The sequence below is a fragment of the Manacus candei genome, unplaced genomic scaffold (genome assembly GCF_025592945.1).
Source record: "Manacus candei isolate 608988 ecotype Guabito, Panama unplaced genomic scaffold, ASM2559294v1 h1tg000017l, whole genome shotgun sequence".
Lineage (NCBI taxonomy): Eukaryota > Metazoa > Chordata > Aves > Passeriformes > Pipridae > Manacus > Manacus candei.
Window position 1 is genome coordinate 24,277,032 of NW_026138065.1, and position 72,089 is coordinate 24,349,120.

At 44.9% G+C, this 72,089-nt stretch overlaps 1 protein-coding gene across 1 annotated transcript; it reads right to left on the bottom strand.

Annotated features, from left to right (window-relative positions):
• Window positions 1–3,782: 3,782 nt before the first annotated feature.
• DUSP10 (dual specificity phosphatase 10) lies at window positions 3,783–29,954 on the bottom strand. Its single transcript, XM_051783559.1, has 4 exons — window positions 29,786–29,954; window positions 27,361–28,206; window positions 9,169–9,546; window positions 3,783–6,017 (listed from the first exon to the last, which is right to left on the bottom strand). The coding sequence occupies exons 2-4, from the start codon at window positions 28,160–28,162 to the stop codon at window positions 5,752–5,754; spliced, it is 1,446 nt and encodes a 481-aa protein (XP_051639519.1). The 5' UTR covers window positions 28,163–28,206; window positions 29,786–29,954; the 3' UTR covers window positions 3,783–5,751.
• Between the last annotated feature and the right edge of the window lie 42,135 nt (window positions 29,955–72,089).

Here is a 72,089-nt window from a genome sequence, read left to right on the forward strand (position 1 = left end):
CCAGCATCCCCTTCCATCACCCCAATGGATTTTAACAAATGACCTGAACATGCTCTCGGGGAAGCCGCTGTCTATGCCTCTGACTGGACATTTTGTACCTGCATGTGTCCTGGACCAGAGAGAGATCCTACAATCCAGTAGCTCTTTATTCAGAGCCCCTGCATCACAGATAAACCTCTGCCCATCCTTATAGCAACTTACTACTCTGCTCTACAATGTGATCTTCTTTAAATGCTCCACTGGTGTCTGCCAGAAGTGCAACTTGATATGAAACCCACAAGTGCCAGACAGCTCCTTCATCTCTCCATGACAAATAAATCTTCATGATAAATCCATGCTCTCCAATGTCACCTCTTATATATAGACAATCAAAAAAGCTAAGGTACAGAAGTGTGAAGACAAGGCATATGAGTCAAATTATATTTAACCTCTGGTTTAGTGATTCTATCCATCAGAAATAGTTTGTTACATTTTTAACTTTACTCCCTGATTCACGTTAAGAATTTTTTTTTAAGTATTTCTGGACTGCACTGAACTCTTCCCCTCCAAGATGCAGCCATTCTTATCCTCAGGAATAAACCTTTAGGTTATTTTTCCTCATCACTAAAATGAACTTAGCCCTGAGGCAGGAGCTCAGAGGCTCTCTGCTCAATCTGACAAACTCATATCTCAGCCTGGGAAGATACTGAACAGATGGGCATCTCATGGTGGAGGATTTAAGCCAGACTGGATCCAGCCAAATTCAACAGGACCTCAGACAGTTTCCAAAGCCAGGAACTGCATCTCTACATACTCCAGGATACATAAAGATGCAAAAAGGACATCGGTCACTGAGTTAATAGCAGGATTTCTGGCTGCACACTCAGTAAGTTCTGCTATGGCTCACAGCACACCTGGGCAGCACCAACTGGAGACTGACGTGGTGCTCAGCAAGGGATTGCAATATGCAATTTTGCCATCTCAACAGTGTCTCTTGTTCCTAGTAATGAGGCAGTTGCAAGATGGAATTTTTGCAGGAGGTCTTGGGCTCTGGACTCCCTAGGAAAGATGCTGCCCAGATAATAACCAAATCAAACCATGAGCCCAGAGTCACTGGAAATATTCATCCTGCTGCAATATGCCTTAAAAATGACTGACTTTAAGTTGCTTTCCTCCAGTCTGAGGAATGACTGGAAAAAGTGCAGAAGACAGCTAAAGCAAGACAAGAACCTGCTCCTCCGGCTCATGCTCCACTGGGACAAGGACCCAACAGAAGGAGTGAAGATAGCAGAGGAAAGTAACCCCTCAGCAAAAGGAGCACTGGACTGAGCAGAGGCATTAATACTGCATCCAGCAGTGAGAGGATGACAGGGGCTGGCAGCACCCAGGACCACTCCTGGGAACATGGCAGGGCTTGAACTTTGTTGCCAACGGCTGCACTCTTGTGGAGAAAGAAAATGGCACCAATTATCAGTTACTGATCTCAGGCTGCACTCAAACCATTCGAAACTGGCTCATCAGTAACCTCCTCTGTGATACCTACAGGAACAGCAAGCAAACAGGCCACAGGAAAGCAGATACCTGCTAACGAGACAGCCATCTCTTTCCCTCTCTTTGATTACCTCCTAAACTCAGTCAAGCGATAGTATGCTTTATTTTTGTCTCCCCTACCGAATCAGCATCTCCAATTCCCAGAGGCTTTCCTGCTGCTGGTAGTACACACACCAAGAGCCAGCTTCACCATGGCTAAGCAGGACTGGAGGCCAAAACACTCCCCCATTTGCTTGGCCCTTTCCCACAGCCCTTGCGGCTCCCAACTCACTCTCTTCAGCTGCTGCCTGTGCTTTTGAACACATCTCCCTACAGCGAGTCCTTGGCAGATCTTGTGACCATAAGGTACCAATGCGCTTCCCACAGGATTGTTTCAGCTCAGAACAATCCTGGCCTGTATCTGTCAAGTGTGTAGGGGAGGGACCTTTCATGCATCTTTCCCCAAAAGATGTTGACACATTTGTGAAACGTAAAGCCATGAAAGCCCCAGAAAAAAAAGGGGGATTCAGTTAGCCCTGGTGTGACCAAGAAGAAAAAAGCACATGAGCTGCTTAGCACAGAAAGTTAATCTCCTGACTTTGAAAGCCAAACCCTTAAAATCAGAATAGTTTTCAAGCTGGTTAAATTGAACATGTTTTGCCTTAATAGAGCTTCACAACAGGTCTTAACAGTCTCACACACTGATAGGTCACCATTCGTAAAGAGAAAGTAAATTCACAACCAGAAGCAGCACTTGCTCCCAGCACATTGCCTTGCTTTGCAAGTTGGATCTCAGGGACCCACTCACAGGAACTGGATCTCGAGAGCAATATTCCCAGAAACAAGCACTCAGGAGAGAAATGGAAAATAAGTTATGAAGGAACCAATTTTCCAGGACCGTGCCTATTTTAGTGCGCTTCGCACACAAGCACACAATGCTGACGCTAAGCAGGGAAAAGCAGGTCCTGTCCTCACCAACGCCCACGTGCACAACAAAGGCTACTCAATGATTTTCCCATTTCTTTTTAGCCGTGCCTTATCTTGGAGCAGCTGAGGGGGGCGTTGCAGGAAGCAGGGAGAGCAGGGGATGGGTGATCAAGCTTCAATTCTGATCTCAAAGTCAGAAATAACCTTTCTGGATGTTCCTGTGCCAAAGTAACACCAGTGTCTGCTTAAACCCCCTCACAACTTTGGCCCCCACACCTTCAGCCTTGCTCCCTGACAGAAATGAGAGAGCTCCAGCCCCTGACAAAGGAATGGGTCTGCACAAAGGAGGGTTTTGATCAGCCTGTCTCCACTATCAACAGACCCACAGCAAACTCCGGCTCACTCACAGCCTTGCATTGCCCTGCCCCATCATTTCCAAGATCATCACACTGGAGAACAAAATCAGGCACTGCTTCTCACCAAGACAAGCATACAGGCTGACAGGATTCCTGCAGCACAAACTCCAACTCCACATCCATGCATACAGCAGCAGCTGCACTGCTCAGACTTACTGAGGCAAACACTTTGGATCCCCTGCTGCCAGGAGTTTACTCAAGGCTGTGAGGGCTGCTCACTGGCTTAAGTAAAAACTAAACACAAGTACTTACATGGCTGCAAACTTCATCCTAAACCATGGGAGCATGTTGCGGGCGAGGCTGAACCAGAGAGGATGCTATGAGTCATGTTGGTGCAGCATACCCTTCCTCCCTCTCGAGGTGTTCAGAACAGGCCATTTAGAACAGGAACAAGGAAAGCAGTAACATGGAAGATCGATTTTAAACCAAGTCCTCCTTCCCTTCATGCTGAGTCCCAGGCAGGCAGCTTGCATGCTCCCCTTGCTGAATAACCTGTTTCCCCAGCAGAGAATTGGCACTATTACACAGCATTTATGGCCACAAACACAAGCTGCAAGGGCCAACTTTTGAGCCAGCCCTCGGCCCTACTGCAGCTGCTTTTGCTTCTCTGACAAGAGACAAAGAGGTTTACTAACCTCCTCCCTCCTATCAAACAAGTGGCACCTGCAGTTCATGGAGAACAGCTGGAAGAGGTTGGGCCCAAACACAAGGAAAGGGGGGAAGGAAGGGAGCAGAGCATCTTTGCTAAGGAACCTCCTTCCTTCCCAAAGCACAAGGCTCCCAAACAGCAAACGGTACCTTCTCTGTCCAGCCACTCTCTCCTTAGCCCCAGGAGTGGTCACAGTCCATGAGGTTTTGCTCCTGAGGGTGTTTTTAGCCAAAAGACCAATAATAATCATATAAAAGAAAAAATTTTTTAAAAAAATCAACTCCAGTAGAAAAATAATTTAATAAAGGGATAAGTTTCAAGAAAATATCTGTATAGTAACAACATTTTAAGTAAAATGTCCACAAAAATATACATGTCTACTGTGATTATACATTAAGTTTTCCGACAGGTCCTGTTTCACACTTGGTTCAGTCCATCTAGGAAAAGCCTTACTGCTAGCAGACTTACTGGGATAGATCAGTTTGCACAACAGAATCATGATAAATGTTTTCTAACTCATTTTAGGCTCATACAAATAAACTTTGGAGTTCGTAACAGTCCAGAAGAGATCAGGTTATACTGTATCATTAAAAATTTTTAAAAAAAGTAAATACAAACAAGGAAAGCAAAAGTCAGCCACCCAAGGGACACTGTCAGGCAAAAACAGCAGCCTACAATACACACCACACAACACTGACACAGCTGGAAAAGGAGGGGGATGAAGGGAGGATGGGCAAAAAGGAGGGGAAAATTCCAGGAAGAGGATTCCCAGGAATTGTGGAACTGCTAAACGAGGGGGCTATAGAGAGGCAGGGGAAAAGCACACACGTGACCAACATTTCTAGAAACCAGACAACTTTTTAACATAGAAGATAAGCTAATTACAGGAATATGGAAAGGAATCAGTGGAGAATGTTTATTTCTTATTTTTCCAAATGGCTACTGAGCTGTAGAAATAACAGGTCTGTCCCAAAGAGCCCTCACCAATAGTGCCAATTCAGCCAAACAGAAGAGAAAAATCCGGTTACAGAAATCGAAGATGCAAGAGTACAGTAAAAAAGTAAAGAAAACATGTTCCACCACCAGAGGACAGGGACGAAACACTAAAGAGGAGATGCCAAACAAGAGATACCAATTTTGTCAAAGGAGATGTACAATGCCACAAAAAATAAACCAAAAGGAACAAAACAAAAACCCCACCCCATAGAAAATGGAAAATTGCTAAAGAAATAAAAGGACACACATTTTCCAAAAGATTTTTTCTTTTATAATCAAATTTTTTTACATAGACAACTGAACACACCAATATTTTGTGCGAAAAATATTTTTAAATAAACTTCTCAATTTTTGTACATTCTGATATACATATGTAACAAGGTTTATGGCACTGTAACCAGGATCAAAATCATATAAAGGAACAAAATAATTGCTCTCATTTATCCTTTCTGAACCAAGCTGGCTGCTGTTGCACTATTAGACTAAAAATTATTATTAGTGGGCAGCCAACTCTAATTGGTTTGAACACTCAAATCAAAGCCCAAATTATTATTGCACAAGAAGCCAGTGAAGGCATATGGCATAGAATGATCGAAGTCCCTTACTGTTAAAACCTTACACCCCAAAATAGAAAAATAGAACTGGAACATGAAACACACCAAATAAACTTTTTTTTTCTTCTTTAGTTTGAGTCAGGAGTGTGAAAAGTGCCTTGCAGACTTTTTAAGCTGCTCTGATTTCCTTTGCATTGGTGAGCATTTTGCTAGGTTATCTTTAGCAAAGCCTTTGCAGAATGAAGGCCCTTATGTTTCAGGGAGGGTTTTTTCTGCTTTGTTTTGGCTGTTTGTGTTTCGTCTTCAACTTAGGTTTCTTCAGTCTATGAACCTGCACAGACTACTTAGCCATAAACTCTACAAGTAGCTGGAGAGGTGGGAAAAATAAAAATTAAAAGAAAAAAAGCTCAATATTTCTTCTTCTTCTTGTTTTGATTTTAAAAAGTACTCCTTTTGCTCTGAAGCCTCCCTGCTCTGCCGGTGTCTGAGAAGGAAATCACAACAGCATCCCAAACCCGGCAAAGTTCTTGGATCTTTTAAAAACCTTTCCTTACAAAAAAGGTTTTTATTCACAAAAAGTTTGCCACAAAACTCCCCTTGAAAGCTAAAAAGAAAAACCCACAAGCCACCCATCATTGCCCCAAATCAGGTGAAGAATAGGTTAACCCCTTCATTGACCGCCACCTCACAGCTTCGCCCGTCACACGACAGTCTCTACGCCGATCAACTTTGGTGTGAGGATTCGTGGTGTGACACCGTTGTTTAGATCTTCTTCGAACTCCAGTAACTGCCCCATAAAGTTAAGGTTAGGGGAAATGATTGGTCGTTTGCCTTTTACAAATTTATAGGCATCCGTCATGGTCATGCGTGTGTGCTTCATTAAGTAAGCGATAACTATGGTGGCAGATCGGGAGACACCGGCCTGGCAATGGATGAGGAGACCTTTCCCACACTGATGAGCTTCCTCTAGAAACAAGAAAGACAGAAGAAAGTAAGTTTTTTGCCAGTTCATAAATTAGAACAAGCTCAGTGCAATTAAGAGTAACTTAATGTGAAAAGTCCCTTGATTTGATTACAAGCACAGCAGCATCTCCTCCCCCCTCCCTCCAGCCCATCTTCCTCCAACATTTTAGAGTTACTGCACGTGAAACACCCAGTCCAGTCTGACACTGAAAATCCTCATGTCCAAATCCTTATCTCTTTATTAGATGAACCACACAGTGAGAGATGCTGCTGCACTGCTCACACCGGTGCCAGGGAGCATTTATTTGGGAGGTCGAGGTCCATGATGAAGCATCAGGCTCCATTTCCACCTCTGCTGCTGCACTACATTGGCATCTCAACCTCCCTGTCTTTCAAAGCAGGGCACCACCTGTTTAACAAACAGGTATTTTCAGATTCAGTTCATAACAATATATCTGTTTCAAAGCCCTGTTCTTGGAAGCTTTTACAAAGCTGCTCTTGAAATGAGCTTCAATGGGGCACTCTGCTGTGGTGCCTCCACAAAAGCAGGAGCTGGATAACACACACAGGACACACGCTCTCCACCAAGATACATCACTTAAACGGAGGCAACCCGGGCAGGATTTAGGAAGGACAAAGTCCTTGTAACCACCTCTTAACAGGACATGAGAAAGAGGAGAGTCAATACCATACCACCCTCATCTCCCACAGCTTGCTTTTAAAACAGGAGATAAAACTTTCAAGATGTGACCCTTCAATCTACTTCTTTTGTTTTAATCCACAGGACAAACGTGAATTTGGTTTGCAAGTTTTGGCATCAATCCAACCCCACCAAAAGTACAGTTCATCCCACCCCACATGTTCAACCTGTACTGTGAAAGCATAAATGAAGCCAACTTCCCTCTAGACATTTTTGGCAGTTAGTATTTCAGAAAGCTGAAACTCTCTAATGTATTTTGACACACTTTCACAGAGAGTTTCTGATGATTTCACTTCCTATGGCTTTAGTCTTAGCTAAACCTGGGGTCGGTTGTGGTTTTTTCAAGACATATTTAAAGAAACATAGGCCAACAATCTGCTGTTTAAACATTTCCAAATCTTCTCAAATGCAATTTAAAGTTTACCCAGAGGAAGGGAAAGCTTTGACAAGTTATTTCCCCAGCTGGCTAAATTTGCTATGGAGAAAAACTCTCAGTGGAGAAATATTTGTTTATTAAAAACAAAGACAGACCCCCAAGCTGTAATTATTAAAAAGGAGAGTAAAATGGGTTTTGAAACACTTTCTAAACCTTTTCAGAGCAAAGCTGCTTTCTCTGCCCTTGGTAAGGTCACAAGCCAAACACTCTCTTTCAGGGGCTTTGAGAGCTCTAATCCTTCAGCTCATAGGAATGCTGGGTGCAGAAATCTCCATCCTACTCCCAGAGGACCTCAGTAGAGCTTTGCAGTCTCTTTACGTAAGCTTAGCCTACTGCATCTCCCCATCTTGTTGAACTCAAAATTTAAGGTTTTATGGGATTTCTTGGCACAGCTTTTTTCCCAGAGGATCAAAGCTAGGTTCCCTCTCCCCTACCCCTCACCCAAAACGAGGTGTTCACCTTCCCATGCACATTGTAATCAGCAGCTTGGGGAGCTGACAGCACTACTGATAGAGCTGGGGTTGGGTTAGGAACACTGGGGAAAATTTGGTTTTAAAGAGAGATTCTTTGGTCCTTCACATTGTAGACGATAAGGGCTCCCAGTAGAAGCTCCCAATGGTAAGACTCAGGCTTTAATGCTGCTCTCCATCTGAACTGCAGCACAATCAGTGATTTCTCTGTTCACCTTCACTAAAGTAGCACAACTACAGGTCGTACACGTCAGCACACCACGGTCCCCTGCCAACCCAAACACGGCCAGGGAGGCTCACAAGCCATCTGCCCTGCCCAGGCACACAGCAGGGGCAGAAGGGCTCAGGAAAACATGCTGAGTTTGGACCTCCAGTCCTGGGACCCAGTCCCACAATTGAGCCCCAATCCTTGATGAGCCTAGGAGCACCTCCACGGAGCCAGCACAAACAGGTTTGAGTTTCAGGAGCCATGAACCCACCCCCTGACTCAAAGGCCATAAACACTGATGGTCTGAGGGCAGGGAGGAACACAGCTCTGCATCCACTTCCGTATGGGGTCAGTCAGGGATCTAAGCTGCGATGCAGCACAGAAACACACTTCCCTTGTCTAGTCCTCCACTATCAAGCCTGAAGTACTGACAAAGAGATTAGCCCAGCCTCAGCACAAGAAAGTAAAATTATATATCAGTGGTCCCCCCCAGCATATTTCAGAAAACCTCTCAGGGCACATAATTCTGCTGGAGCAGCACAGCTGGACATTCACTATGCCACAAAAGCAGTGCCCACAAAGATGGGCAAGATGTGGTCCTCAAAAGCTTTTGTATGACATGCTGAAGCCCTCGCTTAAAGTGGCCATCTGGCTTTAGCCTAGCTGACCAACCAGAGCTGAGTGTGGCCCTAAACTTGGCTGAGGGTTGTCCTGGGTTGATCTAGCGAGGTTCAGAATAACGTGGGCAACGTTGCTGGGTCATTTCCTCAGCAACCTCTGCAACAAGCTGCATGTCTCTGGTAAACTCTCTCACACAGCCTACAGGATTTAGAAACTTATTAATGCAAGTTTCCATCACTATCCACTCAACCACACACACACTTGGAAGCTATAAATCTAACTGTGGAACAAGCAAAGTGTGAAAGTTTGTCAGTTTTCTCATTAAGTTAGGAAAGACTGAGCCATCATTGAGAATAGTTACTATGAAAAATTGGCTGTAAGCCACTGTGGAAACTGGGAATGCAAAGGAATCAAGAAGAGGGGATGACGAAAGTCTCAATTTTCTTGGGTTTCCTGATTTTAAAGCCTGGAGGTAGGAGTCAGTATAATGGATAAAAATTGTAACCCCAGGCTACTTAACTGGATACATCAGAGATGAGAAAGAAAAGACATATGAGTTGCTCAGCATTTCTGACAACCTAAACAAAAGTAAATATGGCCTTATTCAGCCTTCAGAGTAGTTGGAGAAGCATAAAATTCACTCTAAATTCTTACAACAGGTAAAAATAAAAAAAAAACCAACAAAACAAACAGGAGTATTTCCAGTCAAGGGTAATTACCAATGAACTCAAAAGCCTCTTCAAAATACTGCCTGAGATTCTGCTTGTTGCTGTCAGTGGCCGGGAGCCGCTTGTAGTTGAACATGCCTTTCTCATAATGGTACAGGGGCAGGTGGGTGGTCACATTAATTACGTAGCCTATGTTCATCCTCTGCATTTTCTCCAAGTCCTGAGCATCATGCTCATTTCCAAGGAAGAGGAAGGGCAGGATGGGGGTGAGCTCAGCGTTCTCGATGTCTGGCGTGGTGGGGATGGACTGAGGTAGCATGGGGGGCACAGCGGAGGCACCGCCCCCTCCTCCCCCCTCCGGGCACTCTTGCAGCTGGAGGGAGTTATCGCAGAGGTTTTCGTGGTTCTGCTTGAAACCGCTGAGTCCTCCTGGGAAGAGAGACCAAGCAGATATTTAGGTTAGATACCCCAAGGTGGCAACGCTTTGGATCCACCTTTTTTCAGAGCACGTGCTGGGACCACCAGGACTGGAGCTGGCTCTACTGTCCCCTCTACCACTGTCACAGTGACCAATGCTGTGCATTGGTAGCAAGGGTAGCACGAATCAGCAGCAGGCATTGTCCTCCCCTCTGCGAGGCACACGGTGCCAAGGAACAGGCTCACAGACAAACACGCCTCTGTGCAACATCAGTGTGCTGGGGCTGCCTCACCTACCAGCCTGTGAGAGAAGGAAGGTATTTTTTCAAGAAGGAGAACATCATCAAAACTAGGGGCAAATGGCCTATTAGCACACTAAAGTGAGCAGCAAGCCAGCTGGGACAGTCTTAGCTTTACCAGTCCACAGTAGATTTGCCTGTAGGAGCAAGCCCTGCAGGGCATCCCCCCATCCAACACCTCTGAGGATGGTGCAGCTCACCCCGGCATCGCTCCAGGGAACAGTACGTACACATTTGTGCACCCGAACAAAAGAAAACCACTCCTTGTAACCCAACAGAGACTGAGGTGCTTGCTTAACATGTGGCAAACAGCTCTCCTTTTGCTGCCCCGGTTGCATGAAAATATCTAGCAAGAGCTATTTTTAGGACATTAATATGGATTGGAAAATGAAACTGAGGGGGGAGGGAGAAGTCACTTTTTCAACTCATGCCTCCCCTGACTCTATTGCATGCCTTGCTGGTTTTTTCAAGCACCATCTCCCTCCCCCTCCAGTTTTTTGGTTTTTTGGGGTTTTTTTGAGGAGGGCAGCTTTGCAGAGCTGGAGCAAGCAAAGGGAACCTTCTTTCTACACCTCATTCGGGAATGACATCAGCCCCAGGCTCCCCACCTGCCTGGTTTCCATAGCGATTACACAAAGCACACAATGACATCAGCTGGCATGACATCAGCTCTTTGAGTGCAAACAATACAAGAACTACTACTTTGTGCGAGGCCTTTGGTAGGAGGCAGTGGCGTTCCTGGGAGCCGCTGATGTAATGCTAACAGGTGGCTCCTCCGAAAGAAAAAGGCGGAAAGAGGAGGAATGCAGTGATACATCCCCCCCCCACCTCGCCCGCAAAAGTACACGTTGCTGTTGTACCAGGACACTTGAAGTCATGCTCCGCACTGAGAGGAGCCAAGTGTTCAGACTCAATTGCACTTTGTTAACTGCAAGCCAAAAAAAACCCCGGAGGGGGGAGAGTTACCCTGAAGTTACTAGAAAGAGCTACACTAGCCAAAATAAATGCTGAATGTCACCATCCCAATAATGTTATTTAAACAGAAAAATAAAATAAAATAAAAAAATAAAAGACAGGCTATTTGTCTTTTCCGTGCTCTTTCACAGTGATCTAGTGAAGGTTTAAAACAAAGAAAAACATGCTGTCACTCAGGCTCTGGATCAGACACAGCAAAGGGCTCCAATGCCTACACTTTGAGTGCTGGAATTCAAATGTCTGTGACATACCTGCCCATAGGGTAGTACCCAGCCAGGGCCATTTCAGCACCCTATACTGTACTCCATGGGCACAAGGCACCCAGACTACGCTACAACCATCTGAGCCCCTCTAATACATCCAGACTCCTATCCTTCACACTCCGCTAGTAACTCATTTTCCCAGAAATCTTTGAAATGTCTACAAAATGTAGAGTATTTCCTCTTCCCTTGAAAGTGTGCTTGTCTTCAGCTGTTTCTGCTGTTTACAGGACACAGAGCAAACAGTTTTGCCTTAAGGATCTGTACTCTAAAAGTTGTTACAACGAGGGAACAGGGGAGAAAGAAGAAGCAAGGACAAAAATCTGAGCTCAACTGCCAACTGCACCACATGGCCTCAACGGGATCTGAAAAGTCTTCTCAATCCACTCAAGAAAACAAACAAGACAATGGTCTCCAAGTTGAAGATGTTTGAAGTCTCATCCAAACCAACAGCCCCAGCCTAGAGTCTGGGCTAAAGGCTAAGCCCTAACCCACATTCCCATCCTTCTACGTAGGCAACCAGTCCATTCAGCTTCAATACTGCCGTTTGAACAATAACTGGAGCATGCTGGGATTCTCAGGAAAACCCCTGAAAAAGTTGCTTTAGTGGCCCAGAGCTAATGCTCATTTTCCACCTCTCCTGCAGGTTTTAGGGAATAGGCAGCTGGAGGTAGGATCCTATTGTTTCATCACTAAGGTGGACACACTGATGGTGTGGCAGACACCATCCTGTTTCACCAGCTGCCTTGTAAGATACAGCACAGCTGGAGAGTCTAGAGCAAGTTCTTTCCTCACCACCCATGTCCTACTCTCAGGTCCTCTGCTTGCCCCACTGGCCAGAAGACACTATTACTCCTGCTACCAACTCTTCCTCACTGTGAGCTTTGGTCCAGCAAATGACATGGAGGAGAGGATAAGAGACCATTACATTGGGCAGGGCTCCTCTGTTATCACTGCACTCGGAAGAAATCAAGAGGTGTAGGGCAATCCCCACCACTCCAGCAACAACATCATGACAAAGGATGGGAAGGAGACCCCAAATACAGCATGTGGAAGATGCACAAACAAGTGGAGTAGCTAAATATATAATAGCTTCACCCACAATTTCTTTCCAGACATTTGCCAGTGGTCACTATTCCTAAAGTCAGGCCACATCCTCCATTCTCCTTGTTAACCTCCTCATGTGGGTGGGAAGTTAAAAAGTTAGTTCAAGGAATATTTAAAGTACCATATCCAAGCAACTCTCAGAGCAAATGTCCCCGAAAGAACACATTACTGTGGAGAGGATTACTAACCTGAACTGGCTCAGACACGTGAACAAGAGAAGACTGCACAAGAACACTGGTATTCAGAAAGAAGGCAGCAAGATGCAGTCACGAAGAGAAACTGAACCCTAGGCCAACAGCAGGAGCTGAGCTTGGATCTGCACTGCCATAACACTTAGTTTTTCTAAAGTTTACAAGATTACTTCCTGAAGCAGGTCCAAGTAAAGTTAATTACAACCAGTTAGAAAGAGTAAAAGAGGGATAGACTTTACACATGAAGGTAAATACAATGCACAGGCTATTCAAATGCATCTGTATTCCTTTGTCAAGAAGCTGCTATTTCAGCACTTAAAGTCTTCATGTAAAAGGGGTAGAGGAAGTGGGAGAGGAGGCCAACACATAGTTCCTGCAAGCCTGGTCTAAGCATTGATTAATTCAACTCAGTAAAGCCTAAGACATATCACTGCTGCTGACCACAACAACAGATAACAAGGAAGCTCAAGGCATGGATGCAGAGACTCCACTCCTGGTTGTAACAAAAGCCGTTTTGTGGCTGACACTGCCCAAGCCTTCCCTACCCTGGGGCATGAAGGAAGCATTATACAGGGCAGTAACAGTGCCTGTGGCCAAGAGGCACAGCCTAGCAGAAGCTTCTCACTAGCACAGAGATAAGCTATATTTTAAAAGCAGCTTTTCAGATGGTGCAAAAAGCCTTCATCATATAGGGGAAGCCTAAGTAAAGAAGCAATATAATATATATCCACCATGAAAGCCCATCAGCATGCAAGGCAGGGCTGTTTGAACCACAGCCACAGAGCCTAGACTCAGATGTGCAGCCACCCTCAGTGACAAACCAAAATGCCAGCAGTCAGATAAGCCACCAACGTTCATTTCAACACAATGTCACGCTCACAGCCTGTCTCTTCTGCCTTTAAACACGCCACACAGCTGTAATAACCAAAGCACAGCAAAAAGCCTGAACTGTTCAGCCAGTCTGATGCAGCCCACATGCGGGTGCAGAGAACATCCCAAGTGCTTCTGTGCACTCTCTGCGCCAAAATGGCAGCTGGGCAGGCGTTTAGAGGGGCTGAACCTACCAATATCCAAACAAAGATGGACATACAAGGATGCTTGGCACTCTGGGGAACCCAAGGTATTTCTTGCATAAGGAAATGAATCAGTGAAGCAGGACCCTTCCTGGCAGATGGCCTTGCCTGGTATCTAGCAGGACACAACATAGGACTGAGAGCTCTTGCTCGCCGCTGATACTAAAACCAGGTATTTTTGCAGTTATAACTGCATGTCACCTTCGAGCATCCTACCCTGCCAGAACAGTTGGTGAGTGACAACAGACTTCTGATTGTCTGAGACTTCAAAACTTTTAGGAAGTTCCAAGTCAGCACCGGACGTGCTCCAGCTACTCACACTTGCTTGTTCAAGTTCTTCGCAGCCATCGGCCCATAAACATCTTGCTTAATGCTCCTCAAACTCCCCCGCTGAGCAGCGCCCGGGCAGCAGCTGCACACAGATTTCCCAGCCTCAAAGCCATCCAGGAGCCCAAGGCTTGCACCAGCACTATGAGACCAGGTGAGTGGCTGGACAGGAGCCAAAACAGCTCTGAACAAATGAAAAAAGACAAGCAGCATGGTGCTTGCACAAAAATCATGCTAAACACAGTGTCTGTCATTTGCCATCAGAAGAGGGCAAATACAATGCAGAGGAGGCACAAAAGGTAGAGTAGGAACTAGGCAATCAGCTTTTGTGAGGGACTGTAACCCTGCAATAGAACCATCTTCAAAGAAAGTAAGAAAAACAAACCTTACCTGTATACATTTATAAAAAGGATTGGTTGGTTGGGAGTTTGTTTATTTGGAGGTTTTTTTGTTGTAGTTGTTTTGTTGTAGGTTTTTAGTTTGGGGGTTTGTTGTTTGCTTTTTGAGAAGATTGAGAATTAAGTACAAGGAGTACAGTAACACCTGCCCTCCCCCTCTGTCTCTCCTTTGGCACCTCCTTCAGCCACCACTGCTGCTCTATAGCTGTGTGACTATATGCAAACTAGGATGTGGGCTTACAATATGCTTTGGGAGATCTGCAATATGTTTCCTATCTGGAAATGGGCTCTTACCCCACAGTCAAGGGAGTAAACGACCTTGTTCCCTCTGCAGTGACAGAGCTTAGAGGGAGGTAGCTACAATGAAATGCCCTCACAATAAAGCAACACCTTTGCATTACCTCATCGCTGTGGACATACTTTGTTCTGAGCGTGGCAGGTACTGGGTGTTCCTGCTACAACTGCAAACAGGAACATACTTTTATACATGACAGACTGCAGATGTGGGAGCCACATTTAGACAGAACACGTGGTCTCGAGAGACAACCAGACCTTTTATACAGCTTTCAAAGCTGTCCAGGCGGATTTCTGGATCCGCTCATCCTCGTTTACAATACCACAAAGCCCTCTCAAAAAAAAAAATAAATAAAAGCAATACACACAGAGGCAACAAGAGCAGAAATCCCAGGACACTGGGAAGTGTCAGCAGAAAAGATGTTCGATCTGTAACTTCCCCTCCTCTTGTGTTGCTGGGCTCTTGCAGGGTGCACAGCAGAGAATTCGGCAATACCACAGTTCTGGCCACCCCAGGCATTACTCGCTCAGGAATGAAGCCAAGTTTTAAAACATCCACTCAGCATGTGCCCTGTCAGTACCACCATAGCATACCAAGCCCCTGCGGCTGCGTTTGAGTGTGTTTGAGGTTGAAGTGTTACAGTGAGCATTTGGGGAGCAGGACAGAGACACTCACACAATTGGTGCATATCTGTTTAAGACGACGCTTTCAATTTGTGCAAGTACAGCCTGTTCCTTTAAACCTGTGACCTCATTTATTTACATTACTGCAGAAAAGCACTGCCAGAAGCAACAGCTGATGACAGTCTCATGTATTTTTCCACTAAGACAACAATTAAACTGCTCCTGTGTTATTAATGAACAGATGACTTTGTGTCAAGTTGATTCAAAGCACAGGATGCCTCAAGGTTAAGCAACTCCAGCATGTAAAAACAGAGGTTAGGTATTGTCCAGATGCTTCACCCACCTGGCACTTGCCCCCTTCCTCAGCCTGCCAGGAGGGTTCAGGTCCCTCAGCCACCCCCTGCCATGCTGCCACCAGTGTCTGGAGGTCCTGCTGCAGGGTAACACACTGGTGCTGAGCCACCACCATGATAATGCCAGAATTTGCTCCTGTACCACGGGCCTTCCACCAAGGAAAAATGCTGCTGTATAGATTAAAGCAGAATTCTGCCATTATAGGTCAAATCCACTCCCAGGATATGGACAACCACCTAGACCAACTCTTCATACCACCCCACCTACACAGTTATGCATGCAGGTGTAGGTCTACTGACTAGCAAAGGCACTAGCAGAGAGGGCACAGAGGCACTGGGGTTGCACCCATAGGGCAAAGGAGCTACTACCACCTTGCAGTAGAAGATCCAGCCATGACACTTGCTCACAGCTCTTGCTGTCATGATTTTAGCCAGAGCAAAGATGGTTCATGGTGCATACTGAGGATTATGCTCTGTTCATCCTGAGGTACTTAAAGAAGAGATGCTCAGATTTCGTGAACAACACAAGACAGACTTTCCTTATCCAACCAGGGCTCTCCTTGCTGTCATGAAGCACTAGAAGTGTGGGAAGGACAGTTCAGCAGGGCCAATCCAAGCAGGTCAGAGTCTACTCTCCATGCAGATGTCCTTCTCCTCACCACGCTACTGGTGAGCAGTGCTCAAAGCTTGCCCTCACTGCTGTAGAGCTCACTCTACATGAAAGCTTGACATGATTGAAAATATTGTATTTGGCCCACAGAGTGGGAAAGGCAACCCCCCTCTGTCCAAAAGGGTGGGGACTTATCGGACCACAGTCACCAGGCGACACTAGGAGATGTTCCTTTGATTTCAAGGATATTGTGGTGAGGTTTGTTTGTTTTTAAACACTGGAGGGAGCTTTACACGAGATAAAGCTGACAACAGAGGGCAGCCCATCCTTCTACACTACAGGGAGGCCACAGTGACACCAGGACTGCTTTACACCTTACCATTCCTGCTGTTAAAGAAAGGGGGAGAAAAAAAACAAACAAACAAACAAAAAAATCTATCCTTTTACAATATAAGTATCCACATTTACCTCAACAACCCACATTGCCCCCCTGTTTCCAAAATCAAAGGCACAACTGAAAGTTTTTTTTATTTCTGTTGCTGATAGCAAGTACAATAGGTCTGACTTCCTGGTCCTGTGAGTTTACTTCTCACCTGTCTGCAGGACATTCAAAAGACCCATGGCAGGGTTTCTCTCCCTGCCGCCCGCACAGCATTCAGCATCAGCCTTGCCGCGAAAGATTAAGCTTTAAACAAACATAAAAAAGTAAAAGTAAACAGTTCACAAAGAACAGCTTCCACCTCGATACACTCAATCTAATCTAGTCTCTCCCTCTAATCGAGCTGCCAACAGCACTTCAAAAAAAGGCAAAACTCTGCATTCCAAAGAACTTGCAAGGTCAATTTTTTTCCGTGTGGGAACTATCCTGAGAGGTCAGTTTGTACACAAATTCTGGCCTAGAGAATTTACAAGCACATCCTTGACACAATGGCTTTGAGGTTCCTTTAGAAGTCAAGAGTGTGACACCAGATAAAGAGGAAAGGTTTCCCCTCAGCATTGAGGGACACGCGCACACGTTGTGTGTTATTTCTAATTTTATCTCACTACAGCTCACACCCCTTGCCACAGCACATCCTCTCCTGCTGGTCTTTGAGGTCCCTGGTCCCATCTACTTTTATTTTTTATTTTGACACCAGGCACAGCACAGCCAGCTGTCCTAGAGACACGTCCCAGAGAGGAAGGAAAGAGGTCACCAAAAGCTCCTTCCCCTGCCAGGCTGAACCAGAGATGCTGGCTCTGTGCTATTTCAGTTTGATTCTTTTTTCTTAAATACAGTTTTTTTCTCTTTTTTTCTTTCTTTATGCCTTTTTTTTTTTTTGTCTTTAATTTAGGTTTTTTCCTCAGACCCTGGACACCCAGGAAAATCCCATACATCCCTTACCTACCTTACCTTTACTTGTCAGTTTTTTCAAGAGATGCCACTGACTTCTGGACTACTCACCAGCCTGTCCAGAAGCTGCTCTGAATACTTCTGGACCACATCTCTGCAATCAAGACAGTTGTTCCAGCTTGTAACTGGAAATCTGCCCTATGCTATGAGAGTGCTGAGTCTGCCCCTTTTAAAGAAAAAACTAAAGTATTCATGGGAAAATAAACCAGCATCCTTCAAAGCACTGTGTTATCCTTGGGGAGTGGTCAGGAAGGTGAAAGAGGAGAAGGCCTGCTCCAAATTTTGGTAAAAGGATTAAACTATGTAAGAATGTAAATAGGAACAAGACAAGAAACCCCACATCCCAAACACACTACGGTGACAACTCTGCAGCCACAGAGGAGGATTGGACTTACCCTCCCTGGAGGGCAAGCGTTTATAGCAGAAACTCAAAATTAGACACATTACAACTCCTCATAGCAAAAGTATGCGTTCCCGTGGGGATGTAGGCTAACATGAAGTCCAATTAAATAATCACTGGAAATGTCAGTGTAAACCCTGAAGGAATACATACTTCTACTGTGAAATGCTCCCACTGGAAATCATATTAACAAAAAGGTCATCAAGAAATGTTAAAGCTATGTACAAAGGAGGCAAGGGGAAGTGAGGGGGGAGGGAACAGAAACTATTTTAATGCAATAAAATACCACAAATGGGTTTATATTGGCAAAGAGCTACGGGTCTGCTTTCACAGAGAGGGGTAGAGCTGAGCACGTTTGCCCAGAACATCGAGGGTTTTTTGGTTTTTAATCTATTACCAGTTCTCTCCCTGCCCATCACCACGTGCATCTCTCAAGCAACTAGCCTGGAGACAGCCAGCAGCCGGTGCGACGGCACACGAGCAGCATGCAGACAGCCACAGCTCTCTGTGGCTCAGCATGTCTGAAGAGGGAGAACGGTCCCAGCACTGTGTCAGACATCTGTAATCCTGGATTTGTAGGCGTGGACCTTTCTGTTTAATTTGCATGTTTTCGAGAACGCTGACATTTTCATGGTTCAGCCATCCATTTATTCTCTTTACCCTTTTAAGGGCAACCTCTTCAGGACAGCTTCTTTCTAATGACAGAGCAGGCTGCTTTGTTTCTCTTGAGGATAACACAGGCTCTTTTCCAATCCAAACCACTGCTCCTCCACTTCAGAAACACCAGCACCATTCACATTAATATGAAAGGAAAACAAGGTGCTGATATACCACACCAGCATTTGAGAGTGCCATCCATTCCTGCTGAAGAACTTCTACCCTTTGGGCTAGAAATAATACTACTCCAATTTGACACCTTTCAGCAAGGTATTTCAAAGCCCATGAAGAAAAAACAGAAAATAAAGAGTGCTGACTTGACATATCCCAGTGCCACATAGCCAAAAATAAAAGCAGCAAGCTACTGGAACTAGTATGGTGCATGCCAGCCTCTACTCTGACACAAGATCCAGGGCCAGCCTTACTGACACTTAAATCCCAATCGTAATGGTCAAGGAACCAAGTCTAAAAACCAAGGCCCCTAAAAACTCCATAGGGAAAAAGAAAGTTGATCCAGATTGCATCCATATACTACAGAGTCGAGGGAAGAAGGGAGAGAAGGAGGAGGAGGGGGAAGAAAAGAAAAAGTCATATTTACAGAAGCCAGAGCTAAATAGCAATAAAACAAGGAATATCTTCAGTCAGATCAAAATTAAACGTTGTCTCCAAATAAAATAACTCCTTGGTCTCCACAGGTGAGTTAACATTAACCTTTCCCAGGAAGCACAAGAACTGTGTTATCCCCCAACAGAGATACCACTCTGCTTTGCAGGACTAACACAAACACCTGTGAACTTACAATTAACCTCACATTTAGCAATCATAGTGGTTTTGTACCAAAATATGCCAAATTCTAACCAGCAGCAAAAGTCTTATTCTTAGCTTTCATCAGCTGGACAGAGAGACTCCCACTACCTTAACAGAGACCAAGAGAAATTAGAGCCCATCACCAACACAGTATAGATCAACTGCTTCAACAACAGCTTTGCTTTTAAAACATTAGTTTTCAACTGCTTACATAAGCCTTAATATCACACTTTGGCATAATGAACTGGAGACAACCAATTCGACTGAAATTACAGAAGCTTGCAAGTTAGCTTCTATTTTCCAAGTTTCTTAAAGGCATTATAAAAAAAATATATATATGATAATTCATGTGTGGACAAGGAATAACATTTGTTCTTCTTTTTATTACCTTTAATTAGAAGCAGTTCTTCTCTGTTGCAGTGAATCAAGTGGGAATTACTCCCGGCATGCTGTAGATGTTTTAAAGCTAGTGCATAGTAAAAGAGTTGGAACGAATGTGTTCACATCACTATTATTATTCTCTTAATTTAGTTTTTGCAGCTTCCTCCTTCAAAGTCATGGATCTTGGAAACGGGGTGTTGCATACATGCAAAGCAACAACTAACCTTACTAGGAGCAGTGGCTCCCAAGCCTTCCCATGCCCTGTCCACATTTGTGTCCTGCCAGCAGCAGATGATAAGAGACTTACAGTTCCCCACAACCCCACTAACCCCAGACCCCTCCAGCAACAACAGTCCAGTGATGACAGTCCAGTGCAGGGCCACAGGGGAGCTCCCACTGCAGGGAGCTGTGGGTGTAGTCGAGATAGACAAGGCTAGCATTGCCCCAGGGACTAGATGGTACCTAGACCCACAAGGTCCCAGTTGCTCCCTGCAGATTTGCCAACTTGGGTCTCCTCTGCCTACACTCTCCTGGAACATGCTCACTAAAACCAAGTGCCAGGAGATCAGAAGCTTGTGCCCCATTCTGGATCTTAGCTTCTTCATTGTGAGCAGTTTTCCTTCAAAAAGGAGGTAACCTGCTCACCCAAGCAGAGAAACACATGAAAATGAACCTTGAATTTTTAAAAGCACAAAAACCACCTAGAGGCAAATCAGAGCCTACAGTTTATCACTTTAGCAAAAACACACCAGCAAGGCAAGAGAGGAAGGGGATGCTCCTCAGTCCGTCTTCCACTTTCTGCAACAGGCAACTGTGTTGTTCCAGGGCAGCATTGTGACTATGGATGAACCTGGGTTAACACTTAACACCGATGGCAACAAGAGAAATGAGCTCAGTGTAACAAACAGTGCAAAGGACAGAAAAAAAGCCCAGTCAGATGAAAACGAGTTCTCTAAGGCCTCACAGCAAGTCTGTTGTGCATGCTTAGTCACAGAGCAGGAGACTAACCATCACTGAGCCTTGGCCAGAGCTTACCTGGCCACAAGACCGCCCTGCTATATAGGCACAAGTATCCCTCTAGTCAGATTACCTCCTTTCTGCATCATATGGGAGACAGACTTGCTTCTCCCAGCTCTTCCCCTTTCCTTCAAGCTCCAAAATGCTGCTATACAGTTACAGAACCAGGTCAGACCACCTTTGGCAGGACACAGGTTCCTCAGGAATCAACATCTTTCAGAGCAGCAGAGGACACACCAAAATCAACCTTTGGTATGCTGAGATACTTCCAGATGTGAGGTTGCCTTCGTCACAGATATTAATTGAAGCAAAGAGTTTCCTGTACTAAAAAGTCACAAGGTTTAAAAAAAAATCCTACGAAACAAAACAACGATAACAAAAAAAAAAAACAAACAACAACAACAAAAAAAAAACCAAACAAAAAAACCCAAAAAGAATCCAAAGAAACCAAACCAAACCAAAACACAAAAAAACCAAACAAGCTTAGCATTGATCAGCCACCCTGTGCAGAGATCATGAGCACCCCAGGACTTCCCCGCTGCAGAAACAGGCCCACTGAATTCCTCCATGCCTCCTGCTCACAGCAGTCCCTGGTTCTGCCTCCACACAGGGTGTGCTGAGAGAACAGCAAGGACTGGTGGCTGAACCCAAAGGCACTAGCACACGTTTCAGTTTTCCCACAATTTTCAGCATTCAATGGATCAAGACTAGGTGAAAGGCCTGCCAGAAGAAGCTGAAGCTAGTGAAATGCTCAAGACAGCACCTTTATCCAGCCTGCTCTCAATGGGACTCTGTCAGCTTTTACTTTTAGGTGAGGCAGGCAAAGGTGATATCCATAATAAACACTGCTCTTTAAGCCCCAGCTTAGCAAACACCTTTGTGATTACCACAAATTAATTTTTACAGTACAGAGGTGTTTAAAAAACTGCTCGAGACAGATTCAGTCGAGTACCCAGAATCAAAGCTCCAGAAAAACAACTGCTTGCAGTAATTCAGGTCAGTCTTGTGATTTCTGTAGCCAGCACTCTCCCAGGCCCACCAGGGACTTCCCAACAAGGCCACAGCACCACGCATAATCTTATCTTACACACAAAGGGACAATGCACTAGGTCATCTTCAGATTACCATAATCTATTTCTTTAAACAGCATGACTTCTATAGCCCTGCAAACTGATGCTGAATATTTGAGAGGTGTTTCCCTCCTGGCTGACTAGTGAAATTGCAAAACAGGCAGATATTATGATGTGTGCATGCTGCTCATATTTATGGCATTTCTTTACTTCCAAGTTGCCTGCATAAATAAAAAACCCTAACTGTAATGGGGCTTTTCACAGAGTCAAGAAAGAGTTGTAGCCTAAAGACAAGTAGATGATACCCCCCTTTGAATGCAACATAAAGCCAAAGCGATCTCACTAACACTTTTTGTGCTACTTAAGTGTCATAAAAACTTAGAGTGCTCCTTTGGAAGGCAAACCTCCCATGTATAGGTCTAAAAAAAAAAATAATTCTATCTGTATCAGTTAAGATACAGCCACCCTAAGCCTCTCCTAAAGGCTGTGCTCACCTCAAGAGTAAAAAGCCAGAAAACAGACCAGCAGCAGTCCTATAAAGATTTTACTTATACAGCTTCTTACCTCTGGCAGGGTAAGGGTAAGCACATGAAGGATTCGGCTAATTATAATCCAGCATCTACCTATCAGGAACATCAGGAATGTTCCCCCAGTTCACACAGAACTGGAGCAGTATTTCTTTACAAGCATCAGAGATGTCTGCCTCATGTAACAGTTTGCTTAACTCTCAGTTTGGTTTCCAAGGGTAGGACAAACTAGAGAGCCAAAAACAGGAAAACAAAACAAAACAAAACAAAGAAACAAACCTCCTTCCTGTTCCTCTCTTTCCAAGGCAGTCTTTCCCCCGAGGACAGTTTAAATGTGGTAGGTACCCTGTAAGCCAGTTCTTCAAACTCTCAGATGCCATTATCTGGGAGGAAATGCCACACTTTCCATTAGTGATGAATAGGCAAAGTTTAGAGGTACACTACTCTGCAGAAGTATCCCCTCAAAATACAGTAAAGACCGTGGTGTCCAACCACACAATTGCCCCAATTTATCTATATGCAAAAGGTACAGACACACACAATCAATTTTCAGGTGTTATGGCCAAGAAGATTACTGATTCCAGCAGAAAGATACTTTAAGCTCCAGCAATCAGTCTGAAAACTGAAGGTGAAATCTCAGCCTCAATAGAGTCAGCAGAAGTTTTTTTCCCTAGCGACTGATGGGGCCAGATTTCCTCTGCAGCACAGAGGGAACATGCTTTATTTTTAAATGTTAAGTAATGCATGTGAGACATCCAATGTGTTTAAAACTACACATTTCCCTATTACAACCATGACCTAATACTTATTCAGTGGAGATCTCTGGTGGAAATAAGTGCCAGGCACATGTTTTGTTGGTCAGCTGGATTTGTTGACCATTACATCAAGTTTTACTTTCAAATACTCTTGTGCAGTGTAATCCAATTAGGATTTAAAGCAACACTGACACTGTTGAATTATATAGCTAATAATAATAATAATAAATTATATATTTGCACAGATTATGACCAGGTCAGGTATTTCTAAGGCAGCTGCTCACAGTATTTTACACGAACATGGGGGAACATAATCCAGGTACTTATTCCTTGTGTAGGCACCTCGGGCCCTCTGTAGTTGTTTCAACTCTGCTGATATGCGACTCCGGTGTGGTAAGAGATCTGAAGCTATTCTTAGACCATGGCAGAAAGCACGAAGTGGTTTGTTGGCAGGTCTTACCCACTATAATGAGAGCAAGTTGCTTCATTTATTTCCCTGTTAGATGAGCAGTGAGAAGATTGAAAGTCAGAGCATAAATAAGCTCCTCAGACTGGGAACAAGAACAGAGAATCAATCAGTTGTTGGGGAGGAACCAGTCAGTTCCTCTCCATCTCCCTTGCAGCAGTCCAGCCATCAGTTTACAGCATGTAAGGACAAGAAAAAGAATGAATTATTTGCCAAACCACATTTTGCACCTCTGCTTTTGAATTCAGTTGTTTCCCTGCAGTCAAACACAGAAGCCTTTACAAACTAAACACAAGACTTGAGCAGGTTCACAAGGCACCCACTGCCAGCCCTCAAAGGTAGAAAAGAAACAAAAAGATGGAGACAATACTACCAGATAGTGGTCAGGGACTCCAAGGCAACTCCTCTTGTGTTAAAAGTTGTCAAGATGTGTTGGCACAGATGTTTCAATTTTTCATTTTTGTTCCCTTTGTAGATTTAATTTCACTTGGAAAAAAAAATGCTGAACTCCAAACCTAAACATTTTAGTTTGGGGTAAAAATAATACTTTTCATCTGAATGCAAATGAATTTCCCACTTTCTATTTTTAGGTCCCAGTAGCGAACTCAAGCACACAAGCCTTAAAGACTCCAGGCCACTTCCTCTATGAGTCAAAGTTCTCAGGGAAGGTAGAGATGCCTCACCGTTGGGTTTGCAGGAGGGAAAGGAGCACAATCCCACCAAGGAGGGTCAGGGTTGCTGATCCCACCCAGGGTCACAGAGCCATGCTCTCCCCCTCCCCAAATTCAGCAACAGCTTTGACATTGGCCTCAAGCAGAAGGGACGCTGGGCTCACATCATTGGTTTGCTCCCTCTCCTTTCCAATGCTAAGAAAAAAATAAAAATAGGAAAAAAAAAAAAAAAGCCATCCAAAAAAGTGAGGCCTTTGGGTTTCAGCAAGCATGCAATACCACGGTCTAGTACGGTGTGACTGGGTGTTGGGGGAAATATGACTTCTTCCTATTTTGCATATAAACAGGCTAAGCAGCAGCTTCAGCCCTGATAGCTCAGGCTGCTACAGCCCGTGAAATGCAGAATTCTTATGGGCTTATTTTTTTCATAAAAGTAGGGGGTTTATGCCTGTCTCAAGTGCTGTTATGCCTTGTGAACAAAAAAATATGAAAATCTTTCTTCTAAAGAGCTTAAATCAAAATTATGCATATATTATGTTTATGACCAAAAATATGCTCTATGTTAAAGGAAGCAGCAAAGAGAGGAATGAAGAGAAAGGGAGGAATACGGGTTTTAAAATCCTCCCATACCACAGCATATGTAAACCCTCTCTTGTCACAATGCTAGTTTATATATTGGTCTGCTACATTAAAAATAAATCAGGCCACCTCTTTTTAACTTGAGCCTAATAAGGTGCACCATACATACATTTATCTGTAGATCACAGCCTGGCCTTGGAGAACAGCACAGAGTTTCTCTGCTGCTTAAAAAGACTGGGGCACCTAAAAACTAAATGCACACAGGGCCACGTCGCTACCCCAGCGTGCTGTAAGCCAAAGATGTAACCCAACCCTCGGCTTTGCCGATCGGATTCACCCCACAACGTGACACCGTGCCACGAAAACGGCGATGGGGCCACGGGCTGACAGGCAGCACCAAACATGGAGACGGTGGCACCGGATCAGGGGGACATAAACTTGGACAGCCTGGTTAGCAACCACTGTTTGCAAACACAACACAGGGGATCAGATGGGCCGGCAATAAATTAGGAGCAGATAGCAGAGAGCAAGAGAAATCACTCAAAATAACAAACGTAGGCAAAGAGGGCTCCCCAGCCACCCTCGGTTTCATTTTAGTGCCTGAACCCAGGTATGTGCATGTCCCAGCTCCCAGGCTGCCAAAGCACGACGGAAAAAACACTATCTGTCAAGTGAAACTAAATAACGAGTGGTTCCAGCACCACTCCTCCAGCTCGGAAGCTTAATCGCAGCCTTCCTAAATGCTGCTTTATCCCATGTTCAACTCCATTTGACCCCAGTTCGAGCTCCACTTCAAAGAAGAAGAAGGGAGTTTAGGTGATAGGGGGAGCTCCTCACTGTACACTCCCCCAGGTGAGGTTTGCTCTGATCCAGATGATCACTACATCCAAAAAGCTAAGGATTTGGGCCTTCTCTCTCCTCTGGCATGCTTCCAGATCTGCTGGCAGACCAGTTTGGGGAAGGGATTTCTGCTAAGCAGGTCTCTTAGGTAACATTTCTCAATGGTTGAAAACCAAAAATGGCCCAAGGACTCTCACAAGCAGTTGGTCAAACCCAGTGCAGCACCCAGAGTCGGCAGGTGGGAGAAAGGGCTGGCCAAAACCTGCCCACAGCACCCAACAGCTCAGTGCTGCCCAACTACAGCTCTGCAGCTTCATCTCCACCAGGATCTTACTTCAGGTACTGAAAAAGTACCAGCCTGAGGTCCACAGAAGCTTCAGTGTTTTCCCCTGTGTTTCTCTGAAAACACTTTCAGCATACCATTTTTCTGAGGACAGGAAGGCTTGCAGACTACAACCATATATCTAGTTGCAAAGGCTGTAGAACAGAATGATTACCACCAGAAATACAGGACTCCGGCAACAATCTCCCTCTGCTAAGCACCTCGTCTCCCTCTTTTACAGATGAAGGTCACCACCATAACCCAAGAGACTCAACAAAAGCATACACGGAACCCACACCAAGTATCAGAGCAAGTCCAGCATGACCATACACTTGCTGGGAGCGAGGAGACAGTTCACCAGTTTTAAGCTTCCACAAGAAACACCCACACAGAAGTATCTCACAGGACCCTTAGCTCCTATAAAGCTAAGAAACTCAACCGAGGAAAGGGGATAAACTATCAGCCCAATCCATTCTCCTGCCACATTGGGCAGGTGGGAAGTAGTAAGCTGCACAGAAAAATATAAGCGAATTAAATACATACAGTATGAGCTAAGCAGCAAATCCCTCCATAGTTTCTCAGTGCCACAGCCAGTCTCTGCCAACCATGCCTCTGAATGGCATAAACACCCAGGGGAAAGGAAATTCAATCTAGAGGGCAGCATTGTTATAAATAGGATCTACAGAATGAAGTGAAGAAAGGGAACTGTCCTTTGATGCTGCCTTAATTGGTAGGGCTTGTTTCCACCAAAGCATTGAGGGATAAACCAAACACCACATTAAAACAGGAACCTTTACAGGAAAGCCATACACATATATAAACACATATACATGCAAACACAACACTTCCAGATCACTTTTTTCAGTGTTTCCCTCTGTTCATTATTCTCACCTCATACCACCAAAACAAGGCTTGATTGCTCAAGTTTTGCTGACTGGTCCACGACAAAATGCCTCAGACCAAGTGACTTCCCTTGCCTTTCCTTCTCCAATCTCACTGCCCATCTCCAGCACCTATGAGTTCAGTTTTATACAGACTAAAATAAGGCTGCTAAGTAAAGGTCAGTCTGACAAGACAAATGAGAACTAACCCCTCCTGGACCTCTGCTCCTTGGGCTATAAATACTCAGAACAAGCAATGGGGGAAATTCTTTGTCTGCACAGACACCAGGAAGCACGTTTCCTCCTCCTTCCAGTTCCCATCCCTCTTGCTACTCAAGGACAATATTCAGAGAAAAGCAAGCATCTCCCTGCTACCAGCTCCATGGTTTGTCCACAAACAGCATTTGCTTTGCAACTGGTGACTGGAGGCACACAAGCCTCGCTAGAGATAAGCAGATGCTTTCAAGGTTCAGCCATCAGTGAGGCTGACAGCAGAGTGTACATGCTGCAAAGCAAACCATGAGCCTACATGCGGGCAACGAGGAGAATTACCTTTTAGGACTAGGGGCTCCTTGCCTTCTCGCTTGAGTGACTCTAGCACTATGTGGAGTGGCTGGGAAGGCATTACTCTGCTTGGCTCATTGGTATTCTCATCATAAACTATGATTTCTTTGGAAAATATTCTCTTGAAGGAGTCCTTGCCTTCCCGGCAGGAGATCAAGTCCAAGACGGTGATCTTGCCCTGCTGGAGCCTTCTCCGGCTGATCTTGTCAGAACAGTTAATGTGGACAGCCCCTTGAATGTGGCTCTTATTATACTCCATGAAGGGCCTGCAGTCAATGATGACAGGCCCTTGGTTCTGTTGGTGGCTCTTGCTGCATTTGGTCATCTTCTTGGCCAGATCATTGGGGTAAATGATTTTGATGCTAGTGAGTTGCTTGGTGGTGCCCGAGACAGGGCTCCCCACCCCGCCCAGCGGGCTCAGGCTGCCGGCGTTCTCATTGCTGTTGACCATTTGGTTGGCAGGGCAGGCGGTGGAGGCTCCGGCGTGGGTGCTGCTGGTGCTCGCTTGAGTTTGGGCCTGAGTGTCCTTGTCGTACGTTGCCACAGTGCAGCAACTGGCACTGCTGCATCCACAACTCAGGGAGCGTGCAGAGCCGTTGGATGAGGGCATATACGTGAGATTAGCAGTCTTTAGGGACACAACAGCTGCGCCGAGCAGACTGGAGTGGCTCTCACAGGCAGAAGAGGCAGACTCAAGATAGCTAGAGTCTAAACAGAGGTTGAGATCCTGAGGTCTCACTGGCCTCGAAAGTGCCACTACTACCCTGTCGTCTAGAGGAGACGGAGGCATGAGGAGGCTGAGCACTAGCAAGTTAAGAAGAACTCAAGATCACCCTGCAAAAGAAAAAGTGGAGGGGAAAGAAGAAAAAGGTGATGAAAACAGATCATGAAATCAACATTAACCTACAGATGCGACAACTTACTTTGCCAAGACCCATTATCCTCAACCTAACAACCCTTTCTGACAGTAGTTGCTTAAAAGCCTTTTAAATCCTGCAGCAAATACTTCAGCTATCTGCATGTGCACACATGGCACGCAGAACACACGCGACTAGCCTGGATGTGCAGTTACATCCAGGAGGAGGCATTTGGCTACATGCAGATGGTGCTGAGCTATTCTGAAACCCCAGGCTGCAAGGCACACCACTGATAATGACAAGGGCACATTCTCTCATCCTGTGGCTTACTGCAAGGGAAGAAACTACTGGGCTGACTCTACTACTGGGAGGAACGCATAAGAGCTGAAGAGCTGAATGTGTCAGTGGTGATACACAACTTTTCCAGCAAGATGGAATAAAATTAGCTTGTGAACAAATTTCCTGAGACAGTTACAAACTTGAACACGTGAGGCTAAACAAAAAATACCCAGAAGAAAAGGAGAAAATCAGGTTCCGGAAATCCTTACAAAAAGTAAGTGTACACCTTGCACTTCCATCCCCCTGCTAGAGAGAGAGACGAATTCAGCCCCAGTCAAGCCCCCTGCTCCAGGCCCGGAAAGGCTGCTGTTCTCCAGCAGTCCATGAGGCAAGTTCCCTGCTCCCCACCACAGTTCACCGCTTCTACAAAAAGGGGTCCCCCCTGCCCCAATCAAGGTCACTGCCTGCCCAGCCTTTGCCTTCTGATTTGCTAAGACCCAGCGCGCAGGTTTAGAATCCCCCCATTTCCACTCGGGAGGGAAGGAAGACGACAGGAGGGAAGGAAGACGACAAGAGCAAAACAACCTAAGCCAGCCCTGACAGTGCCTCCCCTTCAGCAGCAACTTCGGGAGCAGCCGCAGCTCTCGCTGAAAAATACATCCCAGTACCAACTTCGCCAACTCCATCAAACCCCCGGAGCGGGGCGAGCGCTCGCAGCCCCACTTTGCCGCGCAGGCGGCTCCGCACCGGACCCGTCGGCAAGGGGCAAGGAGATGCCCCATTCACACGCCGGTGGGCCGGGGGGCACTGCCACCCGCAGAAGCCACCGCTGTACGGAGCGAACCCGCTGGCACCTCCGGAGTGGGGAAAGAAGCCGCGACCCGCCCGCCCGGGGCACGGCGGCGGTGCCGGGGCCGGGCGAAGCGGGGCTGCCGGCGGCTCACCCGGGAGGCTTCCCAGCCCGTTCCTTCCCCAAACCTTCCCTCGCTTTTCTTTTTAGGATAAGAAAGCGGATAAAAGATCCCTGAGCGCCGTCGCCTGACGCAACTGAAAAATTTAAATAAGCGAGGGAGACAACCCGGCTCGCTCAGCGAGGGCAAACAACTGAAGAGCACACGAGAAGCGGGAAGCTGAAGTTTTGCCCCCGAGCGCAGGGAGCCGGGGCCGCCGCCGCCGCCAAGCGATGCTCCCCGCCGCGGCAGACCCTGCGCGGGCTCCCGCAACTCCCCGCTCCGCTCCGCGCCCCGCATCGCTCCGCGCCGCTGCCCCGCACTCACCGGCGCGGCGCGCTCCGGCCCGGTGCGCGGCGATGGTGGTGGTGGCGGTGATGGTGACGCCGGTGCTGGTGGCGGCGGCCGCCGCTGGTGCCGGTGCGTGTCGCGCCCGCTGCCCCGCGCGCCGCCCGCACCATCCTCGTTACTTTCTCTTTTGCCACCGCGTAAATGTACGGCCCGGCGGGGGCGGGGCCCGCCGCGACGGGCGGCCGCGGCGGCCAATCAGCGCGCGGGGGCGGGCCCGAGGGGCGGGGCGGTGATGTCATCGGCAGCCAATGGGGAGGGCGCGACGCCGGCCCCGCGCCTCGGGGCAGCGGGCGCTCGGCGGGGCCGGGCGGGGGCGGGAGCGGGAGCGGCAGCGCCCCCCGCAGGGCGGGGAGCGCCCCGGAAACACCGGCCGGGAGCGGCCCCTGCGGCGGGAACGGTCGCGGACGGGGCTCGGGCACGGCTGTGTACGCGTCCCACGGGAAGGGGCCAGCGAGACCGTCGGCTGGCGCCAGCAGAGCATCACCCGCGCTCCCGGGGCAGGGGACCGTGCTGCCTGTCCCCCACAGCCCCGCAGTGCCTCGGCGGTGTACCAGTGGCGCCAAACGGAGGAGGATGCTTTCTGGGTGCTTTTCCAAGCAATCCTCCGCTAACAAAAACAAGCATGCATGAGATACTTGGAGTGGAAAAAGAGTAACTTCCCTGCCCGGCAGCGGTAAATCACGGGGAGGGCAGGAGGTGTGCCCTGCTCGCTGCTCAGAGACGGACAGGCCTGGAGGTCCTCACCTGCCTGACCCCCAGGTTAAAGATGGATCCAGTTGCTCCATGTTCTGGAAATTCAGATCAAATCCAGCTTCTGGCACGCTGTCCAGCAAAGATCATGAGTGCTCAGATTAGACTGGACTCTCCCAGTGTAAAAAGGAAAGCAATACAGGCTCGAGGACAAGATTTTAGGGATCTGTTACAAGGATGGGTATAAATCCCTTTCATCCTTTCTGGCAGGTGTTGACATGGGTGAAATAATGAGCTCTCACCCTTGCTACATGTGCACTACAAGGGAAAAGGTGAGAATTGATTTTCAAGCCATATGGATCAGCTCATCAAACACTAGGAAGGTACCTGGCAGCAGCCCGAGATTTTTGCACCCTTTCCTCCCCTGCTGTGCAATCTATTTTCACATTTCCTGGTTTGCAACCACATCTCACCATGTATCAGTCCATCACATATCAATCCACCAAGTCGGAGACAGGGAAAGGGCCATCTCCAGAGCGATGCATCCCACCATGTCCTCCCTGACCACAGGAGTGCCGGAGAGTTTCACCTGCAACTATGAATGCAAACCCTTTGAGCTAGATAGAGGAGAAAGGGTGAAGTGAGGGCTGATAAGAAGTTGTCAGCACGATAACATTGAATCTAAATTAGCCCCCAAAGATTTTGTTTCTGGGATATATGGAGATAATTAGTTTTTCAACTGGGATTTTCAAGCTTTAACTACCAATCCAACTGCATCTATAGCAAAAAAATAGTCTAAATGCAGTAATATCATCATTCAGCAACTCAGAGCAAAAAAATCTCACGGAAACAGGTAGGAAGATTTCAGAAGCACTGAATACTTGATTTTTTTTTGATTAATGGTTCTAAGGTAAACAGCAAGTCAAATCCCTTTCCTCATAGTCATTCCTTAAACAATCAGCTGCTTTCCTCTAAATGTTCCTCTTTCGGACACTGACTCATCCAGCACAAAATCAAGCTTTTGGTTTCCAGTGTTGTGATGCCACACCAGGGCACAGTTCTCCCGCACACTGGGAAGGAAAGCGGAGCCGGGAGAAAGCTCTCCCATGCAACAGCTTCACCTGCAGCAATCTGCTCCCAGTGAGAGCAATGTGGGCAAGGACTTGGAGCAATTAAGTCACAGAATGGCTTAATCTTCACACAGCAAGGACCATAATCTGGAGGTATTACCTTCTGAAAGCTTATAAAATGTAAGTCACCATGCTACCCAGCATAAAGGCAAACCAGTCTTCTAACAGTGGTGTGCAATTGCTGCATTAACAGTTGTCCTCCTCAATGAGAGAGCAAAGAGATCAATGGAGAAATGCACTGGTCTCAGACTCCACAAACATTGTTCAGTTCCCCAGAGGTGCCACTGTGAGACACCACTGTAGCGTTTCCATGCTCTCCATTCCTCTTTGTCTGTGGCTTGCTGAGGTTGGCACTGGGCTCACTGCAGGAGAGGGTGAGCTCATGCCTCCCTCAAAACGTCCCTTTCAGGCCACACTCGGGCTTGGAGAAGGAGCTCCCCATGGGCTTGTGTTCAATTCACTGCTTGAAATGGTCCTTCCAACCAGGGGAGCTGGAAACCATGTTTCTGGGTTAGAGCATCTCCCAAAGCTAGACATCTCCTAAGGCAAATATTTGCTAGAAGACACTTGGAATCATTCATTTAGCAATCTTTTACTTTCTGGCCAAACTTCTCAGTACTAACAATGTGTGCACCAAGGAAATGTTTTGTGACTTGTTTGTGGAGGAGCTCACCTCACAGAAGAGCTGTGCAGAGCTTACTCACAGCAAGCAATTCTCCTTTCTGAAGGATACTCAGCCTTTGCCAAGTTTTTTTACAATACAAACAGAGTCCAAATGTAATTTTGCCTCATATTTTACTTAACTTTTTATTTTTCTAAGAATGTCGACTCTAGGTTGCTTTTCCTCCCCAGTTTCAGAGGATTTCCTATAGAACTTCTACTGACTTCATGCTTAATACATTTTATTAGCCTATGACATAAGATTGGCCTTTTTCCTGCTCTCAGAAACCACAACCCGTTGTGATTTTTTTTCTGAGCATATTCAGTGAAGGCTTTCTAAATGCCTTTGCTTTCTGTAATTCAACACCCGAAACAGACAAGACTTATCTATTCCCTAAAAACTAAACTTCTATTTTCTGAAAAGCACACAAGAATTCTTACTATGAAAGCTGGCAGATTATAGCTAAATTCTCACTTCCAGCAGTAGCAGGACATGGGATTTTGACATTTATTTTCCTCAAATGCTTTTGTCATCATGATGCACTTGCTCAGATATTTGAAGAAAACCACAAGCAGACAAAGAGAAATCATCTCAGAATTGAAGCAAATCCTCACAAACTCTCACAGTATACTAATTGCATAAAATCCAATCAAACCCGTTCAACCTCACAAAAAGGGTAAAGATTGCTAAAAACACATGCTGAATATTTAACAGATGTGAAAAAGAAGCCATCAAAATTCTTGACAATAACACAGACATCCCTTAAATGCTCTCAAACTAAACAGTTCCTTGTTATTAAAAGATTTCTTCCAGGTCAACCATTCTTCCACTCTACGATCATGGACTTCTTCTCTTGTTTAGGATTAAAAGAAATCCATAATTACTTTTGCCAGCACAGCCATGTACAGAGTTTGCCCTGCACCTAAGCAGAGAACAAGGTCTGCTGTCCTATTCCAAGCCAAACATTCAAATCTCTGAAAGTTCCCAATTTTACTGGCAGAAATGGGAAGCAAGAGGCTGAGGGACTTGTCTAAAGATACACAACAGCTTATACTGTAGAGCAGAAAACTGGGAAACCTGGGGAAAATAAAGGTGCTAACCAGCACGATATTTAAACTACAAACCAGTATCTTGCACTTTAGCAGGTATCTCTTGAACTGGCTAAAAGCAGATTTCCTGGGGGCCAGACTGAACATCTATGTGTTAACTAATGAAGTTTGCCCATTTGTTTTTTTAAGCACTCTTTGATTCTTGATAGGTTTTAATGCACTGATTGCACCTTCATTTGTCCTCCTTAGGAATGTCATTTCAGTACACAGGATAAGGTGAGAAACCAATGGACTTTCTTTTAGCCTTTTGCAAGAAAAGCATACCCCTTTTTCTTTTTCCTTTTTTTCTGAAGTCTGTCTTCAAGGCACCTTCCTCAGTAAAATATAAACTCCCCTCTTAACTGATCCTCTAGTATGAGAGAAAAGATAACCTGTTTTAGACAAACAATTCATCTTCTAAGTAAGGGGGTGGGTTTAAAACCATGCACAAAATTAATTTATAAGGAAAATGAGATCCAGTAGTAAACATAAAGATGTATCCTTGTACTCCTGCTTGCTTTTTATGGCTTATCCCCAGTGGGGAAGCTGCTATAAAATGACCTAAGTGAGAAACTACAACAACAGCTATTTGGCACTGTAACTCCTCCACATGGGTGCTTTTGCTACTCAGTAACCAGCCTGCATGGGTTTGGTAAGACTGAGGTGATGCTAGGTGTCCCTTTCCTGGGGCACACCGCAGGACAATTAGGGCAAGGAGGTCATGGCAGTGAACAGCATCCTTTAAACAAAGCAACAGTGCAGGCAGTCAGACAGATGAAGTCAACCCCTATCTGCTGACCTCCATGCCTGCTCCAGTTTAGCTCTTGGTTGCTGCCCTGGGGCTGTGGTCAGATGCTCACCCCACAGCTGTTGCAGACATCCTTGCTTTCCTGGACCTTGGTGGCAGACCACAGCTAAGACCACCGTGCAAGAGCCCTGAGCTGCTGCAGGTGGGATGGGTTAGGTTGATGAAGTAGTGGACAAGCTAACCTGGGGGAATTTGCCTCCAGCAGTCCCATCAGCACCCCTGTGACCCTTCTGTCAGCTGAGTGTGGGGACAGCTGAACACTGGAAGGAGTGGCAAGTGATTCAACACCTTGAAGACATAGCGCTCGAGTGAGATGATATGTGCTCACAGTCTTGTTTATACAATTTCATTAAACAAATGCAGCTACAGATTGACATTTTAATTCCTCTATATGACATTTACCCAAGGCTTCAAAATAAACATGTTTCCACTTACCTGGCAGTATATGCCACCTTTTTCAAACCTGCCTGGGTCCAACTTGCTTATTTTTATCTAAGCTTCTCTAATCATCTCTGGCTGCAGCCTGGCCAGGAACCTCAGCAGGACAGACACAGATTATTATTTTTTTAACATTGTGATTTTTTATCACTATGATTTCCACACTTAAGCTGTGGCTGTTTGGGTGAGCAGGCAGTTACTGGCCTCCCCAGGGTACATGTACCATAGAGAGCAGAAGATAATGTGGTCACAAGATGTCTTCAGCTGTGTTCCTGCAGCCCCCACACCACCAACATGAAGCAACGCCAGGAGAACATCAACAGGATAGGACAGGAGGCACATCTGTGCTGCCCAGGAGGGGCATGAGAGCCAGGGAGGGAAGAAATAAAAGAGCATGAAAAGAAAAAAGGAACTGCTTTCTGAAGGTCTTCATTTATAAATTGCCTTTAGGCCAGACATGGTCTTACTTGCTTTTCTTAGACATTGGGCGAGATCCCTCGCACTGTCTCTCCTTAGGAGAGCCAAAGGGGAAGACACTGGTGATGAGGAGCAGAGCAAGAGAACTGGAGAAAGTCCAGCTGGAGTCACTCCTACAGCTCTGTTCAGCAGTTTGGGGTCATAAAGGCTAGTCCCTCCTGGCTTCAAAAAGAGATCAGGGAAGGTGAATTATTCCAATTGGCCCTGTCAGAAGATAAGTGCGTGAATAGTCACTGCCCTGACAATAACTGTGAGCTGAGAGCGCTGCAGTGCTATTGACAGACAGCTGGGCCAAATATCGCTCTCCGTCGCACCCAAACCACCCGATTGATCCAGTTGAGAGCAAATATTGCCTTTCCGTGCACTGGCACAAGGTCTCCTTCCCAGAGGCAAATATCCTATTGTCCTGTCCCGGCAGCCTGGGAACTGCAGGCAGACATGCACAGGGTAGAGGAGGGCATGCTGCAGCTGACACTGTGGGACAGGGGACTTTTGGGGGTCCTTTCAGGCCTTCAGCTGAGAGAAACTGTAGGTGTGCTCCTGGGCAGACCTGAGCGCTACTACTCCTCTGCAAAGCCAGGAAGGGCCAAAGACTTTCTTCCTCATGCCATGGAGGATGACTCTGCCTTCTAGAAGTGACAGCTCTTACCTTTTGGGCTCTCTCCCTCCTGGTTTTTCTTTCATGGACCAATGTGGCTCCTCCCTCCTAAGCCACAACAATGAAAATACTCTGTCTTGCGTATTTCTGCCTCCACCCCCATAAACAAAAGGGGAAGCAGGACAGGAATATGACCTTTATGGCTTATCTGCACTTGGAAGTGTACCAGAACAGATCCTCAGAGATACTGGTTTCAAGTACCACTGTAGCTGCTTCAGCAGCAGCCTTATACAGCCCTCATTCAGGAAGGATAGACTTACATGAGAAGGTCTCCAGAGCAAGCTTCCACATTAGATCTTCCACCTGGACCACATTTTTGGTCCTCTGTGGCTGTAAACTCTAGCCAGGCTATGAAGGTTGGGGGTGTGAAAAAATGCAATGCAGATGAAGCCCTGCTAGACAGCAGATTTGTGTCGATAGCTGAGGTAAGAGCTGAGCTCTTACCAGCCTCACTCACTGCCATGAGTGACCTGACTTTCGGGGGTCAAATTGCAGCCCAGATAACTGGCATTAGCTGTCCTAATTTATAGTCAACTTTTTAACCCAGCCTGTGTCACCTCCAGCTGCTTCTCCTGCCTTGCTGCCTGCTCTGCGTTGGACTGCACATGTGTGCAGATGTGGCACAGGGGCTCATCCCACTGAGATAGGAACCAACAGAAGAGACACGGATGCCCCTTCCTCTACCTCTCCTTGCACCAAGTCTGTTCTCGAATTTGCACCATCACTTGTGCCAGAACAGTGGAGGGGCACAGAGCAGAAGAACTCCATGGGCAAAGCATCACCCACGCAGGGAAACCATCAGCTCCACTTCTGTGCCTGCATCAGCCTTTTTCAAGGCATGACTGATACGGTTCACCCACTTAACTATCCAGGTGGAAGGATGACAGGCTCCCAACCCTCCCTCCAGCCCAGGGGATGGAGAACATGCACAGGTAGGCTGCACAGGAAAGTGCATCAATCAGCTGTCAGCAGTGCTGTGCTTTGGCATTTGCAGGTGTTTTGGAGGAAGCTAATTGAACTACCATAAAACCACTCCAAATGTTTGTCCTAAGAGAACATCCTAGCTAATTTGTTTATGGTGGACGCTTTGTACTGTAAGTTGCTGCTCATTTAGATTAGCATTCAGTGCCAGTTTCCACCCCACCCCATTTCCACCTGTATTAGACAGAGCTGTCAGCATCTCGCTTCCAATGAAAAGAACATCAATATTCCTTGGCAGCAGGCAGGGGAGGCTCTATGCAAAGCCAGAGTTTTAACAGTTCCATGGATGTGCAGACTTGCAAACCTGGAAACTTTTGCTTGGCCAGATTAGATGGTTCAACCAAATCACCTCCCTCCTTCAGTGCAGCTGGTGCCAGAAGGGAAGGAGAAGGGGTCATCTTCTGGCCTGTGTACCTTCTGTGTGGCCACACTGATGGCTGGATGGGAATAACTCCTGAGCCACACAGACTCTCCCCAGGGGCTAGAGATGCATTTCTTAAAGTACAACTTCAAGCAACTCTTCTCCTCCTGCCTGGGCCTCAAGCAACTTTCCCTCCATGGGATAAATGGCCTCTTCCTCATCTTGATTACAGCAATCCTAAAATTGGAACTGAGAAGCTAACAGGAAGAAAGAGCTGGGATCTTATTGAGATCAACTCTATTTCTGTCATGTTGACTGAAATAGGCAGTTGACCTTGTTCTACTTATGACTACCACAGCGCAAGCCACAGCTTGCTTTATCACCATCATGGGGTGAGCAGGTACAGAAGAGGCTCCTGGGCACCCTCTGCCTGTCTCACAAATCCCATGCCTCCCACTACTGTCAAGAGACCAGTGGTCAGTCCCATGCAGCCAAGGTAAGGCAAAAGGGAAAGTGGAATTCATGTTAATGGGCTCCAGATTTTCAACTCATTAGTGAATGAGCAAAGTGCTCTGGGTCACAGGACAAGCTTTTCTCCCTCCTCCTCTTCTGCTTCCCTGAGGCGGTTTGCAATAATTACTCTCACAATCTTCCTTATGTCGATATGACAAACCAGTTTAACTGCAGAGGGTGCTTCCCTTGCCAGTCTATTGTGCCAAAGGCTAGTGAGCCCCACTTGCATTTACACAGCTTTTATTGAAGAAATTTTCCCTTTGAAAGGGATGACAGTTTAATCAAAAGCATCTCTGCCTCCAAAGAGCCTCTCTCTCACCAGAAAACCACTCCTTACTTCGTTCTGCTCCCACAGGTGCCAGTTGAGTCCCACAACATGCTTGGGACCCCCCTTAATTTTGGCCCATCAACTGTGATGCCATGGGCTGCCAAGACTTGTTGAAGTCGGTACAGGAGGCCAAGCCCCTGCTAATCCCTGCAGGTGAGGTGATGCAATGCTGGTCACCAGCTCACATGTTGCTGGTGCTAAGTTTTTCCTTTGGTAGGTCACCACCACTTTTATCTTAGTGTGATGCTCTGGCCTTGCTGAGCCTCTAAAAAGTGTGCTGTTCCAGGGGGAACAGCACATTCTCTTACCATGGTTCAGGTGTCCCCTCTTCCTTTAGGAGGTGAATATATACCAAAGCCACCAGATGAGGGAAGGACATTGGGTGTTAAAGAGGGTAGGAGAAAACTACAGATCAATTTGGCTCTTACCAGATGAGCCTGTCTCCGTGGTTCATGTTTGCGACCAAACTTCAAGCAGGCAGACTACACTCTTACCACCTAAATCAGTGACAAAGCAGTGGGGCAGTATAATCAGCTAATCAGTATAATCAATGCTTACAATTGATAAACATTTTATGGCAAATCGTGCTCAGTTGACTCACAGGATTGAGGGACTTCCTAAGGGACTTCTACCAGTCCTGGTAGAAAGAAAACAACATGATGTAATCGAGGGAGAAGAGAAAGCCGGCTCCCTTGTGCCCACTTGCGAGAGCACAGCAAGCAGCATTTGGCCATAAATATAGATCTTGTGCAAAGTGCTTGCTCTCACTTAGCAGGTAGATTACCCATGCTTGGGTTAGGCTGGCTGCTCCTAATAGAAAATCGCAGTCCCCTTCTCTTATATAGCAAGGTACTAAAAATAAAACCGAGTTTATTTAGGGTTAATATTAATGTCCCAGGCATTTCTTGTGACTTCTGCTTTCCCATGCTGATGATCTTGCAGCTGATAGATTGTGAAACCACAGTGCAGGGACTCACACAAGAGATGTCAGCAGTGGAGATTACATGCTATGGGCTTGCTTCCCCGACCCACTGAGGATTATCACCACACCTACCATCAACTTAGATACCTTCTTGAGAGATTAATGTGTTGGTTGGAGCAATAATCATTTTCCCCCCTGCTACTCACTGAAAGCAATTTGGCACGCAGCCACCACCTGACTAGTTCTTTTTCTTACTCCAGGCCAATTCTTGTAGTTCTCCTGAACTCTAATGATCTTCTTTGGTCCTTATAAGTATCCCATTCTCACTAGACAGCCACATGGCTGCTCCTGACTTGGCTATACAATCCCTATGAGCAAGCAGTGGCCTGGGCACCAGGTCCCAGAAGCACTTTGCCCTGCAGCAGGTGCAATGTATTGGAAAGATATCTCGTAGTGAGATGTTCATGCCACAGCTTTGGGTTACATATCTCTGCTCTGCCAACCGGAGTCTCTCAATGAGCACTGCTCCAGCTCCACTTCAGTGTCTGCTGGTAGGGTTGGTCAGCTCAGCCCTTGTTTCTATGCTCAGCAGCAAACTGCAGATATTCAGAGCTGGATGGGCGAGCTTTAATTACAGCCCCCTTCCCTGTCTCAAAGCAGCACCTGAACCAGTCCTCCACAGCTGAGACAGTGATGGCCATCCCACGCACATGACAACAACCACAGCAACCCCCAGGCTGGCCTCTTTGCTCACCACTGAAGGACAGTTTAGTGTGAAGTAATAGCAGTGGATCTTGTACATCCTCAGAGCATTGACAGCACATTGACCAGTCCTCTGTGCCACATGCATGAGACACGGAAAAGAGGACTTGGCACTTTGCAATCCAGTCAGAGGGGGTCATACTCCACAAGTGGCCATGTAGGCTTCAGAGTGACCATCTGAGATATAAGATCCTGTCCAAAGACAAGGTCACTGGTAGCTTAGAGATTCCAGGTGACTTAAAACTAGACTGTTTAGGACTTAAAAGGGTGACAATCAGACCCAGAAAGAAGAATCCAGATGTCTCTCGGCCCCAAGATCAAACCAGTAAGAGCATGCCAGGACACCCATCAGAATTTCAGTTCTACATGAATCCTGCATCAGCAAGAACACACTAAAATGGGCTGATGGCATAAACAACGCCTGGGTGTTTTTCATCATTGCATTCAAATTCTGCTCTTCTTCCTAAAGCCCCGATTAATTTTGCTTTTACAAACACACTCAAAAACACTGCTTCCTCTCCTTCTTCTCCATAACAAGGGCATTAATTACAGAGATATAGTAATAAAGGTACGGAAAACTTGCAGGACTTTGTATGTTATTTATGAGATGGTGACTCAGCCTTAAAATGCTGTGGAAGCCAGTGTAAGCAGCTGTAACCTAGCGGAAGAGAAAGATTCTGATAGCAAAAGCAAGTAAAACAATCACCTGTACACCAGAGGACTGTGCAAATATTTCTGAGTTGTTCTAATCATTTGTGCTGCATCAGGCAAATCAAGCAGATTTCCTCAAAAATGGAAAGGATTTTTCCTAGCCGATGGAGTACATTTACTATTATTCTGATTAAAGTAGTTTTCAAATATGACTAATCCCATCTGGCCAGAAAGAAAGTAAATAACAGGTTTTTTTCATCTGTCAGATGCAACGATACTATGGTAAACACTGTTGTCCCAGGTATCACGTGGGTCTGCTCCGAATCCTGTCAAAGGGCTTTCATTCAGAATTTTAGTCCTCTTCCTTTCCAGGCAGCAATGCCATCCGGATGAGGCACCCAAACCACCCAGATGAGGCACCCGACTGTCGCTGCCCAAATTAGACACCGCCCACGGATCACTCCAGTGCTCTGAGTCACTGTCCACTGCTTGTCCCTGGAGATCTAAGAGGAGAAGCCAAAGTCAACAGTGCGAGTAATTACTCAAGGTTTTAATCTAAGGAGTGTAAAAGTAATAAGTGATGATATAATGAAGTGAAAGATTCTTTCTTGATGATCGTTAATTAAGTCATGGTCACACAGGCCCTGGGGGAAACTGTGAGTAGATTACGGTCTTCAGGTGGGACAACAGACCCACGGGGGTTTGCTGAGCCTTTGGCCAATATGAGATTATTGTTCAGTGAGGGGCAGTTACTGTACCCACCCTCATTCCATGAGAGAATTATCTTTCTCACCATCTCCCTGGTCCATTTTGGATCTTCCCCTTCACAAAGAGGGGATTACACTCTTCATCTAGTGTAAAATACCATAGAATCATAGAATGGCTTAGGTTGGAAGGGACCTTAAAGATCATCTCGTTTCAACAACCCTGCTATGGGCAGGGACACCTCCCACTAGACCAGGCTTCTCAAAGCCCCATCCAGGGATGGGCATCCACAACTTCTGTGGGGAACCTGTTCCAGTGTCTCACCACCCTCACAGCAAAGAATTTCTTCCTAACATCTAATATAAGCCTACTCTCTTTCAGTTTAAGCCATTCCCACTTGCTCTATCACTACAGTTCCTGAATCCCTCTCTGGCTTCCTCATAGGCCCCCTTCAGATACTGGAAGGTTCCTATGAGATCTCCATGCAACCTTCTCCACACTGAACAGCCCTAGCTTTCTCAGCTTGAATATCCTGGTACCTCTCAAAGTCCCATTCCCATTTTGCTTTACTGTTTGACCAGGGAAAATCCACTCCATTTGCAGTGACCAGGCACACATAGTGTTTCAGCAACACCACAGAAGATCACTGAGAAAGAAGTTTTTCCAAGAGGTATTTCCAGAGACATTGCAGTAGACACACATGCTGACAACAGAGGCTACCAGATCCCCACATGTCTGTGCAGGCGCAGCACATGTTCAGGAAGATTTAGCTTCTCTATTTTTTTACTTCCTACAGTGCAGAATGACCTCTTCAGAAATAAGCTCTCCAAAGGGACTTTTCCCTTTACATACTGAAGAGGTACTTCCCTGCCCACACCGGCAGGCTTAAACCACAATTCAGCAACTATTAGCATTAGCAGCACTGCTGTTGGAGGACAGAAAGGGATGGGAACTGGAGTTTCATTACCCTTTTAAGGGCACGGATTATCACCTAAACAGGTTCCAAAAATAAAAATGTAAAGGATTGAGACAGGGTTTGCATTATCTTTAAATAGAAATATTCTTTCTGGCATCATGGCCAAACAGGGGCCAGAAAATGTCACAACTCAGCCCAGCTGAGTGTCCAAAAGCATCAGTAGGCATAACTGAGTGCACCAGTGTGGGCTTGTGTGCTGTTCCCACTGGCATACATGGAGAAGCTCTACGGTGTGTTATATGCTCAGCCATACAGCTGCCTGCATGTTTTGAGGTCAGAGAACAAGCCCTGAGTCCACATCTGGATAATTTCCCTTGTAGCTCTGTGCCCTGTATCTGCAAACTGTATATGTAAGTCCGTGCCTTCAGCTAATAGAGGGGAATAAATCTATTTACAGTAAATTTTGCCAAGAATGAGAAATCCATGCTATAAAAACCATACCTTCTGTGTGTTCTGTTTTAAAGATGAGCAACGCAATGTCAGTTTTTAGCTCTGAACTAATTTTAATGGTTGAACCGCACACAGACAACAGGGTAATGGAAATCGTCACAAGCCCTTATCTGCAGCAGCTCTGCCAGCTGCTGCTGTGATGCTGCTTCTCATTTCTAACTTTTTTTTCTCAAAAGAGTCTTTGCCTGTTGCCTGGTTATCTGTAGGATGAGCAGAACAGGGATTGAGAAACGTGCAGTAAAATTGTTTCAGACTCATGGAGGCTCTGATAATGAATCACCAAAGCTTTCTTTGGCAGGGAGCACACTTCTAATTCCAAGCACAGCCTGAGCACTGCTTCTCCTTTACCCTCATCCTCCCACCACGCTCTTTTCAGTGCATCAAGACCAGAAGAGGGGTCCTGCAGTTCCCAGAAATCCTGGGTTTTGTCCTGTTTTCTGGCTGGCCCCCTCCCAGCTCCTGAATCATACATTCATTCCCAGGAGGGCCTGGGATATCACAGGGCACCTGTGGCAGGGATAAACTCTGCTCCTGATGAAGGCAAATAGTGATGTTCCCACCTGTAGGTTTAACAAAATCAGTACCCCTCTGTGTACTACTCACTGTAGTAGTCTGACTACACTGCTCACGATTAGCACTAATTGTAAATGCCAAGGGAGTGAGCAATGTCCTCTGTGTTAAACACAGAGCAAACACAAACAATTAGCACTCAATACACAAATAAGGAATTGCTTCATCAGGCAAAGGATGTATGTAACTGCCATGATGAGCGATAAACAACAGGTCTCTTCATCTGTTCCATTTGTCACTGCAAATACAAGTCATCTCTCATCCACAGCATTTCTTAAAGACTGCATTGTATTATAGAATTATACATCCTTTCAAAATAGATGAAATAAAAGCTTAGCGGGACAGTGATCTTATGGATATTTAATTCATGACTAACATTTTTCTGGCAAACTGTGTAAATAAAACTTCAGCTTGGGCTCAGGAGAATGATGGGGGCTTCCAAGCATTCTGTCATCCTGGCTGGCTCAATGTCCTGCAGCCTGGCCTGCTGGGGAACAGCAGGGACCTTGAGCCACTGCTCAGAGGATTAGGACATGCACATTCCACTAAGATATTCCAAACAAACACAGATACCAGGAAGAGCTCGGAAATTTTAGATTTAGGGCAGATTTGGGGAGGGAGTGGGGAGAGGAAGGGAAAAGGAGGTTGTTTTAACTTGATTGCTTGTTCAGCCAATTATAAAGAAAAGATTTTGCAAAACTCAAACCTAGCTCAGTATAGGCTTTGGGAACATGCCTGTGTAAGCAGCTGGGAAGCTTTGTTTTGATTTTTTTCCTTGATATTGCTGTCTTCATCGCTACATTTGCTGAGGTCAGTATATAAAATGAAGCCTGCAAGCAAAAAGGTGATAAATGCAACATTTCTCCTTGACAATGTCATGCCTTCAGACTTCTCAGCCATAAAATTTAGTGAGGTTTGAACAACTACGCATATTAAATAGTTCCTATTTACATTGTGTGCATAGGCATATCTACACACACACACACAAAATGCTTTTGGCTGATTCCCTCCACGCTAAACAAACAAACTGGCATTGCAGGCAACCTCAGTGACCGACTACTCGGTCACTGAGCTTCTGAAAGCAGAGAGATTCAGCAAAAGATTGAATGAATCCCTCAGTAGACAACCAAGTAACAGCTACAATATCCAACCCTTGGCAAATGCTCCTAAAGGCCAGACTCCTCAGAGTCTTTGATTCCTTCTAACAGAGCTGTTTGGAGCAGTCTCATTAGGCTTTTAAGTGTTTAGCTCATTCTCTTAACCCCTCTCTCCTGCCTCTTGACCTTGAGGCTCTCTCTGAAAAGGAATTCCCATGTGTTAATTATGCCATGTGTAAAACAGTGTTTTTACTCCACACACATTCGCTGCCTCTTAATTTTTCTGGGATACTCCCACACTGCAAGAAGCACATAAAAATTTGGTGAGCTAACTTCCCGATTCACGTGCTAGTTAGTTGAGTAAAAAGGGCTGTGATAATCTCAGGCAGTTTCAGTGCGCCATTCCTTAATCTTTGAGTTTGATCTTTCCCATTACAGGAGCCTTCCTGCTCCTCTGTGACTTTATTCCCCTGCTAATGAAGAAAATGCCTGGGAAAAGAGTCACACTGAGGCCTAAATGATGAGGTCACTCCTTTTCATCAGGGGACAAGTCTTCATCAAGGGACAATATTGCACAATTTGCAATCATTCACAGCAGTGATGACTGGAGGTGATCAGTTATGGCTAGACTTTAAGGGAAAAATATTCATTATCAAGCTATGGAAGAGGGAAACAAAAGGTGACTCATGAGCTTTAACCATTTAGAAATCAAAACTGTCACAGAGGTGGCAATTACACTGCGAATGTTGTGAACTGTATAAAAAGAGAGGTGAATATTTTCAGTAACTATACTCAAACCCTTCGTGCAGCTCACACCCTGCCAGGTCACCACCACCCTGCAGAGAGAGGATTTTCTTTTCCAAGAGAATTATACATAACCCTTGCAGGGTGCGAAAAGAGAGGTTTTGTTGGAAATGCCACCTCCAACATAAGGGATAGCATGTACCCAAGGGTTTCAAGGTGCCACAGTTTATCAGCAGTCAGGTGGATGTGCTATAAAACATGATCATACCCTATGGACACTGCAGTCCCTCCTGAGACTCAAGAGATTTCAAGAACAAGACTCCTTGGGCTGCAAAACACCTTCCTGCTGGTACAGTACCACAGCTCCATAACCCCATGAGCCTGCTCAGCTCTGAGTGCACATTATGCATAAATATAAATCCACAAGCAGGAAGGATATGGGTCTTTTGACTTTTCAGCTCAGATCTACTTAATGAAATCAGGCAGTTCATTTTTGCTTTCCTCTGAAGATACCTCTTTGTTGGCAGAAAAACAAAGGATTTGTAGGATTTTTCTATGCCGATGGACTTTTTTCCAGGTTTTCAGGCTCTCAGAGTCAAAGAGATTCCAGAGAGCTGCTACCAGCAAGGGTGTAAAGCCAGACACTGGTATTCCAGTGTCAGAGGAGCACGATAACCCATCAGTACTGCACACCCACCATACAGTAGGAAGACCAGGGTCAGTATTTCTTGGGACAGCTGTGGGTAAGTGTTGCCAAATATCTCAGACTGCTTCCTTCTGCACAGACATCACGAGCTAAATATTACAGCAAATTTAAAAGCCTTTTTGCCTCCCGGTTCCTGTAGTGCATCATTTTACATAGCCCTGTGGAGCATTAAATCCAATTCTCTATATAGTTGCATGCAAAATAGTTAGCATCGACTGCCTGAAAATTGATATTACAAGTCCCCATATATAGTATATTCACATATAACACTCATCCTCCCCAATATATATACTTTTCATAAATCAGTACATTAAAAATAACAACATCTTATGTTAGTGTAAGATACGTGAACTGTGCTAGACTCATCCAACCCTGCTTAGTCACCACACATATCCCATTTGAAAAAATGATATGAGTAATTCTGAGTGGAAATCAGCAAAAATGAGTAACAAAGGCCAACGGTAACAATGAGGCCAGTGTCCCCTGTCATGGGCAGAATAGCTGCAATGAGAGTTTTGCCTTTTTATGCCACTGCAGGCTCATGCCCTTATTTACAAAGGATAGTTGAATTTATCAAGAAATCCCTTTAATAATCCCAAAGAAGGGCAGCTGTTTTGTCATGGTTACCAAACCCATTAGTAACAAACTACTGATTAAAGGCTTCACTCCATACAAGCACATGCCTTGAGCCATTCTGATGGAACAAATGTTTAACATTTTGTTCCCTCAGAGAAGCAAGTGACCAGCTCTGATATTGCTCCAATCTCCTGATATGTGCTGGGTGACTCTGACCTCAGGGAAGAGTTCTCCCTCTCCAGCTATATCCACTTGTATGGGTGGACCAGATCTGCAGCCTGCAGTGATGGGCACAACAGCAGCACTGGTCTATTCCGCCACTGATCCAGGTTTGCCTGTTAAAGCTGGTGCCAGAGCCATTGTCTCCAGCTTACATGCACTGTTAATATATTCTCAGGTTACATGTAACCTGAGAAGAAAAACCCTGGGAAATAATTACAAGAGTTATTCAATCGTGCATTAGTGGTGCACAACATTCAAGAATCTGTATTTCAGGTTTGGCAGTGACATCAACATCCTGACCCTACTGAAGATACCACAGATTCACCACTGGTCTCCAGCTGAATGGAAGAGCTTGAACATCATGCAAAGAAGAAAAATTTACATAGTGTCATGCTGGGAGATCGCTATGTCAAAAGCCTGGCTATAATCCTGACTTTCAAGTGACACTTTCGTTAGCCCTGAGGTGTAGCCTGTGTTACCATTCTCCCACGTGCTGGTATGCCAGGAGAAGCAGTGCCCTGCTGAATGAATGGAGGATGGGAAATGGCTGAACATCCCTCTAAAGTAACTTTTTATATACAAATACATGGATGCACACATACTAACAGGGTGGAGGGCTGAGGTTTTTGTTCTTTTTTTTTTTTTTTAATTGTGGAGTTTCCTTGAATGCTTAAAGCCCAAAACAGACAAATTCTCATTTTACATACTCCTCCTAATCTCCCTGCACCTCCCACGTGCAGCTGTACAATGTGGACTTTTCTGACTTACAGAAGACCCAGTCCAAGGTCCATGTGGCACCTCTGTTCATCTAAGCTTTCAGCTACAGCTAAAGTGATTCAGAAAGTGTGACAAGGGCTCCCAGTCACCCAGAGGAACGAGATTTACTTGCAACCACTACAGTTCATCTTTATCTGAAAGATATTAATAAAACTGTCTATAAAGCTCAAGAATTTTCCCCGTGCTTCCTTATACTTCATGCACCAGACATGCAAGAGATGTGCAGCACTTGCATCATGCAGGCTCTTGCCACATCATCCCCTTTCTATTCAGAGCCCCAGATGCAGTAAAACCCCTGCCACTCCCACAACACCTCCTGAATGCACTCCCGGTCATGGGACACCCTGTGCCTGAGCCATCCTGGCCTGAACAGTCACCTCTGGGAAAGTTCACCTAGGTAGGGGAACAACCTCTAAGTCCATCAGATGTCCTCCACCCCAGAGAAGAGCAGTCAAGAAAACAATTGGGAGGTGGCAGGGACACAAAGACACATCTCTCATCATATTTTCCCTTTCCAGTATGTTAGTTCCCTAGCTTAGCTGGCTTTCTCTAAGACAGGTCTCTAGAGAAGCATAAACAGGGATGGCTGCATTTGTAGGCAGAGGCTCTGCATGCATTTACCTTCCCGTGAGGATCTGGCCCCTTTCTATTTACCTGTATCAAGGTCTCTGTTTCTACACAGGGCATTTCTTCACCAGTGCTTCAGTCACTCTCTTCATGCCAGCATCTAATAACCACAAGGAAGCACATCAAAAGAAGAGGGCAATGAAAGGAAGCATTCTATGGCAGAAGAGAAAAAAGAAAAGCCCTCTGAATACAAAACACTAACTTTTTCCTGCAATGTCTTGTGATACATAGGCCATGAAATGCAACCAAACAGATGCAGTGAGGTCTACTCAAGGCTTCCGCTTTGGATCATCCGTCTTGGAAAATCCCCAGTAGCTGCAGACAGACCTTGCCTCTGGAAATCCCCTGCTCGCTGCGGTTCAGTCCCTTTGTCTATGGAGAAAACCCCAGCTGTGCACTTTACTCTCCTGTGTGGGTACTGCAAGGCCCATCTTGCATGAACAGTGTTCAGAAAGGAGGCAGAAGTTATTTTTGGCCACTCCGATAAGGAAAGAAGTGCAGGCTGAGGAAGATAGGGAAGAATCAGGTGTGCCTCAGCTGGCATTTATTGTCCTATTCAGGGCAGGCCTTGGGTAGTTCAGACTGAAGAGGCAGAAAATAGGAGTATCACATGTATCAGACCCAGCTCTTCCCCATGCTCCCAGGCTTTCTGCAGCCCAAGACAGACAAAGAGGACATATCCTGACCACAGGAACTACGTTAAGTGGTCTGCTATGGAGAGGTGGCCTTAACCAGCACAGTGCTGGCAGGATTGTTCCCTCATCCCTCTGGGTTGGCTGGAAGGAGCAGCCCAGCAGATCTCCAAGGCGTGGGGTGACCGAGTCCCTCCTGGGTGACCTGGAAGCTGCAGCCACCAAGTGAGTGCCATGGTCATTCACAGACTGCAGCAGCTTTAAAAACTACCAGCAAACCTCAGAGATAGCTGCAGTTCCTGACAAACGGCCCTCTCTCCTGTGCCAAGCAAATCTTGGCACAAAGAAAGAACTTGGCACAATAAACTGAGGGCTTCCCTTCAATGAAATCAATGCTGGCAGCCACGACAAGCATGTTTGAGGGCAGACACGTGGCTGGCATCACACAGCACTAATGTGTTGGCCTTCAGCAGCAAGGGGAGCTGCCGCCTCCCTGCACAAAGGGTTAAAGCAATGTGATCTCATGCACTGAGGCAGGGCCCAGCATGGTGCCAAAAAACAGGTACCTGCTGCCAGCCTGAAGGTGCCCCACATGAGGGACCCAACTCCTCCTTGACCAAGTTACTACAGAAGTGGACCTGCAGGAAGATATCCATCACAGCTACTAATGGGACATAAGGAAACTGGTCATGACTCATCTGCCAAAACTGGAGGAGCAGTGACAGTTCTGTCACTCAGTACAAGGAGCTAGACCACCAGCTCTTCTCTTGCTACCTCATCATAAATGGAATCGGAAAAAACACAAAATATCACAAGAATTGACCCTGTTCAGTCACATCCACAGACCCAAGGGCTTGCTCACTGCTGAAGTCAGGCTACCTCCCTCCAGATCCTGGAGGGCGATTGAGCAAGAAGTCAAACTGCCATGACTTTCCCAGTGGACTTGCTGTGTGATGAAGCAAATACAATCTCCTCAAGGACTACATGATGCTGCCACGGTTTGTACTTTTCCTGCCACTTTTCAATTTTTTTCTAAGCCTCAACTCCTTAGCTATTTCATACTTTGATAATAGAGGTCAGTACAATCATTTCCACCTTCTAGAGGGAAGAGATAAAAATGGGAAGCATAAGTTCATGACAGTGGAAATGGGTCTCAGCAGGCCTGAGTTGGACCTTAGACTTGCCTTAGCAGGAAGTCCAGCCTTCCTGTTTTCCCTGGTGCTTCCTACGTGTCTGAGCTTGGATCTCTGAAGGTAAGTGAAAAGGAAAGGAGGTTGTGGTCCTGTAACTCAAACTGAAAGAGGAAGGCAACACTTGACAGACAAAGCTTTAATTAAATAAGCTCTAGGTCAGACCAAATTCTGCATCATGTAGGTCCTTGAATAGCACCATTTTCTTCTACAGAACTGTGCCAGGCACAAAATAACACTGATAGTTTTCCATGACTGATGGTGAGGAAACACTAAGATTAAGCAGTGATCGTTTCTTGGTCACTGAACAACTAATTAGGATGCAAGTAAAATGGATAAACTCTTACCAAGGCAGTTCCAAGGCAGGTGGATGCACCTGCAGCCAGCTCTGCAGCAGTGTGTATGTCCCTGGGGACCTGACTTCGACACCACTCTCACACCGCTACAATGCCACTGATACTGTTGATTCAGGTGGGATCTCTGGGAGTTATCTGGTGCAACCACCTGCTCATGGCAGGGCTTGCCTCAAAGATGCAGTTGACCTTGAAGCCAGACCCAACTGCTCAGCCTTTCTACAGGGTTTTAGTAATTACGGAGGGGAAGAGAGTGGGAAGTAGGAAGCAATTCCCAATCTGGCTGTCAAGCTGCAGGGACTCCCAGGTAGTGTGTTCACCACCCTGGAAGGGATGTGATGAAATGTTAGTGCTGTACCAGGCATCTCCTGCTGAGTTGCTGCATGCGCAGTCAGCGCTGTGTAAAACCCACCACCGAGGCACCGCAAATCTGGGTCAGCATCTTAATGCACCCCGTGGAAATGAACGTTCCTTCCCTCTCTCTGCCCTGTCTCCAGCCAGGGTATGCACTGGCATCATCTTTTCTTTGTATCCCCTCCTTTTACAAGTATTTCCACCCGTTAGCCTTCACCCACGCAACGCACCCACCCACCATTTTTTGGATGCGTGCCCAAATTCATTTCAAGGCCCCAGCAGCCGCAGAGCAGACATTTTGAGCGGGTGAAATGCAAAGGAAAATTCACATGGAACAACATGCCTTGCAGCTGGCATCTCAAGTGAACAAAATCAGGGCGTGCTCCAGATTTGCTGCAACTGCCCTGAGAAAGGTTTTCGAAAAGCCACTGTCGCGCAAGCACTTCTGCTGCGCCGCGTTCATTAAAGTCTCCTCCTAATCTCCGGTGAATATTTGCCCAAGGCCCTCAGCCATGTCTTAAAATTGACATGGGACTGGAAGTCTCTGATAAAAGAAGACATGAGACAGCGGCAACAAGAGATATCAAAGGTCAGAGTTGAAATACACTGCAGGTCCAAACAGATTTAGCCTGCTCATTTTTAGCCTCTTCCCATTGGCACGCCACACTTCCCCCTAAATATTACAGACAGAAAGTATGTGCAGGCTGCAGTATCCGTGGGGCATGGTCCAGTGCAGAGTGGAGGCTCAGCTCCAGCTGCATCTCCACCTCCCCTGAAGCACCCTTGGAGAGGATGTGTCAGGGCATCCCCATGGACACCAGGCACCTGCAGAGGCATCCCTAATCCCTTTCCCAGGGTTGAGAGTCTCATGGCTCCATTGCAATGGAGCATTTTCTCCAAATAACAGTATTTTCCTCACTCAGACAAAGGTCTGATGGATTTGTTTGTATCTAAGCCATCTCACAGTCAACAATGGGCTCACAGATTAATTTTCAGCTCACAGCCCTTTATATCTCGTCTCCCCACTCCGCATCAGAAACATGGGCAACCACCTCCCTGCCATTAAGAGCTTCATCCTGCCCGACTGGGAAAATAAAACTACCATCCCTTTGATCCTGCTGGGCTAATTAAGGTTAGATAGGAACAGGAAAGGAAAGCAATTCAGGGGAAAATTGTATCTCGTTCCCCACTGTCCCAGAGAAAATGGTCTTCAAAGTCACCACTTCAGGAAAAAGAAAAAAAAAGAGAAAAGGAGAGGCATTGAACAGACCTTAACTTAAATCAAGGTAGTGACAGCGAGTAAAAGTCCAGAGAACTTTCTTTCTTAGCAAGGTATTAGCAGACAGAGACCAAAAGCTGTACACAAAAAGTGATTTTTTTATTTCCCTTGGTTCAGGGAGCTGGCCTGCACCACAGTTAGCAGCTCTGTTGCCAGTTTCTCCATCTCAAGAAAGTGAGTCCCAAAGACTCTGACTCAAGGCAATAGCTCCCAAATAAAAACAGTTATTTAATTAGGCATGGCCTAATGTAGGGTTTGGAGAAATTATTCTTTCCAAATGGAAACATTCTTTTAAGGAGTATTTTGTTTTGTAGAAAATAGCATCAGAAAGAAAGGAAACCAAAACCTGCACCAAATTTCTGCACAGCCTGCAAAACCTTATTTCCTATTTCCAAATAAAAATGCTACCATGAAAATGTTTAAAATCTTTAAAACACTGGGAAAAAATGTTAACAGTTACTGACCACATTTAATTCAAAAGAATCATATCTGATAATTCTGAGTCACCAAAACCATACTAAAAATCCTGCAAAAGCAGGCATTTTGCAAGACTATCATTATTCTGCCCCTTAAATAAGACTTATTAACAGGAGGAATCTAGGTGGCACCGCGATAGCCCGCTGCATGAAAGTCAATCAGGAGGAGATAATTTCAGATCCAATTTTCCTGAAACCTTTTGCGGGCTTGCTGGAAATTCTCATACAGCCATTTTAAGAAGTCTTTTTTTAAGGAGGTGATTGTCAGTTTAACCCATGTTTGACATTATTATTTGCCAAGCAGAACATGTTTGAAACAATCCTAAGTGCTAAAACTGTTTTCATTAACAAGTTGCAGTAGTTCATTCTTTCCTTGTGCCTGTTGGAAGACATTACCAAGACAGGAGCTCATGGCAGGGCAGCAGTCTAAATCCCATGGATGATTTTAAAAATTTCTATTTTTAGGAAAGCTGAGAACCAATCTGTTCCAGCACTTTCACCTTCTCCATGGCAGAGGCAGTTAATGAAGAAGAACTGAGGACACAAACCATACCTGCCTCACCACCAGCTGATGCTCCTCTGCAGCCCGCTGTGGGATTCCAGCTGAGCCCCTAGGCTTGTCCAGCTTTGCCCTGCTGTGGGAGCAGTCCCATCCAAAAAGCACTCAGATGAAGCTGTACTTCCCCCAGGATCACATGCAACCACAGGCTGCTTGGGAATGAGGGAAAAGTGAGAAGGCAAAACAGGCACACAGAATTAGGGGAAAAAACTAAGCATTTTTTTAAAAGCCCCAAAGTGGGATCAAGACCCTAGCATAGGGCACCAGGTACAGGTGGGATGTGCTGGTCTTGCTCAGGGACACCTGGCTGCAGGAGGCTCATGTTGCACCAGGCAGAGGAAATCCCACCTTCTGTGGGAGCTCCACTGTGTTACTTACAACAAAAATTTTAAAAAGGGTTATAAGTGAATCAGTGAATAAAAGTCTCCTAAGCTTTTTGGTCTGGAAATTTAATTTTTCAGACATTGATATCTGGCACAGGTCAGAGCAAGAAACGATGTGGTCTCAGGGACACATTCAACTCTAACATTTTCAAGTCTGTGTCATGATAAACCTGAAAAGTCCAATTTTTAGATTTTTCTGCTAGCTAGAAATTATTTTAAAATAAATCAATTCAAATGTGCAGAAATACCTCCCTTCTACAATGATACCGCAATATAAAGTGCTGCTTCCTTTGATAGTTTTAATATTAACATTCCCTTCAACTTAAATAGACCAAATGAAAAATAATAGGAGCATTGCCAGTTGAACCAAAATGCCTTCCTCTTGTCACATCAATCCAATCTGGCACCAATTGGAACAAACCGAGGATGTCAAACCATCCATGCACCCCCTCCTGCTACCTCGTGAATGCTGGTGTGATCCCACAACATGTTTCGATTTTGACAGACTCCATTTTCCAATGCAAATGTGGTTTGGAGTAAAGCTCTGAGCCAGCTCTGGGGAAAACAGCTCCAAAGCCTCCCTGACGAGGCACGTGCATACACAGGCTGAGTGCTCTTTGTCAAAAAACAGGCAGAAATTCAGCGCAAGGAGGGACAGAAGACATTTTACCAGGGGTGCAACGACCTCTTCCTTGCTTTTTATATCCCCGTGTAACAATTTCATACTCGGGCTGCAAGGGTTGGTTTTTTTTTTGCCCCTTAGCTGCGCTCTGGGCTGTGCAGATTCTACCGCAACACACACGTTAAACAGTCTTTGGCAGAATTCTATAATCACCTAGGAATGCACTGGGTGTCACATGGGGCTTTGCTCAATACAGCTGTTCACTAGCCCAGCTGAACAATAAACATTTGAAGTATGGCAAATGTTCTTTGAGGGGGAAGGTTTGTTATTAATGTAAATACAAAAGGACTCTTGAAATGGCCCAGTGACTTCAGCTTCACTTGAGGAGTGCCCAAAGTTAGGAAGCTGGAGAATACAGAAATTGAAAACTAAGATGTTTTTTCCCTGTTATTCAAGCAGTGAGAATTCATTTAAAAATATCTGTATGACCTCAGGGGAGTCACAACCACAGAACCCAGAAGATTAAAGAAAATAAGCTTTAAATACCTTCCTCACAGAGTCATGCATTTCTTTCCCAATTGTAAGAAGTGATGGGGAAACCTCAGAAGGTCCAGAGGTTTGGATACATCTCCAGAGCAGCTGATGCCTTCTTAAAATCCCCCTCAGGGAAGATCTCTGCTCACATTTATTGGGAACAAGAAGCTGGCAAAGTTTGAGCTCATGCCTGTGCACTTCCAACCCAAGTCCTTCATTACCTTCTTGTCCACGCTGGTTCTCACTAACACAAATAATCAAGGCTTCAAATCCAATACCATTATCAACAATGTTGGCCAAACCACAGAAGAGGTCAGAAGCTGTGAAGAGCCAACAGTAAGTTGCTCAGATGACATTTTCTGTGGGCAGAGACTCACAAAATAAAAGAAAATACAAACAGTAGGCTTTCTTTGGAGGTTGCAGTTTTCCCCATCAGAGATATTCCTCCCATCATGCCAGACTACCAATGGCTGATTGCATTTGCACAGCAACCAGTCAGCAACTAGTTGTTTTTTTTTCTTTATTTATATTTGCTCTGAATTATATGTTTTCTGGTGTCAGCTTTAGAGGTAGATAAAACCTAGCTGCAGCAACAGCTTTAAAATCAGCTATCATCTGTGCTTCAGTCAACAGAAACCTTTAATTAAAGCATTGAGTTACACGGGTTTTGGTTACCATATAACTAGCAACATCTTCAAATATTTGGATTGTAAACAATCTTCATAACTTGGAGACAGGCATCATCTTTCCTGCTTCACGTCAAAGGCTTTGCAGGCATTTTGTAGGGGTCTGGCGATAGGGAATGACAGAAGGAAGTGCCGATAAGCTCAGCAATAAGGTAGTGCAGGAAAAATACAGTATATATGTAATGGTTTGTGATCTCTTATTTTCCATGGCTTAGGAAAAAATTCTAGGATCTCTACACTTATCCCAGACCTTCATTTGATAGTACAGCAAGCCATGAAGCTCACCAATGCACTGGTTGAAAGTACAAAAAGATGCTGATTTTACAGTACTTACTAGCCAGATGCTTTCAATAGTATAGAGTTATTTATTTATAAGTGATATTGTAAGCATCCTATTTCCTCTTGCTCTTCAGATTCAGGAGAAAGGACTTGTATATTAAAAAAGAGCATTGGACATTACAAGTATTTATGGAGAAAAAGAACAACTAAAGAGATCCCTATTAGCTAAATGAAAAACATTAAATGTGCTAAATCAGTAGGTATTCTGATTAGTATTCAATAAGTATCTGCTCAAATTAAATGGGCTGAGCCTGCTAAAACACTTCACAGGCCAGATGTAAAATGGTATTCAGACAGCCTAGTAAGTAACTTCAAATTCTTATTAATATCAAGGCAATAGAATTTTGTCTATATGTACATTTTTGTAAGTATCCACTATGAATGTTTTCTGCCCCATATTCCTCTACCTTCAATCACAAAGTATAAGTCTGTTGTCTATAATCCAATACTAAAATACATGTCAAAGAGGATCCCTCACAGAAGAACAGACAAGAGAAGCAGCAGATGACGCTAAACATATGGCTATTTTTAGAAATCCTGTCCTCATCAAAAAGTATGAAATAAATATATTTACCTATTCCAAAAAGCACTTTTTTAAAGGTCTCTGTATTTAGGTTTCATTTTAATTAAGCACTACAGAAGAGGAGAAGCATCTAAGTGTAAACCTGTATCCAAAACAGAGTCTTTACCTGCCACCAAGCCCTGAAGGAACACATGTTCAAGAGATCCCTGTAGGATTGCAAGTTTATCAGGTTCACCAGAAAGTCTCTGCATGATGACAGCTGCCCTAGATGATAATATTCAGAACCTGATAATATTCGCCCCAAGCCTCAGCTATAAACTAGATGTCTCCTCCATCTTCCTCTTTTCTTGAAAGATGAGTCCAGTAGGCCCTCTCCTATGGTCATCAATTCTCAAAAATGAAACTTTAGGGATGCTACCTCCTCCCTTAGCCATTGTGTATTAACCACATTTTTATAGCAGTTGGTCTGGAAGCGCAGATTCAGCTCCTTTCTCAGCCCATCTAATACCTTCTCATGGGGCATTTAATTGTCAAATGCAGTCCAGATTAGGAAGAGAGCTGGTGAAGAACCAAAACAGAGTCAAGAACAACCCTTCACCTCTCCCCTTGGGGCTCTGTCACCGTGCAGTAAAAAATCCACCATTCATGGGACTGGACAGAAAGAGGGAGAGAACAAGCATGGAGGGGACATCAGTCTGGAATCTGGTCAGGACAGACTGGGCTCTGCTTCTCAGGTTGTGTTTGGGTTTTAATCAATGAGCACTCAATTTTAAGTGTATAAACAGCCACTGAAGGAGCTCCTATCTGGGGCAATGCCTAAGAGAACGCTATTAAAATGCAAAAGACATTGTCTCATTAAGAATCACGCAGCACAAAGTGTCCTATTTTGCAGAGCTAGGCATCACATTGTCTTGTCTTGGAAGGCTTTTAAAGGATTATAGTATGTTCCAAACCCATTCACCTCAATGGGGAGGTTTGCACTGACTCACCAAAGTTGGATCAGGTCATTATGGCAATAGATCTTGCTATACAAAGAGACATATCCCCGATTCTGGAGTGACCAGCACACTGCCATGCACACATTTCTGTATTAGGCCACAGGACAGGCAAATGCTATTGTTATTCTTCCTGTGTTCCTCAGCGACAAGACCACTCAACTTCCAGCATCACCCTCAGGCACTTAACATTTCCTTGCTTGTGCGCTCCTTCCAACAGATATACTTCTGTCTGGGTTTTTGGGGATTTTTTTGTGGGCTGCACTTTTAAATCCTTAATCATTGCATTGGTTAAAGAAGCAAGAATGCATTGTGTGTTCAAAGCAGTGTAGATATAGCTAGGAAGGCCCCCTCCTCTAATTAAAACCACCCATTTGCTCTTCGTGTAAAGAGAAGCATAACACAGCAGGAAACAACTGTCATATCAAATACCCCTTTATGGTAATTGTGGTTAAATATCATCTTTTTAATGGTAACATACTTATACACGTTTGGCAACAGATGTAAAAATAAGTAATCACTTTAGCTGAAGGGCTACCAAAATGGCAGGTTTCCCAAGTCAATCAGTTCTCCCAGGGACTGGGAATGTAGAAAGCAATTTAGTGCTGCAAGGAATATGACAATCTATTTATAATGGCACACTATGCGAGGCTGAGAGGAGAAACTGCAGCTGTTGTATAAGGATTATAAGTGACTGATTGTTTCTAACAAAATGTATTGCTATATCAGAAGGAAGTACAAGTTTAGCTGCGTGGTTGATTTTCTTCCCCTTGTACAGGTGTGGTGCCAGCTTGAATGAAATCAGGCGCTAAGACTAAAAATGTTCTTTTGCGATCTCCCCCTTGACATTCCTGGCTAACCTTTGTCAACTCTCTTGGGGACCTACTCCATCAGAACCCATCCAGCCTTTGTTAAAATGAAGAGAAAGGCCAGCCTAGATTCAGAAGACCCCCAGGGAGCATCACAAAAGATAGAGAGCATCCCTAAGTGTTAAATAATAGTCCGCCCTCTTAGTTCTTGAAAAAACTTTGCTTCCTGTTTCATATTTACTTCTTTTCCAGCTGCTGTATGTATTTCTATGGGCAGTTAAATAACAGTCCCTCCATCCTAAGGGAAGGCTGCTTGCCAGTGCAGAAAAGTAAATGATTCCTGCATTCCATGTACAGCACATTACACATGCCAGATGTTATGACTATCACGTTTAGGATCAAGGACATAAAAATTAGCAAACAGCAAAATTATCAGAGCACCCAAAGCCACTCAGACTGAAGAACCCATGATCCAGCAGCTGACCCAGTCACAGGAGACATGGGTCCATGCTGTGCTTCCCATCCTAGTTTGAAAGGTCCCAAGGACTACAGCAGAACCAGGATGGGATTTCTCTAGCAACATATTCAAGGCCCTACATCCTTTGTAAATACTGAAACAGAAAACAGGCTCAGCAAAACCTGCTTTTATCAAGTAGGATGCTAAGCATGATCTTGCTGTTATATAAGCAAGGGGATTTTTTGCTTGTTGATGTGGTTAACCATAGTGCAGGGTGTAGTCTGTCTCCTAAATATGTGCTCACTCTTTCCCTGCAAGAAGATAATCCAGGCCTGATGACATCTTTCCTACACTCTTATCTATTACATAGTCAGCTGAAATCTGGGAGACAGAGAGGAGTCTGATGAGACCTCTTGCATGTAAATAGCTGTATTTTACACCCTTTATATCCTTGGAACATGCATTTTCCATGGCTGTTTGGTGGAAAGAAACCTAGTCCTCAGTTTAGGCATCCAACTACCCCAATCTCCTCAAAACCAAATACCAGCAGACATTTAAGAACTCATAGGCCTCTTGATTTTGGAGACACAGAACTGATAGAGGCACCCAGACAATTAACCTGTCCCCTGCTGCTTTGTCTTTCTCCACCACCTCAAGACCATTCTCTGACACAGGAAGGCCTGACACACACACACTTGGGCTGTGGCCAAGGGTTACTCCTGTGGGTTGCTTTCAGCTAGCATGGTACATCTTCAAAATGGGCCACTTCCACACGTTTTTTCAAACAGCTAGAAGAGCCCCTGATTATTTGGCAGGCAAGCTACAGTGCCAGCTAGTGACATTCAGAGATGCCACCACACAAGGTGGGGAGTCCCCCCAGCATTGAGACAAAGCTGAAGCAGACTACAGCATATTATTAAGGAACAGATCAGGCACCTGGCTGTTGCAATCCAGCCACCAGCAGCCCTTCATTTTCACCTGGATCTAGCACAGCAAGTCACCTACACGCACAAACCCTGCACCTGGAGGAGATGGGGGTGTTTTTCTGTGCTGTTTATAAAGAGGTTTATTGCTCTTTGCATCATACAGACAACTGCAGCAATATGACTCTACCTGCTCTCCCAGCCCTGCCCAGTTGCACAGAGAGAAAATAAGTTTTCGTTACATTCTAGATGGGCAGCTGGGGTATGGGAGTAAAGACAGATCTATCTATAAATATACACACACACAGAGTCCTAAACAGGCTATTCTTTGTGTGTAAGAAGGTGCATTTATACAGTACCTTTCATCAGGGATCTTAAAGCATTCTGAAATACTAAACATCATCAGACCCCTGTAAGGGCTTGGGTAGTCAAGGGAAACTGGGAGAGAGCTCTTACAGTGCCATGTTTCAGCAGACCGGTGTAAGAGCAAGAAACCACATAGGTAACCTGAGAAACTGTGTGGGGCTTCAGGGAATTTTTGCTTTTAGAAAGTTTTCATTTGCATCTTTCAAAACTTTCTCTTTTAAATCGATTAAAAGATAATTTAAATGATGTTCAGAGACAAAACCCTAATTCTGGTACATTCTGGAAAGCTTAAGTCAGCTCCACAGCTCTGTTGCATGCACTATAGCTCTCCAGCCATTGTCAAGATACGCCGGCATGCACATAGATGGTCTGAATATATCAAGTAGTGATAAGAAGAAGCCAATGCAATTATTCTTCACTCTTCAACACTGAAGAATTAAAGTGGTGCTTTAAAATTGAAACTAATTTATACCATTAAGAGATACCTTTACCCCTTCAGATTAGTGCAATAAGGCCTTACCGCAAATAAATTAGACCTAATAGGTGTTATGTAACTAAACAAAAGACTTCAATACTACCTACCTTTTGGCCTCATCTAACCCTGAGATTAGCTCAGTTGGTTAGAGCCTGGTGCTAATAACACCAAGGTTGTGGGTCCCTTCCAACTCAGGATATTCTATGATTCTGACATTATGTTTGAAACTGTGGGACCTGGGTGTACGACCCACCTCCACGCTAGAAGTAGCAAGGTGTGTAGGATTTTCTCTCCTTCCCCCTCTCAACAGCCTAGTTGCTATGTGAAAGAAAACCAATCTGGTAGGCCAGAAGATAGCTGCAGCATGCTCCAGACAGGTTCATGGAGCACCTGCAGAGCAGTTCTGCCCTGCTGTTAAGCCTCTAAATGGTTGTGCCAGAGCAGAAGTTCAATTTCTCCAGTCCATTACAATATGTGACACGAAGATATCACTCAAGAAGGATCAGAAGCAAGAACATACAGCAGGTGGGGAGTGCTATAAAACAGTCAAGGTGAAACATGCTGGTCCTGGGAGCTAAAGAGAGCCCCCAACAATCCCCAATGGTTGCCTCCCCAGATTGCATGCACCCCCACCCTTTCCAAAGGGCATAAAGAAGGCCTTTGCCTGCATCTCAGAGTCTATCCTCCCTGGGAAATTTTCTGCTGTACCTGAAGCTACTGTCTTCAGGTACAGGATCACAGCAAAACCATCTGGCACAGCATCCTCTTTCTCCTTAAATCCAAGAGCTTCACCCCCCTTAAGACATGCCATTTGCTCCTGAAAAGAGGGGCCAGCAGTTGCAACCAACCTTTTTTGGGGTTAACAAGTGCGATGTAATGGATGTTTACAGCAGTATGTATGGACGTTTACAGCAGCTGACAGGTACCCCATAGATTCAGGTCTTCATTGCAGCTGAAGGTACTGACAGCTACTACATGTAGCTGTACCCTGAAACTGCACCTCATCAGCATTTGAAGCCGGGTAGAGAGGGTGAATAGCACTTCACCTGAAGAAACCCAGAAGCACTTTGATGAGGAATGACCATGCTAAGATGAACGTGACTTCATTTTAGTAGCTGGATCCTGCACATATCTCTTCAACTGCAGTCTTTTTATTAGTCACATTTTTATGGGTGCCAAGAATCTAGCTACAAAGAACATTGTACAACTCAGACATGGAAAAAGTTAGTTCTTTGTGGTATCACATTTTAGATGAAAAACCACTTCCTCTCTTGCACAGCAAAGCAAGAAAGCGTAGGCTTCAGTTTTATCAGTCATTGCATCTGTGCCTTCTTAACAAGTTTAAAGTCTGTGAGCCAAAAATGTATCTTTCCCTCTTTTACATTCATGTAAATTTGAAACATGTATAGCTTCATTGGAGTTTACAACGGTAAAAATGATGAATGCTGGAATTTTGTTTTTTTCATTCAAGAAGAACAAATTGTTTCACAGAATAATATGCTTTCACTTGAGGAGGCTCAGAAGTTATTTCTCAAACTAGACCAACAAACTATATTGATTTTCAGTGTGCTGCCACACATGGGTTCACAGGGTGGGTTTCAGACGAGTTATCTGCTGTGAGGTAACAGCACAGCTCTGTAGTGACAAGAGTCTCTGGGGAAAAGGAAGCACTCACTGTTGCTCACAAACCTTCTGGCTAGTCCCTTCTGGTCACGGCACAGTCTGTTTTGACCATTTAAAGAATAAACCTTTTCCTCTTCTGGCATTTGTTATTACTTCTACTTCTTGTTATTCCAGCAGAAAACCACAAGTATCTATTTTAAGGTTTACTTTATACCCTGGATTTTCACTAGGAGAGTAGAACAGGTTAGCATTGGGCAGGTGTACCTTTCTGTCCTTTATCTCATGCTACAGCTTACACATTCAGGTATCTTCAAGAGAAATGTTACTTCTTCAGTGTCTTTCCTCAGTTGGGCAAAGTGTAATTCTCAGTGCATTTCTGTGGTCATCCATAACTTTTTTATCTGCCGGCCTGCTTAGCTAGCTGTCTGGTTTGATATTTCTAGTTTGCACTTAACCAGGCTGGATATTTCCCCTTTGTCTTTCCCCATAGTCATATGCATCAATCAGAGCTTTTTTTTTAATTCTTTTTGCAGCAGATAGGGAAGAAATATAGATGAAACCATGCTTACAAACGCCTCCACGGAAGAAATCAACACCACACAAGAAGCTCCAGCTATATCAGCCTCAAGACATGGTAATAATTTGAAATAGAATATAGGCCTATAAAGTATTAAAAAAGAAAGTAACTACATCCTATACTTATGTAAGAAAAATGTTGACCTCTTAGTAAGAACTACTCTGTGGCTAATAACAATATATCCCTATGAACTAAAGGCCTGGTTTTTATTATAATCATTTAACTAATGAATAATTTCAGATGTAGAAAAAAAACAAAATAATTTATACAGCAATTACACACATTTTGGTATCAGAATAGGAAACATTGCCCACGTGACCTTCTTTAAGAATGAGATTTTCACATTGTTAAACTGTTAATAACTGGTGTAATTATTAAGGGTATTTAATTTGTTGGTTTTAATAAAATATGACAATAGCTGATGAACATTTCACCAGAATGTCACTGCTATCACTTTCCCTCTGGCATCTCAGCTTTAGTGTTCAGAAAACAGTTTCAGCATTCCCATTTGAGTTTTTCAATAACAAATCACAGATCTCTAGTCAGCCTAGAATATTACATTACCAGTCTTTTTCAGAAACATCATAATTCACACATTCTGCACCTACTGACTAAGTAGAAAGCAAAGCCATCCGTCACTGGAATTAGTCTCCCACACAGCTGCCACTTGTAAGAAAGGGGGATCCAATGCTTCTTTCCCAAACTTCAGTCATTCCCATCTCTTAATATCTGACATGGAACATGTTGGATGACACCCTCCAACACACTTTGCCCCAGAATTTTGCCCTTACAAGCCTGATACACCAAAACCCTTGGCCTGTTTCTATGCTTACAGAACAGTCCCTCTACCATGCTGCTGATTTTTCATACTCACAGTTGTATTTTGTAGCAATATTTTGTAAGAAGTTATTTTATATAAAAGGTTGAGCTCTGGGGAAAGTTTAAACTATACCCCTCCAGGAATTACTGAGTTTGTTGACTGTGAGGAGAAAAAAACCCTCCTAAATTTTCAAACTTTTTAGAAACATTTTAAACAAGTACAACTAATTAGAGCCTGATCAAAGCCAAGTGAAGCCCTCTGGAGCAGCTGCATTCCCTATATTTGTGAAAATCAGGCCATTTAGATAGTTGTTTAAATATGGAGTATTGGAACTAAGCCAAAGCCCTTCAAAATCAATGGGACTTTTTAATGACTTCAATGCAATTTGTATCATAACTTTAGAAAATAACTTATTTTCTTTAATTCTTTGTTGCTGCTGACTGACACAATATAGATTGAGACATTTTTTCAGTTGCAAAATCTACATAGGGTGAATATAAATTCACACATAATTGTTTAGGTTGAAAGAGATCAAGATCTTGAGATGATCTAGTCCAACCCTCCAGATCAAGCAGGGTCAGCTAAAGCAGGTTGCCTGAGCCTGTGTCCAGTTGGGTTTTGAGTATCTTGAAGGATGGAGACTCCATAACCCCTCTGGGCAATCCAAGACAGTGTAGAACTAATACAGTTTAAAAAGTAATATAACTACTACTACAGTTAAAAAAACCCCAAACCAAACATTTACTGTTTTTTTCCTTGTCCACCGAGGTAGTCACATCATTGTACAAGGCAACATGATTGCTCAAGGGTGACTTCATCTTGATAAATCAACCCACGCTGATGACTCCAAATCACCTTCTTGTCCTTCATGTGTTACAAAATGCCTTCCAGGAAGTTTTTCTCCTTCGCCTTCCCAGGCATCGAGGTGAAGATGACCAGCATGCAGTTCCTCAGCTTCAGTTCTTTTCTTCCTTCCTGAATATCGAAGTGATATAGAAGTTTCATCAGTGTTCAGGAACCTCTCCCAGTCATAATGACCATTTGACATAGTCAAAGAGAATCAAGAGTGGCCTTGCAATGACATCAGCCAGCTCCCTCAGCTCGCATGGGTGCAACATGTCAGACCTCAGGGGTGCATGTCCAGTATGTTTAAGCGCTCCCTTGTCTGAGCCTCCTTCACTGAGAGTAAGTCCTCCCTGTTCCAGACTTTTCCTCTAGTCTCAGAAGCCTGGGATTACCAAAGGCTAATTTTACTGGTCAGGGCTGAAGCAAAAATGACACGTGCTGACCTCTCCTCACTTTCCTACTTTTCATCATGGTCCTTTCTTGAGCTTGGAGAAGGTGATCCTTCAGCATCATCCAGCTCTCCTGGACCACTTGTCTTTCCACGGCCACGTCCCATGGAATTCTTCCAAGCAGCTCTTTAGGCTGAAGGTTGTTAACCAGAAATCCAGGGCTAATTTTTGGCCTGCTCCCTCCTCCACCATCTCATAGTTACTGCAGCCAAGGCTGCCTTTGACTTATGCCCTAGACTAGTTCTTCCTTATCTGTATCAGGTCCAGGAAATCACCCCTATCCGTTGGCTTCTTGATTACTTGTGCTAGAAAAGCTGTCATCAGAGCACTCTAGAAACTTCCTGTATTGTTTGTGTTCTGCTGTTATTATCCTTCTCCAGCTATGGTGTGGGTCCTCCGTGAGGACAAGGGCTATGAACGTGAGGCTTCTTTCAGTTGTTTGAAGGCCTTATCTATTACTTCTTCCTAATCAGGAGGTCTACAGCAGATATCCACTACAACATATCAGACTGCCTGTTCATTTTGACCCATAAACTCTTGACCAACTCCTGGCCCATTCCAAGGCAAAAGTTGTCAAAAATCAATTTACAAGCCCCTATAAGTAAGAAAGAACAACACTGTTGTAGTCACTTTTAATGAAAAGAAAAACCAGCCCAACCCCCAAAAAGCTAACACCTCAAAAACCAGAAACACAAAGAACTGAATGCACTCTCACCAATTACAAAGGTACACTGTAGAAGTTCATTGTTCCAGGTCAACCTTCAGTTTTGAAATGTCATGCCTGGCAACATTCAAATGTATGACTAAACACTCGAGGACTGCTTAACTCAAAGTTAAAGTTTTCTATCCGGCCTCTGAGGAAAAGAAACTTAACGGTGATGCTGCAGGCCTGAACTAAACCCCACGAACACACTTCACTTTAGAAGTAGGAGGAGTTTTGGAGAGGTACAGACCATGAGGTGATAGATTGGGCAAAAACCTCTGGGGACAATCTGTGCTAAGCTGTGCAAGCACAAATGTTGACAGAGATGGTGATTTCACAGCAAGTCCAGCCTGTCCTGATGCACTGTCACTGTTGTACGTGGCACGGTGCTGGAGGATCCTGCAACACAGAGAACCACACATCCTCTGAGGCCAACAGGGCAACACACCTGCGACTCCAACAGTTGTAACCAGGCTCTGCAGAGAGTCCAGGCCACCAAGTCAGTCCAAAAGGTCAAGACAGAAAGGAGAGTCCAGGGGTCAGGATCTGGCCCCAGATCAGTAGGGCTCCTGGTGAGGTGCAACAGCAGGCTACGGAGGTACGCCCAAGCAAAGGGAGTTGAGACCTCCATAGGGCATAGATAGGGAACAAACACAGAGCCAACCCACCTAGAGAGGGAGAAGGTCAGGACCAACCACCCTCAGAAGGAGGCACGCAACGAAGAGACATCTGGATACAGGACAGCCTTCCTATTTGTGAGGTAGCATTTTGCAGAATAAAATCATAGAATCATTTTGGTTGGAAAAGGCCTTTAAAATCACCGAGTTCAACCATAAACCTAACACTGCCAAGTTCACCACTAAGTTATGTCCCCAAAAATATGTTTGCCACAAGGGAAAATCGCTATTTTCCTTTAATTTTGACACAGTGAAATCCCTCTCAGGTCTTGTTCCTATGCTTCTCAGCCTCTCCTTTACTTCACAAGGCTATTTTCTCTTGCTCTAATAATAGATCACACTGTAATTCTCATGACTAACACATAATTCTTGATGCAATCCAAGTCCTACCTCTACTTGTCTGGAGTTCAATCTTGACTGTCTAGCAATTGCTGAAAATGAAACTCAGACAATGCTTGACTGAGCATAGAATTTATTATTCAGCTCTGTGTTACTATTACATAGGGCTCAATTATCATCTGCTGTCTCTTTCAAAAATCTGGATATGCTCAATGATAGATATTACTGAGACCTCACAAAAAACAAGAGTCATCCTGTGTGTGAATACAGTGCTCTTCCTTTAGTTTCTTGTTTCATTTCTGTATGACAGTCCATTATCTTTTACAAATCTTAATTATTTCAAGTCCCAGTTGGCTTATTTCTCTAAATACCGTTGCCTTGGTTAAAGACCCACCATGGTACCACTCTACAGATAATTTGAATCTAAAGGTTTCTACTGCATATTAGTCTCAGGCCTCAGTTTGCCCATTTGACTAGCATTTTTAAAGACTTAATAGCTGTTTTACTGCATCATTATCAGGATGTTTGAGAGGTAAGAGTTCCACTGCTTTCTCCAGCCAAGAGGAAGTATAATTTGTGCAGTTCAGCATTTACACAATGACCTTTTACCAGGTGGAAAAGAAAGGGCAAGTAGAAGACTGCATCACAACTGTATGCTTTTTATAAGGGTGTACATATTATATAAAATCTGTCTATCCATTTACAGATAATGTATAATATGAAATATCAATACATACATAAAAATTACATTGATTCCTCCCTGACCAACCCTCTTGTTTATGTAAAGATTTCACAGGGACATTTGTATTTTTGGAAAGTGCTTTAAGGCATTTATTGTAAATATGCTGCATATATGGAAATTGATTGATTGATTGACCTCGTTGTGAGACTAGTGTTAATAAAACTCACTGGCAAGTTACCAAGAGACAAAACAATGCCATCTATGTCCTTTCCCCAAGAGGCAGAAGCATTTTTCCTGACTCTTTGCAATAGCTCATTTGCAAGTCTCAAGGTCACAGTGAGTAAATCTCCATCACCCATTACTGTCTATCCTTGATTGTCTCACTGGTTGCTGTTTAACCACCAGTGATGGAAGCTGGTGATCAGACTGTGGGGTCTTGCCAGCAAAAGCATGTCTTACGTGTACTGAGGCTACCCAAAGATAAGGTGTGCTCCCAGGGCTTTACAAGTGGCCCCATCCTTCTGTGACACCGACATGAGGCTGCTCAGCACCAGGCAACATCAGGCTCTGCACCACAGGGACAACACTGCAACCCCTGGGGTGCCCTCATCCCATTCCCAGGGCAGATGAGAGCTTGGGTCCCATCCTCAAGCAGCCTTCAAAGGAAACAGGACTCCAAAGTCTGGGGTTTGTTCCGTGATCTTGGCTCTTAGGCAATGATTTATTATATTTTTCTGTTACTACATTTTCCAGTGTGATGGCTATTCCATATTGTAATGACAAGTAATGTCATGACAAGCTGGAATGGTGCCTCAGACACTTCCTCTACTGTTCATGATCCCATTTCATAATTGTCAGATCTTAAGACTAATAAAACCATCTAATCATCTAAACTAGCTTATAAACTGCTGCTGTTACTTCAGATATTTATTCTTCTGCTGAATCCACTAATCTGTATGAAAAATTGGTATATATTTGTTTCCCAAAAGATGGCCTGTCTTGATATGAAGACATCCAGAGATGAGGATCCACTGCTGCCATTAGCAGTTTTCCCAGTGACTGATCAACACAGACCAGTAAAAACCTTTTCTTAACTTTTGATTGAGCCTCAACTCTCAGGCAGTGGTTTTTATTACAGGTTTTTTCCACTAAATTCAGTTTCTGTTTAGATTCAATACTTGCTATATTCCATGTTTATTGGGCTTATACATCATAACCAAGAAACCTCTTGATATTTTTTTTGACAAGTGAAGTGTGATGAGTTCTTCAAACTCTCTGGACAGCATTTTCTCTAAATGCAAGAATCATTTCAGAGGCATTTTTCTGAATGTTTTTTTCCCATACTTTTTCTTTAAATGAGGTCAACAGAACCAGACAGACTGTTCCAGTGCTGTGCCCACCAGTGTCATCAGACAAAACTGCCAGCGGTGGGGAACCTCAATGCATCCCACTCCTATAAATTTGATGTTGTTGCCAGCAGTAGATGCTCAGGGCCTGGAGAAAGGATCACAGGTCAGCAGGAGAGCACCTGAAGAGCAGCACAGAGGAATCTCAGCCACTCCAGCCAGTATGTTGGCTTCATCAGGGCCCAACTTAAATGCCTCTATGTAGATACACACAGAATAGGGAATAAACTTGAGGAATTTGAGATGTGCACACACCTGCAGAGCTGTGATTTTATCGGTATCACCATTGAGATGTGGTGGGATGATGGTTCCTATGACTGGAGTGCTGGAGTGGAAGGATACAGGCTCTTTAGGAAGGACAGGCAGGAGAGATCATAGAATCATAGAATCAGCTGGGTTGGAAAGGACCTCCAAGATCAAGTCCAACTCTTGACCCGTGGTTACTAGACCATGGCACTAAGTGCCACATCCAGACTCATCTTAAAAACCTCCAGGGACAGAGAATCCACCACTTCCCTCGGCAGCCCATTCCAATGCCTGATTACTCTTTCTGTAGAGAATTTCTTCCTAATATCTAACCTAAACCTCCCCTGGCACAGCTTAAGACCATGCCCTCTTGTCTTACTGAAAGCTGCCTGGGAGAAGAGACCAACCCCCACCTGGCTACAACCTCCTTTCAGGGAGTTGTAGAGAGTGATGAGGTCTCCCCTGAGCCTCCTCTTCTCCAGGCTGAACAACCCCAGTTCCCTCAGCCTCTCCTCATAGGACTTGTGCTCAAGTCCCTTCACCAGCCTCATTGCTCTTCTCTGCTCCAGCACCTCAATATTCTTCCTGAACTGAGGGAAACTGCTAAGGCAGACGGAAAATAATGAGATGATTAGTGACAGCCAACAAAGCTTCACCAGGGGCAAATCATGCCTGAGAAATTTGGTAGCCTTCTATTATGGGGTTACAACATTGGTAGATAGGGGAAGAGAAACTGATGTCATCTACCTGGACTTGTGAGACATGGAATTGATGGATGGACCATTCAATGGAAAACAAATTAGCTGGATGGTCAGACAGAGTTGTGATCAACAGCCTGATATCCAAGTGGAGACCAGGGGTCATTAGTGGGACTGACGCTGTTTAACATCTCTGTTGGTGACATGGACAGTGGGATTGAGTGCACCCTCATAAATTTTGCCAGTGACTCCAAGCTGTGTGGTGTGGGAGACATGCTGGAGGGAAGGGATGCCACCCAGAGGGATCTTGACAGGCTTGAGAGGTGGGCCTGTGTGAACCTTGTGATGTTTAACAAGGCCAAGTACAAGGTCCTGCACCTGGGTCTGGGTAATCCCAAGCACAAATACAGGCTGGGCAGAGAATGGATTGAGAGCAGCCCCAAGAAGAACTTGGTGATGTTGGTTGATGAGAAGCTCAATGTGACCCATCAATGTGCACTTGCAGCCCAGAAAGCCAACCGAATCCTGAGCTTCATCAATAGAAGTGTGACCACTAGGTCAAAGATGTTCATTCTCCCCCTCTACTCTGCTCTTATGAGACCCTACCTGGAGTGCTGCAGCCAGCTCTGGGGTCGTCAGCTTAAGAAAGATATAGAGCTATTGAAATGAGTGCAGAGGAGGGTGACAAAGAGGCTCAGAGGGCTGAACCACCTCTCCTATGAAGACAGGCTGACAGTTGTGGTTGCTCAGCCTGTAGAAGTGAAGGTTTCAGGGAGATCTTATAGCACCCTCCAATACCTAAAGAGAGCCCACAAGAAAGCTGGAGAAGGACTTCAAAGGGCAGGTTGGACAAGCTTCATAGGACAAGCTTTAAATTGAAGGAGAGTAGGTTTAGATTAGATGTTAGGAAGAAATTCTTTACTGTGAGGGTGATAAAGCCCTGGCACAGGTTGAGGATGATGTGGATGTCCCATCCCTAGAAGTGTTTAAGGCCAGGTTGGATGGGGCTTTCAGCAACCTGGTCTAGTAGAAGGTGCCCCTGCCCATGGCACAGGGGTTGGAACTAGATGATCCTTAAGGTCCCTTCCAACTCAAAACATTCTATGATCAGAAATCACCACTGTCCACTCTTTAATCTCCCTGTCTACCTGCTCAAGAGCCTCATTCGACCTTATGCCACATTATCAGATAGGAGTTTGTGTTCACTTACCCCTAAATCCTTTTAAGAGCAGCTACTCTCCACAATATTATTAGTCATTCTGTAATGTTTTTCTGCATTTCCTTGTGTTCATTACTTCGCAAATGGTTGAAAAAACATACTTTGTTTCACTGGGGCACACTAAGAGAGTAATTTACACTGCTCAGTGTAGCTGAAAAATCTTTAGCATAATTTACCAGTGCTATGAAGTATTGAACTGGATTTTCTCTTGGAGCTTCTATAACCTAAATATTTTTGAGACACAGTTCAATTTCAAAGTTGTAACAGAAACCAGGCACAATATTGTGGAAATGGGAGCCACAGGTCTTCTAGGGGTCTTCACCTCTGCCTTCCAGCATGGGAAATGTAAAAAGTTATGAATTTCATTCCAAATCAGAGTATTCCAACTATAAGAATCTGCAACAAATTTTGAAGTCCTAGTCCTCTGCAGAAGAGGATCAGTTTTCTCCAGAGCTCCATCACTTGCTCCTCTACCAATCTTTGCGTCATCCGCAGCTTCTCACTAGCAAAGCCATTGTTTATAGTGAGAGTAACATAAGGAATATCTCCAATGTCTTTTTAATCTGTTTTGAATGTAGTTTAGCAGCTGGTAACAAGGAGCTGAGCCAACTTAAGAAGCTCAGCCAACTCTGTGGACCATCGGCAAGTGGTGATGCTTTGCTTCCAGAGCAGGAAATCCGGCACTATTTGTTTCTGTTTACCCTTCTGGTTGTGCCTCCTCATTAAGATTCCTGAAAGTGCTGTCAGTTAGCTTGCCTTGTATTGTATTTCAGTATGACAATACTTAGGGTTATATTCTCCACCAATATAAATCCATATATTGCTCAGTGATGCTTGTGTCAACTTTACCAGTATCTCGAGATTCAGGGAAGAAAACAGAACTGACAGAAGCTAACTTTTTATTTTCAAACAAAGTACTTTTTGGAGTCATTCCAAGTTCTCCTAGTTTGAAGACCAATGCTAATCAGGCATGTGTTTTCACACACATAACCATATCACCTAGGGGATGAAATAAGGATCAGACCAGGCCATGAATAACTAATCCCCCATCATTGCTTCCAGCAGGAGTGTATTCTGTGGGGCAGAAAAACTGATTTTGCAATTTGCTTTTAGTAGGCGTTTTGGAAGTCTTTTTCCTCTCCCTTTCTCTGTTGCCTATTAGCATATTTCCTCTCCTTTACCACTTGATCAAGCTGGAGCAGAAAACTTAAGGAGTACTGACAAGAAGCCCTCTTCTACTGCCTTTAGACAGACTAATGTGAGCAGGACTCACTACATGGTGGTTGTTTAGGACATGAGAGCCTAAACAGACACCCCATGGAGTTAGTTGCCACAAGCACCAAGGTTGCCAATTTGCAAAATAGTCCTTCTCCGAAGGAAGATGAGGCTCAGGATAACTATGGCTAAGCCATAGCTTTGTCGGAAACCTCCTACATACGCTGGTATCCCTGCTCACTCTCAGCCAGGGAAGGGTAGCAAAATTCTCAGGGTTACCTCTTTCAATTATTGGCTTTTGGACCTTCTGGTGGCCTTTCACTACACATGTATGTATGAGTGAGCAGTGGGGCCTCCAGCACACTCATGGATCCCATGAACCCTTCAGTTCCCATTGCGCAGAGACAGCATTACAAAAGTAATCCAAAACCAGCCAAAGTCAAAGGGACTCTAAACTGATCTCCTTCCAATCAGGCCTGAATAAGTAAGATTAAATAAACAAATATCTAAGAATCACAAAAAGAATATGTTACCATTTCTAATCCTGTTGATTTGACAAGAGAAATACATAGAAAGGCTGTACCTGTGCACACACAGCTTAGCCTCCTCTTTGAACTTTGAAGAGCCTTTAACACAGCCCAAGTTGCATGTAACTCTCATCTCTGCTTTAAACTTGAGTTACACACCTCAGCTTTGCCCATCTGGGAATACTGAAATAGTGCTCAAGCTCAGGGACCACAAGAAGCAGCCAGGAGTAAAGTCCTGAGCAAATGCTTCTTTGTACATAGTGTTTGTTCCTGCAAAATTTTGTCCTGAATGCCAAATGTATAAACCAAGTGCTGCTCTCTGCTCCCCTAAATATTTCAGCCAGCATTTTATGCAGCGTTCCTCCCAGAAGCTGCCCCAA

Bases quoted from the DNA above. Each gene is read 5' to 3' on its own strand.
- DUSP10 (XM_051783559.1), bottom strand. From the start codon at position 28,162: ATGCCTCCGTCTCCTCTAGACGACAGGGTAGTAGTGGCACTTTCGAGG. The intron at 9,547-27,360 runs GTAATTCTCCTC...CTCTCTTCCCAG, and splicing joins GGAGCCCCTAGTCCTAAAAG to GAGGACTCAGCGGTTTCAAG. The intron at 6,018-9,168 runs GTAATTACCCTT...TCTTGTTTCTAG, and splicing joins AGAGGCTTTTGAGTTCATTG to AGGAAGCTCATCAGTGTGGG.